This window comes from Cibotium barometz, chromosome 19 (assembly GCF_041138505.1).
Source record: "Cibotium barometz isolate CiBa-2024 chromosome 19, ASM4113850v1, whole genome shotgun sequence".
Taxonomy (NCBI): Eukaryota; Viridiplantae; Streptophyta; class Polypodiopsida; order Cyatheales; family Cibotiaceae; genus Cibotium; species Cibotium barometz.
The window spans coordinates 30,241,463-30,313,551 of record NC_141064.1 but is presented as its reverse complement, the minus strand read 5'-3'; the positions used below and the strand labels follow the sequence as shown (position 1 = coordinate 30,313,551).

General features: G+C 42.6%; 1 protein-coding gene across 4 annotated transcripts; it reads right to left on the bottom strand.

The window, feature by feature from the left end:
• Positions 1-12,407: 12,407 nt before the first annotated feature.
• On the bottom strand, positions 12,408-63,662 carry ATSAC1 (Phosphoinositide phosphatase family protein). Of its 4 annotated transcripts, none has more exons than XR_015268104.1 (16): positions 63,143-63,662; positions 62,760-62,964; positions 62,512-62,677; positions 55,724-55,946; positions 28,483-28,559; positions 28,169-28,356; positions 27,960-28,057; positions 27,579-27,712; positions 27,358-27,492; positions 26,558-26,963; positions 19,161-19,282; positions 18,922-19,035; positions 14,811-15,035; positions 14,604-14,644; positions 13,041-13,149; positions 12,408-12,950 (listed from the first exon to the last, which is right to left on the bottom strand). XR_015268104.1 is itself a non-coding variant. In XM_086813579.1 (16 exons), the coding sequence occupies exons 1-16, from the start codon at positions 63,248-63,250 to the stop codon at positions 12,705-12,707; spliced, it is 2,742 nt and encodes a 913-aa protein (XP_086669705.1). In that variant the 5' UTR covers positions 63,251-63,662; the 3' UTR covers positions 12,408-12,704. The 4 variants fall into 4 exon arrangements, 3 of the variants coding, with proteins under 3 accessions (XP_086669705.1, XP_086669707.1, XP_086669706.1); XM_086813579.1 differs by having other exon boundaries at positions 14,459-14,644; XM_086813581.1 differs by lacking the exon at positions 62,512-62,677 and having other exon boundaries at positions 14,459-14,644; positions 63,143-63,570.
• Positions 63,663-72,089: the final 8,427 nt, after the last annotated feature.

Sequence of the window (72,089 nt, the reverse complement as noted above, 5' to 3'; positions counted from 1 at the left end):
GCCGACCGGAATGAATATGTGCTACAATGGATTCCTCGCACGCACCTGTAACACTGCCAGTAGTAACGGAAAGATACACGGATCTGGTGCGGGAAATTGATGAATTACATAGAGCCAAAGTTCCACAGTCTATGCGAGAGCATGCTGCAGTTGCTACGAAGGATGCAGTAGAACAAGTGGAAACTTTGGATTTAAGAAGCTTAAGAGGGATGCAGATGCGGTTGGATGGATAAGGCACTTGACTTCTATCAAGGGCAATTTTTTTTTGCCATTTTTTTGGGTTGGCGCAAGTCCACCGTGCGTGCCAAGTGTTGCAGCATTTATCGCACACTGCAACCGCATTCTTGTAACCGCACTGGATAAACTGTTATGTGCAATAGTGAGTAGGGATTCCAAGGGATGTTATTAGTAGATGTATCTATTCAGATCATAGATACTATTCCTATATATGGATTTAGCTGTATGTACGAATCAATGGAATTCTTCAATCAATGAAATCTGTTGCAATGTTCTGTGTAATTTTTCCATACTTGTCTTCAATTTGTAATGTTGTTAATCTTTTATCCATATGTAAAATAAGTATGCTGTGAATGAAGGCACCAGTCCCGTAATCGCTTACTGTCTGTGTAATTTTTCCATACTTGTCTTCAATTTGTAATGTTGTTAACTTAATCTTTTATCTATATGTAAGATAAGTATGCTGTGAATGAAGGCACCAGTCCCGTAATCTCTTACTGTCTGTGCAAGAAGTAAATGCAATTACATGCTCCTCCATTTCTTAGTGCTCTATGTGCTCAATATAATGTCTCATGGTTTGCTCCTCCATTTCTTACATTAGTGCTCTATGTCCTTAATATAATGTCTCATGGTTTGTAATAATATGTCTCATCTTAGTGTTGGGATTGTAGGTAGATGTCCACATATACTAGATGTGTGTCGTCATAATCAATAATATATCTCATCTTAATGTTGTGAATAGTAAATGCACCTTAGTAGGTCCTTGTCCTAAGGTAGGATGAACACCAAGTGTTCGAGGCTTTCTTATGATTTGCAATAATATGTATCATCTTAGTGTTGGGATTGTAGGTGGATGTCCACATTCTAGATGGGTGCCATCATACTTAATAATATGTCTCATCTTAATGTTGTGAATACTAAATACACCTTAGAAAGTTCGAGGCCTCGATCCTTGTTGGGCGGAAGCACGGTAAGGTGGACTGATTTTTGTAGTTTTTTAGCATAGGTTTAATAGCACATTCCATAGCATGGTAAGGTGGACAGATTTAGCATAGGTTTAATAGCACATTCCATAGCACTTTGTAGTGGTTTATAGGTCTTTAAAGGACTTTTACCAAACTGCAATGTTTTTATTTAATAAAAATTTGTAGTGGTTTATAGGTCTTTAAAGGACCTTTAATAAATTGTAACATTTTCATTTAATAAAATTTTGAATATTGTAACTGATCTATAGGTAATGTCAGCAGTCTCAACAACTATGCATGATGAGTTGAATGCCAGTCCTTTCGAGCATGCAAATCTTTTTCTCCCTTGTACTTGCCCTGGAGATCTTATCTTCTTCCCTCCTCCAAATGTTGCTTCCCTTTGTATCCCTCCTTCCCTAAACCATGCTAAACCATGCCATCCCCAGCTTCTTCCCTATAAGATGAAACAATTACAGTCAAGGCCTTCTCAGCATATGAACTTCTCTATTGTATGCCCAAAGGACCATGGAAGTTTTGTAGGACAACATAGGATTTCTTTGAGACTCATGGGTGTATTCTAAGGGATGGAGTCAATCTACAGACATCTGTGATGAAGATTGGGAGTTAGTTTTCACATGCTCTAAACCTCTTCCTAAGCAAAAGATGAAATGTTATAATGTAAAGAGAGAATTGTACAAGGACCTGCTACTCTTCAAGGTTTACCAGGATTCTCCTACTAATAAGGAGATTTCACACATGAATTTGCAAAGGGATTTACCTGGAGAACTGCACTTCAGCCCCTTATATAGCAAAAAATCAAACTATAGGGTGGATTGGGCAACCTTTAATCAATCATCTATTATGGATACAATTTATGTGCATGGGACCTAGATAGTAAGAGGAGGAAATTTGATGATCTGATGTTTGTGTTAACTCTGCCTGCACCTTTGGGTGCGTCTCTTAGCAAAGATAGCAAATGTACAAAGATCGTATGGTGATGCTCACAAGGATGCAATGGAAGAAATGTGTACTATAGTAGCTGGAACACGTCTTGCCATGTCAACATTTGCTTGATTTTTCTCACCTACCGTCTGATATATAGCATATATGAATCTCCTAGGTAGATAAGCAAAGTGCTATATAGCACTTACCTCTTATTTATTACATGCTTGCCATAGAGATTTTATATTAGCTAACCCTTTAACTTTTCCCACATGTAACCATGATATTATAGATCTATGGTGATGGCTATATAGCACTTGTTATATATATAGATCTATGGTGATGGCTATATAAAACTTGTTATATTGCTCTATAATTTATTATTACTACTATATGGAACATTTGAGGGCAATATAGCACCTGATATAGTGCTATGTAGCAATGGTTACTATACACTCTTACTATACAAGGCCCTATAGCAATAGTGACTACTATGCTATATTGCTTTACAATGATCGCTACATATAAATAGTGACCACCATAGAGAACTTGTTATATTTGTCTATATATATCAAGTGTCTCCACTATCTCACACTTGCTTCTATGTTATGTAGATTTGGTATTGCTCTATTATATTTATAACACATGCTATTCTTCTCTACACTAATGGTGTCTACTATATAGCACTTCCTCTGGTGGTTTATACAAATAGTATCTACTATATAGCGGTTGTTACAATGATATATAGCACTTCCTCTGGTGCTTTATACAAATAGTATCTACTATATGGCGGTTGTTTACAATGATATATAGCATTTCCATAAAGCTATATTCTTTACAGCACTGTTAGATAGTTATATGGGACTCATGGTGGTATATATAGGTGTTTAAAAGGTATACATGTAGCACTACAATGTAGCATATAACATATAGATCTAGCCCTACTATATACAACTATATAGCAGTGCTACATATCAATGCTATACATAGCAGCAGGGATATATAGCACTGCTAGTAGACAGCTATGTAGGACTCTCCCAAATGTAAATCATATCATATCTAAATTTCTAAAAGGTATGTAGCAAAGCTGCTATAGCAATTGTCACAATGGTATATAGCATTTTCATATAGCTATATAGCAAAAATGGTTGCTATATAGCAATAGAGTAATTAATGTATAATACTTTTTATAGTTCTTTATAGTAATATACATTTCCCTATGATATATAGCACTTACTTTAGTATTATATAACAAGTCGAGTGACATGTCACGTTTGTTGCAGGACATGTTGAATGATGTAGAGAAGATGCATCCTAACATAATAACTTCTATCTAAATATAAAGATAGTTTCAGGCTGCAAGATACCTATCATGGTTTCACCATGTCCTCCTCCACTTGGACATGAGCAATGGGGAGATTGTGATGCTTAGAAATGAATCCACATTTTTAGATCTAGGATTATTTATCTACGGTTTGAAAACTATTAATTCTCTAAATCTAGGGTTATTTTCACTTTTAGATCTAGGGTTTGCTAGCAAATATTATTTTGTGGCTTGGATTGAAAAATATTAGTGATCTAGTTTCTTGGAAATAGGCTCCCAAGTTTTGCAAAAATCTTGCATGAATAGTCTCACAAATTAAATAAACCAGATCGTAGTTTGGGGGTAAAGGCTCCTAAATCCTAGCTCTTGGAATTCATTGGTTGGCTCCCGCCACAGCTCTAGACATTTTGGGCAAAGCTTTTGTATTTTGAATTTTTCTTCTAGCATCAATTCAACTTTTTTTTTGGTCTTCAAAATTCCTTGTAAATGTTCCTATAAATGTGTAAGATAGACCAAATAGGGTTTTGATTTAGGAAAAAAAATTGTACTTAAGGGGTATTTTATCAAAAGCGTAAAACTTTGTGAGTTTTATTAAAGAAGAATAGTTTATTACCTTCATAGCTTTTAAAAAAAGGAATATTTTATTACATTTTGAAAAGTTGTGCCTTTAAAATGTCAAAATTTACAAAAAGGGGGGAGGGGGGGTAAGGAAAGAAACAAGGACAAGGTAAGGATGTTTCTAACAAGAAGGATTGTCACTAGTACTTAGAGGAGGGAGAGAGCATCTACAAGCTCTCATATTGTAGTCCCTCCCTACTACTATAAGAACTTTTATGTATTATGGGCCTCCCTGATCCCTCATGTATTATGGGTCCCCTGTTAAAGTACAACAAGATTTCAATTGAAGAAGATGGTAAGCTTGAAAACCTTTTGGTGAAAATTGTAGAGAGAGAAAAATTGTGTGAAACCAAAATTTGCTTTACATAGCTAGATCCCCCTTGGGGGTCCCCCCATGAAAGTAGGGACATTTTTTGTTGTTGTGGGTACATAGTATTGTCATAGTACCCTGCACATTTGGGAGTCTACACCATCGTTCCTTGCACATTTAGGATTCTACACTATCATTCCTTGCACATTTGGGATCATTCCCTAGGTGAATTTGGAGGGTACATAGTATTTTCATAGTACCTTGCACATTTTTAGGAGTCTACAACGTCATTCCCTGGGTGACTTTGGAGACTAGAAAAGGAGCCTTTTTCTTCTAGGTGTATAAAAATTGGGCATCCTTCCTCATATTTTTAAAATAAAATCAACAAGTAAGCGTCTTAACCCATTTTCACTCATGACGGCTATTTAAAAGTACCATATTTTTTGAAATAAAATACATGTTTCATGTTTATAAAGTACAGTAAGGAAATTACTCTAGTTTTTTACTTTTGCATTCTAAATTGCATAAATTTAGCTAAGTCAATATAAATAGGAAAACTTGATAAAATTTTATTTAATGAGAAAAAGGCCATTTCATCCTAAACCTTTCAAGAATTATATAAAATAAATTTTCTTTATTTTGGGATTATAATTACAGAGCACAACTAAAAAATCATGATTATTTAGTCTCTGGAACTCACCCTGGAACTCACCCTATGCATATAGGCTTTGATTTTTTTGGATGGACTGTTCATAAAAGGTACTGAAGAAGCTATTAGCAGATTAAGGAGAAGAGGGATTGGTGAAGGAGCATGGAGGTCTTTTGCTATGGAAATGCAGGGAGTCATTAGAAGGGTAGGGAAGCTGAGAGCTTATGAGAGGAAAGAGAGAAGAAAAAGGTGGGGTGACCAATTGGAGGCATTGCAAAGAAAAAGGCAAAAGCTTTCAGATGAGGAAATCAACCTATATACAAAATTTCAATTGAGCCTCAAAGAGGAAGATGACAAATTGGCACTGTTTAGATTGGGGGTCCTCAAAAGGTGTGCCTTCTCCTCAAAAAAGAAACCTGACAGACATCTATTTAAATTAGCTCAAGATGAGACAATAGGGAGATAGTTGGTAATATTAGGGATGAGAATGGATTAGTGCAAGATATTGAGGAAGTGGCAAGAACATGGGTAGATTATTTAGGAGCTATTTTGAGTCTCAAGGTTCATGGCCCATATCAAGATTTATGGCAGAAAATAACATGCTTAATCTGATAAAACAAGTATTGATGCTAGAGAATCTAATTGGCTTGAGAAGAATATAGAGCAAGATGAATGCTAGGTTGCTCTCATCAATCTGGGCAAGGAAAAGTCTCTAGGGTGGGATGGTCTTTTTTTAGAATTCTTCATCTCATTCTGGCCTTCTATTAAAGATATAATATGGGAAATGTGTAGAGAAGCCTTTAGCTCTGGAATGTTTGGATAAAGACTTGAAGGAGGGGGTGGTGAAACTCATCCCTAAACAAATTGCTTGTTGGAGGTTCAATCATTGGAGACCTATTACTCTCCTAATTGTGGTATATAAAATTTTGACTAAAGTCATTTCTCTAAGGATCTCCCCATTTCTCCAGAAGGTGATATCCAAGAAACAACTTAGGTTTATAAAGGGCAGATCCATTTATGACAACATTCTGGCTGCTATGGTAGGGAGAGATGTAGCTATAAGAACCAATCAGAAATGCATCACGCGTCAATTAGATCTTGAAAAAATCTTATGATAGGATTCACTGGTCCTTTGTGGCCAGAATCATGGAAAATTTCGGTTTTGGCTCTAGGATAGCTTCTTCCATATTCACTCACTGGGGGGTTCTCTAGCCTTCTCTTAAATGGTAGGATAGTACGGGGATTTTAAATAAGAAGGTCTATTAGGCAAGGATGTCCTTTAGCTCCTCTTCTATTTTCCATAGCCTCTCACCCTCTGATTGTATCCCTGGAAGAAGCTAGTGAGAAAGGTAGGGTTGTTGGTCTGAAACTGAGGAATGGGGAGCAACTCATTATCCAATGCTTTGCATATGACTCTCTGTTGTTTCTAAAGGCTGACGGGGATAGTATGAGACAAGCTTTGTCCCTAGTTCAGGAATTTGTTGAAGCCTCAAGATCCAAATGCAATATTTGGAAAACCAAATTGATTGGCTTAACACAAGATAATGACTTTGATCTGAATAGGTGGGGATGTGAGGTGGTCAAAAGGGGTCAGATCATTAGACACCTAGGAGTACCCTTTGGGTTAGATGTCACTAACAAAAAACTCTCTGAGTCGGCCATTGAAAGATTTCTATTGAAACTCAAGAAGTGGGAAGGAGTGAGAGTCCCATTTCATGAGGACAAACTTGCTATTTGCAACACAGTCTTGAATGCCTATATTATGTTCTTGGCTCCAATGATTAACTTTGGAAAAGCCTAGTGGAATAGGATTATAAGTCCTATCAGAGACTTTTTATGGAGGAACAAAGCCGATGGCAAAAGAGTATCTGCTTGGCTAGCTTGGGACAAAATAAGCTTGCCAAAAGTGGATGGGGGGTTGGGGATCCTGCATCTTCACTAATTCTTCTCCTAGGATTGCTCTCCTTTTACCTAAATTTCTATCTCATGAAGAAATATGAGCCAAAATGTTTAGAGAGGTGGTTGAAGAATCTCCTGTCTCTCATCAGATGTGTGAATGGGACTCAACTAGTAGAGAAACAAATTGTTTTCTTTTGCCCCCCTTAAGATCTCAAACTCTCCATTCTATAGTTTTTTATGTGGCAAGTGAAAGGAAGTCCTGATTCTATCACAGTGGGATGGATATTCTAGAGCCACAAGCAACTCTTTCTTTAGCCTTGGGATTTCGTGGTCCCACAACTTTGACCCTCCTCTAGCTTTGTTAAACATTAATGTTGCCAACAAGTTGAATAACAAAGGATTGAGATGTCTTGTAGATTGTTGGGACTAGTCCCAAGCAGGTTGGAAAGAGCTTAACTAGCTAGTCATAGAATTTAGGTTACAGTCCAAAGAAAGACTTTTGGTTAATCAGATTATGGGGGAATTCCAAAAAGTTTGGGTTTCACTGCATTGGATTATTCTTGTTGGCTCAAAGACTGGATGTGGTTTAATGGGGTTCAGCTAGACAAAGGGACATCTAAAGCCTTGTACATAGAAATGAGAAAAACATATATGAATACTGAATATTGCAACAAAGTTTGGAAAGTAAAATGGAAAGCTAGAACTTGGAGAAAGAGATGGAAACTCATCTGGGAATCTAACTTGCCCTTGAAATTTCAAGTATTCCTATGTAGAGTGTGCTTGCTAGCTTTGCCAGTTGGATCCAAACTTCTGTAAAGAAATTTTACCTGAGGTTGTTGCGCAAGGTGTAGGTCAACCTTGGAAGATGGGAAACATACATTCTGGGTGTGTCCTGCTGTTAGGGAATTTTGGGACAGAATAGGGAAATAGGTGGCCAGGTTTTTGGGAGTTCTGGGGTTATGGGGGGACTGGGTTTTGGGAAGGGGGTGGAAGCAGAAGAGGTTACTAACTGGTTGTTTAGTATTATTAGATATGGCTGTTTATGGGAGATTTGGATATATAGGAATAGCTTAGTATTTCAAAGAGGTGGGGAAACTGGTTTGAATGTCATTGAAATAATGTATAAATGTGTTCATTTGTGTAGATCTATATATATTGTTAACAAGTTAAATGATGCTAACATTCTTCAGGCAATACAATCTCTCCACCATGGAATCAGGCAATACAATCTCTCCACAATTGAATCAAATAATTTGCAATACATCAGACCTTGGCACATGCTAGGAACTCCTAACATAAGATTGCTTGCAGATTGGCCTAACTGAAGATGTGAAGATCAAGCTGCCCAAGTTTGGACCCAAGGCCAAAAGGTGGTATCTCAAGGAAAAACATCCAGTTTATACATTTGTGGCATTTGTGGAAAATCCCTTAGGTTCCAGGCCAATGGTCAACAGGCCAACATGTCTTGGAAAGGCTTCCACCTAAAGGTTTCACAACTGAGCCCATCATGATTCCCTATATGCAACTGGGCTGCCATGTTTCCTAAAGTCATGGGATATCCTTTGCAAATTACTGAATTGTGGTAAATTAGGCTTGGAGTATGCCTGAGATACAACCATTTTTGGTGGAAGCATTGTAATATAACTCTATGGTGTAAATATCTTCAGTTTTAATATTATAAATATTTTCCCCATTAAAAAAGAAGAAGAAGATTTAAAGTACTTTTTTCTTGACCAATTAATGTTGGATAGTGAACCTAAGAGTGATTTATACCCTTCCCTTATAAGGTAGTAAATAGGATGTAAATCTCGAGATTAGTTAAAGCCCCTTTTGACCCTAAGAGTAATTTATACCCTTACTCCTATAGGGTAGTGAAAAGGATGTAAACCTCCTTTTTTATTGAACCTCTTATTTTATTAATTAAATGGAGACTTTTTCTAACCATTTCTTAAATTCTAAAAACTCTTTTTGTTAAAAATATTAGGGTAATTTATGTGCATTATTATGCACATTTACATTAAACCCTTTGGATAATTTATGTGCATTAGTATGCATATTTCTATTAAAGCCTTAGGATAACTTAGTTTATGTGTATTATTATGCATATTTGTATTAAAGCCTTATGCACAATTGGCATTAGAGTATTAATTTGTCTGCACTATTGTACAAAATCAACCTTTAATTATTCAAAAAAATTGTGTAAAATTGTGCACATTAGCATGAGAATAATACCTAGATTTTTGAAGCAAAGATAGAAATTGTTGGGTAATTTTAGGCATGGATTAGGGTAAGATCATAGTGAAATAACTTATCTTAAACCTTGCCCAAATCATAGATAGCCTTAAACTTTAAATAATGAGTAAAAGAGAGATTTTTATTGTATGCATAAGGTTAAGAAACTTTAAGATATTTATTTAGATAAAATTTAAGGTTTATCATAAAAAAAACTAAGCTTTATCTCTTGAGTCTATTAGAGATCTAAGGACTTAAAAGACATGAGAAATCTCATTTTTTAAATGGTCCAGGCCCTTAAATAAAGTAAATGATTTTATTTTCTCGAATCAAGGGTTGAGTGTAAGATAGACCAAAGTTTTTAAGATGAGAAGCTGTGAACTATTTGGGAAATCTTACCTTATGGTTAAAACCTAACCCTTGGGTTTTGGACTTATGTTGGATTATAAAGACTATAGACTTTGTGGTGGGGCCTCATCCCAAGGGACAAATTGTCTTTGTGGTGGTTTACTTACCAAAGTTGTTGATACTTGGCTGATGCATTCTATTTGAGCATGAAGCACTATTTTCCAAATTACTTTTGATATGATAGCATTTATGTTTGAGCATCTTGCCATACACAGAGGATTCATAGAACAGGTTACCCTTGCCAAACATTTTGAGGATCTTTACTTTACCACCTTGGGCAGACGTAGATGTTGATCAGGATACCAAATTTTTGAATGTTCTAGCCAAATCGAGAGACTTTGGGAAAAACTTACCCTTTCCATATTCTTGGTGAGATTAGGAGTTTGCCTTGTACCCACAACCTCTTGATTTTTTGATTGATATATAGAGTTATTAGTCTCTCTATACCACCTTGGCCCCATAACCTCATGTTCTTTTAGTAACGTATAGAGTTATTAGTCTCTTTATACCCCATAACCTCATGTTCTATAATCATACCACTTTATTATACATTAATAAGAACAAAATAAAGAAATGTTCTTGTTTCTCAATGTGAGTGTGTCTTCTCATTAATATTTTAATATAATTTAAACGTAAAATGGCCCAAAATTAAGCTTTATTGAAGAGCGGAAAGCAATCTGCATCATGTTACCTTCAGTATAAGGAGCACCATTTTGGGAAGCTATACGAGTATCTTTTCAAGTATCATCATCAATGGGATGAAGATGATGATCCGCATTAATCTAGATTATTTCTCCTATTATGCTTCCAATCTAAGGTTAGCTATGATTATGGAATATATATGGGTGTTGTAAAAGAATTCAGAATCTTGGGGAGAATCTTGATGGATATTTGGCCAGGCTGCTAAGACACCTTAGTAATTGTTGGCCAATTTCACACGTCCGAGTTAGACTCATTGATGCTCTTGAATGATGTAATAATTACTCATATAAATAAATATCCTTATTGTTCAAAATATGAATGTGTTTAATTTGATAATAGTCATCACCTCTTCCTATTTGATTGAAAAACTCTCAGGAAAGAGAAGATGCCTTGTATTGAGACCCTGCATGATAATGTCAAGGAAGCTCGCCACAAAGCCCAACTAGTTTTTTTCAACTTAGCTAAGGTGGTGGAAACATGGACAGATTCCATGGATGAAACTTAACTAAGGTAGTTGAAACCTAGCCAAGGTGGTGGAAACATGGATAGATTTCATGGATGAAACTTAACTAAGGTAGTTGAAACTTAGCTAAGGTGGTGGAAACATGGATAGATTCCATGGATGAATACTTCTACATGGCAAGATATAATGAAAAGAGTAAGATGGCCCTTGCCTGTTTGAAAGTCATCAAAGTAGCTCGAATAAGGTGGAAAAGTTATGCCAACTCAAATCATCTAAACCAAAATATCAGTTGAAATGGGATGGCATGAAAGAGTATCTCTGACAAAGGTTTCAACTTCTATGATTCTAGGAGGACAAAATGAACCAATTTTTGGAGCTATCAAAAGAGGGGAAGACCATTGAAGAGTACCATGAAGCTTTTGCTAGTCTTTGATTTCCTCCAGGTATTACCAAAATAGCCTCTCCTCAGACCTCTTATGGAACTTCTAAAGAAGGACGTTGCATTTCAGTGGACCCCCATGTAGTAAAGTGCTTTTGATAAATTAAAGTTACCTTGCTTATCGTGTCACTACTACTCGAGTTTGGCAAACCTTTTGAGGTCATTACTGATGCTAGTGGATTTGTTATCGATGAACTGATTGAAGATATTCTTCAATCATATTACGAATTACTTACATTATAAAATTAAAAGTTACCTTGGTAACAAATCGTGGCCTAGTGCTATCAAAGTTTGGCAAACCCTTTGAAGTGGCTAAGGTTATTTGAGTGCATTACTAGTAAAAACCTAATAAGCATGCACTAAAAGCCTATTGAGATAAGCCTTTTCGAACGTAAACCTACACTAAAATCTTGTTTATAACTTCTTCTTTTTTAAACCACTCCTTAAAATAAGGGCTACAAAAACTCTTGCAACTAGTAAAAAGACACTACAATGCACTTTTGTTTTTTGGCATTGTGGGATGAAATGAAGAAATTTTAGTAACAAAACTAAATCGAAGGTCCCAAGGAAGTAATTGAGCTTGGAAAGAGCCATAATCATTTTCAAAATATGTAAGTTCATTTTTTAAAAAAATGCATCATGTTGCAACTGCTAACTTACATTAACCATAACAATATATAGAGTCATTAGCAAAATGTGAAGCATTAGTGGTTTCCATTGTGCACAAGAATAGTGGAAGAAATGTGTGGTTGGGCCTTATATCACCCACACTTGTCTATTCTAAAACTTTAATATACATGACTAATCTTCAATGTATATTAAAGTTTTAGAATAGACAAGTGTGGGTGTTATAAGGCCCTATGGAATGTGGACCAAAAGTCTATGCTTACCTAGTTATCAAATATATTAGCTATTTATAAGATTGTAAATAAGTAAGACATACAAAATCCTAAATCAAATTATACTTTTAAGTCAGTGATCGAGTGCACACACACACACATGTATGTTCCTTTCTTTCATTTTATTTAATTTTATATTTACATTTATATTTATATTCATATTTATATTTACATTTATATTGTTTTTACTTTATTTTTATATTTTTAAAGGTTATTAACAAAGGCTATGTTTGAAACTACCAATTTTTTGAAGTTAATAAAAGCTACATTAAGGCTAAGGGGAGAGAGAGAGAGAGAGAGAGAGAGAGAGAGAGAGAGTCTTTATTACTCTGTAAATATATACACTTTTGCATTATAAAGCATGATACATATTGAAAACTTTTTTACAAGATCTTATGATGGGGACTGAATCCCATCTTCCTAAGTAACCTGTGAGTGACACTAGACAGAAGAGAGAGTGACCGACCACTCAACCATGAGACCAAAATGCACCAATGCAGATTCTCTTTCAATGAGGGCATAATGCTGCAAAACTCTACTCATGCAAGCTCCAGCTGCAAATAGGCTCTTGCTTGTGACATATCATTTAAGAGGGAATCCAAGTGTTATAATCATCATCATGAAATGATGTTGCACAGCTCATCCCCCCCAAGTATCCATTGAGTCAATATGTCAGCTTCTTCGTAGTTAGATCCGTTCACAGCATTGCCCAAGTCTTTCCCTATGTCTTGGTATTCATTCAGAGCAGATTCCATTTCGGACACGACAGCCTCATCCTCTATATCACGAATCTTGTCTGGACAAGAGTATACGCAATCTTCGCCTTCCTCGGGGCTTGGATTGAAAGGATCCAATGTCGTGGCCTGGATAACATGGACATGACAATAATCCACAGACTTATTGCCCCACTTTGTGGAGTAAGAGATCCCATTCTCTTAGGTATAATGCATTACCTGACAGAACTGAGCATAGTGCTTGTTGGCTTCACTGTCATCTACAGATCCGGGAAGAAGACCACTCCCGTACCAGCCATCATCTTCAGTTGAGGCCATTTTTAGATACCTGCAGCAAAACTTTGTCCATGTAAGCTTCACCTGCTGAGCAGCTCAAAGGAAAGTACTAAAAAGAAAAACATGTTACCCAATGTAGCAAGAGGTTTCAAGCACATTAGATCACTTGAATCAAGTATGCCAAACCATAAAACACATCTCTACAAGCATGCTGTAGCTGAGGCTAAAGACAGCTCTCAGTCCATACACATGTTTCCACTGCAGTTTGATTGATGCAAAAACCTCTAGTGGTCAACTAGGGAAGCTTCTGGTGTTCATTTCTTTAGTACCATGTGATAGTAGATGCGCCATAAGTTACCATAGAACAATCTCGATCTCCTCAGAGTAACACCCACCATCATGGCCTCACCGTTGATTTCAAAAATGAACTTAAACAGGTATGCACTAACATCGTATCATACACCAATATATATACCAATGGGGGTCTTGACTCCATGAGAGTCTACTCACAAAGCTTCAAATCAGTAACTCCCTCATGCAGCATATAATAAGTATTATGCCATTCAATTCGCCACTCAACAGAGTACGTAAAGGTTCATGCGTAAAGATACGGCCACCTTAGTAGGAAAATCTTCATGGATAAACCACCATATGGAGTTTATATCACTTCCCAAAAGACTCAGCCCCAATAAAGGCTACCACAAGCACGCACGCACGCATGCAAACGTAGTCGGGCCATTACAACGCATTGGATAGAATGAATTAGCATAAACCAGCTAAAAATTGTGGAATGAGAAACTTATTCTTCTCTCTCGTTTATGCATTAATACAATTCCTTCTATTTGGCTAATGTGGTGTGAAGGTACCATTTAGCTGCCAGGTCAGAAGTATATTACCTTACTTTCTTGTAAGATGTTGAAGAAAATGAAATACTTACCTAACGTGATTTCAAGAGTAGCCCAGCTATCCGCAAATGCATCCCAGTATTCCCCATGTGCAATCTTGTAAAATTTTGAAGGATCCTAGTTGGTGATGAAAAATGAGGCAAATCTGGTTGATGATAGTAAACTTGAGGAGGTCCAGATGCCTCACCTCACCCTCCCCTAACTCCAACCATTCACCCCTGTCCCATGTCAAGAAAAGCACCACTACCCATGTAGAGGAAAACTTTTGGGCACTGGCTGGCACACTTTCAGCCAGGGTTAGAACTAGACGGTAGTAGAATTATGAGTGACTTATGATGTGACTATTTGCATCTTCACCTACACATTTAACCAGGGAAATACTTTGAAATCATGCCCCATTTGGACTGCAAGTATTGCACAAACATATGGTACTACTTAATCCAGTGCAACAGACACCTTTCAAAAACCTCCATCTCGCAAAAGTTGTCTAACACAAACAATCGATTAAGATCATTGCTCTCGACATGGTCTGATTTTTTTTTAAGATTTCGCAAAACACTTGCTCCAAGGAGCTTTTGTGGCCTCGGTTCTTCTTGCTTACGTTGGCCATACAGCCAATTTGGGCTCTTCAGTTGAACCTCACTGCAAAAGATGACAATAAGGCAAGAAATAAGTATAGCTCGCAATACTACCCCTATTAATGCCCATTAGATGTAAAAATATGGGTATAGAAGACTATTAGGAAGAATAGCACCATGCAAGGGAATGGTGATAGTTCTCTTAGTGTGCTACCAATATATGAACTTACGCGGCATCTGGTGCAGTTCCTGAACTTTTTGCGGCCAGTTTGCTTTTAGCATCGGGTTCGCTGCACATCCGGACATTTTTTATCGATCCACATGTAACTTGCATGAGTTTGTCAAAGGATGTAAGCTTCACCCGCTGGCTATCGCCTTTCATACTAGAACTGCTACACAGAGCACTGACTGTTCTCCTCAATGGTGTCATACTTTTGCTCACTTGTAGTAAGGACCTTCATCAAATAACCCGTATTCTCAAATATAGAAAGCTCAATATAATGATTGTGATGCAAGAGTCACGCAATTTTATTAAAAAAAAATCTATTGAACAAACATGAGAATTACTATGTAGAAGAAAGAAAGGAAAGAGGGAAATAAAAGTACACTCAAAGCTTTAACACCCCCACCCCAGAGGGTCCTCTCTCCCTCTCCAAGCAATAAAAAGAAGAAAAAATGAAGAGCTTATTAGTAAGCAAAGCAATAATTTTTCTCGTCAACACGCGCAAAACAGTAGCTGCTCAATGGGTTTCAAAAAAGTCTCAATGGCCAATGCTTAATAAAGGCATAGAATATAAAAAGAAAGATAAGATGAAAGTTGGAAAATGAACTCAAAGAGCTAATGTAAAATGAATTCAAAGAGCTAAGGTAAAATGTAGAGTCATATATATGTATGCTTGTACATACTTGGCATGCATACAAAGTTGGAAAATGTGGAGTCATATATATGTATGCTTGTACATACTTTCATGCATACAAAGTTGGAAAATGAATTCAAAGAGCTAAGGTAAAATGTATAGTCATATATATGTATGTTTGTATATACTCGCATACATACATATACAAGCTGAAAAGAAAGAGGAATGAGAGCGGAGGACTCTTTGTGTATGTTTTAGCTGTAAAAAGCTTACAAATCCACATAGAACCTAGATCTGCTATGAACTGAACTGGTTGCCAAACTTTTGTATTCTCAAAGAACAAGGAAATAAACAGCAACAGTATTCCTCTTCCAATTGCTGAAATCTGCCAGAGTTGGAAGCCTCAGTGTTAAATTTTAATGCTGTTCTTCTGGGCTAAATTTTGCGCTCTTCGAGACTGTTCTTCTCGCTCCCTTGGCTGGCTGCTCCAAAAGGCTCCTTAAAAATGTGTAAACTTAAGACACAGGAATTCCAATTATGATTGTCCAAAAAGTATGTATTACTTGATGTGCATTAGTTGCCTTAGTTTGTGGTTTAATGCATTCACTTTGAATTAGTTGAGAAGGCAGCCTACTGTTGCCTGTTTTGGGCACCCTGCCTCACACTGAACCTCTTTTATCCCTTTATAGACAAGGGCATGGGCTGATTCCTCTTCTAAACCCTAACCCCTAACAAGTAGCTCTAGCATGGCACTTGCATCTGCATTGATAAAACCTTATCACAAAATGGGACGAGAGAACTTGAGGGTGCCCAATTTTGTGGTTTTCCTTCCTCCAATTTGTTCATACATGTATGGACACTGAAAAGCTTCTTTGCCTATTTATTTGCATAATTTTTTCTCCCTTTTGTAAATGTTCTTATGTTTCAAACGAAACTTTAAGTCTTTTCTCCCAACAAGGACAAAATACTTTAAAACCAAACGTTCAAAACCCCCACCCATGACCCCTCCTTTCTTGGCTTCGCCCCCCCTGCCTTCTCCCTTTCTCTCTCCACCGCCCCAGGACTCCATGGCAGCCACACCATCTTTCCCAGTCAAAGCCACCCTCAATTGACCTCCAGCTCTTCATCTGTAGTCTCTCCAAGGTCACCACCGTTCTGATATCCAGTTCTCAACAATGGTTGCATTTGGATTGAGTTCAATTCAGCTGCGTAGTCCGGCTTCTTTTAGTGGTTGGGAGTCACCTTGCACAGGTGGTTAAGACCCTTGGATGGCAACCGCCATTGTGCCCCAGAATGCAGGATTCCCATCCCTGCAACTGATAATCCCCACCCAGAGAACCTCCTGCAGCACCTTTTGATCCCTCGCCTGGATGGCTCCCACTTTCTCCAGCAAGTAGAGTTCTCCATATTGTCCAGATAGTTCTTTGGTCTGCCGCCAAATTGGCCATATTCTGCAGTCATATCCCTTCCATCAATGAGTGCCTGCAGCACACAAGCCCAAACACAGCCCGCTCACAAGTCCCTGCAAGACTCTCCTCCCCTCACCCCCCCCCCCCCCCCCCCCCCCAAAAAAAGCCTCAATACGGCCAGCAGAACGTCGCCTCTTCACCAAACAAATTGCCCCAACAGCAGTCCCGACTGAAGAACGCTTAGCAGAACCCCAACTATTAACCAAGACTGAGACGCCTCCGGGGACTCTCCCACCCTGTAGCCTGAAGCACCAGTCCCCATGCAAAATCATTCTATCATTTAGCACAAGATCTCCCTGCTGTGTCCCCAAAGGATCGGTGAACCCCACCATCACTACAGGCCATCGTAACATAAAAACGTGTTTCATCCCCTTCAAAACCTACAATATGTTTCTATGCCAAAACAATGCGAAACAAAGCCAAACATCCCAGCCATAACGCGATTTCTCCCAACTTGATTTTTTAGGGAAAGAAAATTTTAAAGGTTTTTTGGGGCTGAAAACTGTAGTCTGTATATACTATATACCCATTGCTAGCGCAGTCCTCAATTTTCCCAAATTCACTTTCAATCACCAAAATCTTCCCCAATATCTCATTTAGCTCTTCAATGTCCACTACTTGCACACCCAATTGCTGAAAATTTCTGCAGTTTCTCCACAAGGTGCCCAATTTCATACTTTTTCCCAATTTTTGACACTTCCTATGTTATAGACTTATATTTATATAACAAGTGTCACTTCGAAACCTCTCCATTTCATCCAAAAAAAACAAAACAAAACAAAACAAAACATTTGAGCAGACCAAATGTTCCTTGTAACCCATACCAGATGGGATGCCTTCCGTCGCCTCCTTGGGCCCTCCCTAGTTGCAATGAAACGTGTTTCCTACTTTTTGAAAAACAAAATGTTTAGTACATTTCAAAACAGTTTTCTTTAATGTTTTTTGGGAGCATCATCTAAATCACCATCTCGGTTTGCATAGCACCACCAGTCACATTCTCCTAGTCACGCTGATTTGTGCATCAGAACTTTCCTATGAAGGCCTCCTTGAGCCTTGTGCACCCTGTTACCGAGGTTCTAGCATCAATTTTGGCTAGTTTAACCTGTCTTTTTAAATGAAAATCCAAATTTTAAAATTTGGGCTTTTTTTCTAGGCTGCCCCATTTGTCCTCATGCAACACTTCAAACTTGTGTTCTCTATTAATGTTTGAGATTGTATCACGTTTTAGAGTACAAAATGATGCATTTTGCAAACGTTCTACATTTTGTTAGGGTTTGCTAAAAAATATCAAAGCCAAAATTTGGGTTTCCTTGGGGCCCACACGTTAGGAAACATTTATGAAGCACATTTCATGAAACGCCTTGCAACTATGTGCCTGAGAACAAGTCGCTTTATAGGCCAATGCCTCTATGTCTTTCAGTCCCCATTACAGTTGTAAATTATGACCTAATCAGTGACCTTCCTGCCGTCCTCACTCATGTGTCCTTCCCCTATCTCTCAACCCTCACTGGCCTCTGTCCCTTTATCCACAAGGCTCACAATAGCCTGGTTCTCCTGCTAAATATGCTTCCCCTATATTTCTCATCACTCACCCACCTTTATCCCTTTATCCATCAGGCTCACAACAGCCTAGTTCTCCTGCTAAAACGCAACTGATGCATGTGACACGGGGGAAGGCAAGTCTAAACCTTAATTCATCAAGGGGTAAACACAAGTGGGGTGGAACATTTAAAAGACTAAGCCAATGTTTTTTGGTGCCAAAAACAAAGTATTCTTCCCTCTCCATGTTTATAGCTGAGTGAGCTATGGAGGCTAGGTCTCTTGTCAGACCTAGAAGCAAAAACAGCCCTAGGCTGCCTTGCCCACAGTAGAATCTAGCACTTAATAGAAATGCAGCAAGACACTATTTGCCTTCAAAATGATTAACTAGTAGAAAACGAGCCAATCAAGAGGCATTGCCACTTCAAAGCCAAGCTCATTGTGTGCTGCAATTTCAACAAAAGAATGTTTCTTACCAAGCATCGGATGCATGTGAATCATCACCGTTGCTCCCAACATGCAGATAGTAGTCAGAATCTAGCTCCCAAAGTGCAGGCTTTGCCTCTTGAGGTTGGAAATAGCCTAAGAACCTGTCCCACCAACAAGAGCTAAATTACTACAATACACAGAGTAAAAAGGATAACATACTATAAACCAGTGGGTTGCCACCCACAAGGACAACATAGGCAGACTTTGGTATGTTTGAGGATCTTACAAGTTTATGGCATCCTGCTTTTCGCCATCAGTATAAGTATTGCTGTAATAGCGTTTGATTGACTTCAAAAACTCTTGAGATTGTGTGGCCGCCTTCCACTTACCATGCCTTTCCGGGAAAACCTGTCCAACAACCAAGAAATGAATCCTAAATAAACGATAAATACAAATATAATCATTTCTTAAGTCTGTTGCATATTAGAAGCCTTCTCCTGTCTTGGAGAACTTTCTTTCTACCATCCCTCAATATTGTGTCAGAAAACTCCTTGCACACAGTTTCTAAACCATAAATCCAGGCAACGGCAACGGCAACGGCAACGGCAATGGCCGCTCCTTTGGAAAAGGAAACAGCTCCAAATTGGAAACGGAAATGGCTAGGACACGGCAGGTAAAATCAAAGGAAGTAATACAAAATAATAAGGGGAAAAGAAGGTAATTTAAAACAATAGAACGCAAAGCAACCATAGCATCTGCCCACTGTGATGTGGGAGCTCTCCATATCGTCGAAGGAGATCCTGGATCTGCAACTGTCGGGTGGAGGGATGAAGCCTTTGAGAGAGGTTTATTAATGCCTATCAAAGACCCAAAGGTCCATGATACCAAAAGGTTGTACATGTGATCCATTAGTAGACTGAATGTCAACAAAACATGAAAGTTAAAAAAGCTAAGTATCCCAAAACTAGGGCCCATGTACAGCGTGAGCTCTGCATGTACAGTGAACAATGAAAGTAACACATCCCATCATGTAGTATCCTCATCCGAGAACCAAGTAACTAGCATCAATGTTGACATTTCATGGCCATGCCACTCTATGGCGTTGGTGTACGTCCCTGATCTAGAGCCAGCAGGAGGAAGGTCACTAGCGCTATTATGATTGGTCACACACTAGCACGATTGTATGCATCCATTCTTGAGCAGCAGTTGAGTAGATGGGCAGAGAGAGTTGGCATTCAAGCAGAGGGACAGGCAGGGTTCAGGAGAGGTTTCTCTACTCTTGACCACATCTTGACTCTCCGGGCCATTATTGAGGAGGGCAGGTCGCATGGGCGACGGATTTATTGTAGCTTTGTGGACTTCCGCAAAGCATTTGATACAGTGCCCAGAGCCAGATTGATGAGGCGATTACAGGGGGGTCTCTACTTTGGTTCACTCCACTATAGGAGTGAAGCAAGGTTGCCCGTTATCTCCTTCACTGTTTGGTATGTATGTGGATGAGGCTTCTGACTACATTGAGAGATTGGGGGACAGAGGAGCCCAGCTAGCAGGTACATGGATCCCACTATTGTTATATGCTAATGATATTGTGTTGATCTCTGATTCCCTTGAGGGTATGCAGCGTCATCTGGATGCTTTACATGAGTTTTCACATGATAGTGGATTGTCTGTCAACCTTGGCAAAACCAAGGTTATGGTGTTTAACACCACCCCACAGTGGGTTAGGCGATCAGCTTCCACATTTACATATGGGCAAGAGATTGTGGAGTATACAGATGCATATACATATCTTGGGGTAGTATTCAGTGGGCCAGTGTTTTCGATGAGGAGAGCAGCAGAGACTAGATTGACTAGAGCACATGCAGCCCTGGGTGGTTTGGAGAGGATGTGTTCGCAGGTTCAGTTTCAGGAACCTCGAACGAAACTTTGGCTTTTTGACACTCTAGTGACATCAGCTATGCTTTATGGAGTGCAGATATGGGGACCTTCAGTGGGCCATCACAGCGCAGGCAGGTGGAGAGGTATGGAGAGGCCTTTGGTATCTATGATTGCTAGGATTATTAGAGCCAAGGCCGTGGTACCTCATGAGATTATTCGAGCAGAGCTGGCGGCTGCCCCTCTGGTGATTGAGGCTCTTACGAGATCAGTCTCCTACATACATGGCTTGTGGGATCTCCCCCGAGACAGATATGCACGCCTCGCCCTGGAGTCCTCCCGACAGTTAGCTTTACAGGGAGACACGGCTTGTTGGTATGGACAGATGACATCTTGGTTCCAGGCACATGGTTTTAGCATGGACAGATTGCCTCCCTTCCAGTATTCTCTGGAGAGGCACCCTCTCTCACTCTCACACGGACAGAGATTACCAGACTCATCCGTCAGGATTTAGTTCAGCTGGACATTAGGAGGACATGGATACAGCCGACTGAGGAGCTGGGCACGAAGATGGCTTTCTACAGAGAGCATTTTCTTCAGCTCACAGCAGATGGTTTTGTGATCAGACCCAGTTACATGGATGTACACTTGTCTCATGCAGTACGATGTGCTATTGGTCAGATTCGCACATCCTCACACCAGCTTGAGATTGAGATGGGCCGATATAGAGGTATACCAGCTGAGGCCAGGATATGCCGAGTATGCCATGGGGAGCCAGAGACAGAGCTGCATTATATATGCCATTGTACTGCATACTATGAGATACGTGGTCGTTTCCACTGTTTATTTAGAGAGGGTTTTGGACCACTTTCCAAAGTCATGGGGTACCAGGACCAGAGGTGTTTGGGATTGTTCTTGCTTGAGCTGCGGAGACATAGAGATAGCCTGCTTAGGCGCACAGAGAGCCAGACTCAGAGGCACATTACAGATTTCTTTAGTCCAGCCATCACTGCGCCAGATGGACCACAGCAGCAGCAGGACATGGATACCGCCCACACCAGGGGTACACTGATTGATCGTGCGATTGAGCTTGGGTGGTCCAAACGCCCACGACTACGGAGGGGGGCATCCCAGCATAGACGGAGGTTGCAGCGGCAGATTCGGATTATTCTTGCGAGGCATGCGGGACACCCAATCAGGGTGCTGACCACAGAGGATATTGAGGAGATCCGCCAGTGTCCGATGCGGCACATATTATGAGATGGAGGCACCTCCATAGTGTACCCCTCTGTCCCACATGATATTGTATCCCCTCACTATACTCCACTCACCTCCATAGCGTAACCCCCCCCCCCTCGCTATATTCCAGTTCCAGTTTCATTTTCTAGGTGCCGGTAGTATCATCTTTATTTTTCATTTTCTGGGTTTTTTTTTTTTAAAATCCAGACATTGTATCAGATCCACCATGATGTAACTTTTGGTCTCATAGGTCATTATGGCCTTTTGAAGACGTTAATATAACATTTCATTTCATTTCATTTCTCTCTCTCTCTGAGGTCTCCACATGCTCAGGTTACTGATGTGGCATGCAGAGAGTACTCTCCCACTAGGGTCGAGGGAGGCTCCCATGAGCTCATTGTAACCTCGGAGTGTTAACTGTCATCGGGTGGGAGCCGAAGAAGCCAACATCTATCTGCGTGGGATCACACTGGACTTGCATCCATGGCTGCAACCATAGTCACAAGAATTTCTAGACTAGAGACACCATCACATGGGTAGCACCACAACAGCTTGGCACTAAGATGCAGTTCTATCATGACAGCTGCCTACAGTTCAGGCCAGGTGGTTTCATTCAGGAGCCCTGTTACATGCTTAGGCACATGTCACATGCCATGAGGATTTCTTTTGGCTAGATCAGAGTTTTGTCTCACAAGCTCTCAGGGTGGAGACAGGGAGAGCAGCAGATATCCCCAGGGAGGACAGGATCTCCTTGCTATGCACGCTGGAGGTGGAGCAGCAAATATCCCCAGGGAGGACAGGATCTGCTTGCTATGCCCAGTGTATTATGAGATCAGAGGGAGATTCCACTGTCTTTTCCGGGCCTCTCGCGAGAGTTCAAGGATGTTTCACGACCGAGAGGATCAAAAGTACCATCCCCTCGCCAGCTCCAGCTTCGGAAGATCCTTCAGCGATATCAGAGTGCACCACCCTGAACTGTCCACATAGACAGCCAATACACAGTTACAGATACGAAGCCTATTGCCCCGTTAGCCACCACCCCCGACGCTTGACCCTGCCACACACATTTTGCCCCCGTGGATTGTATCTCTATTTATGAGGATGTATTGCACTTTTACAGTTGAGCCTAGGTGTAGACATAGGGCTTTCTTTGACAATTTTGATAGTGATAGCTTAGTTTTAGTTTAGTTCTTGATTCATTTTCAGTTTGTTATTCCATGATTCAATTACTCAAGGATTCATTGTAAATTCTGGTCTCATCGACCCTTGCAGTCTTTTGCAATCGTTTCTTTCTTTCTCTACTCCATCTCTCTCTTGCATAATTTCAGTTTGTGAATGTTCTCTGCTAATCAAATAAAAGGTTCCAGAAAGCTTTCGCATGTAACAGAAGATCCAAATGTAGAGGCTCAGTCAATTTGGGAAGTCTTTTCCAAGCCCATACCAAAGAAGAAAGCTTAGTGACGTTGTTTTCCAATTGAAGTTACTAAGCAATTGGTGGAAACATCTAGAGTTTCACTCGAGCAATCTTGTGGAGTACCATGAGCTGGAGTTGAGTGCTCTGCTAGATGAGAATGAACGAGAGCTAATGGGACTGCAAGATATTGGTGCCAAATCAAAGTGATTCACACTAGTACAAACAAGGCTCTTGTCGTAAGCAGCTACAGTTACCTTTTCAAGTTCGAGGGTTATTTGACGCAACATGCATTGTGGTTTGATGAGGACCAATCCACGGAACGGTCAGGTCAGCGAGTCGGAGCCACGTGGGCACCCAGAACAGCCTGGAAACGGTGGCCAATAGGCCAAGTGAGAACGCAGCAGCACGGGCACCCATCGAGAATTCTGAGCATGTCAGCTGAGTCGGGAGTCGAGTATAGCAAGTCTGGCAGCAGGCCAACCCCTGCAAACAGGCCACCCCATCCTCTCTCATAAATCATCAAGTATTCTCCATCTTCTACTCTTCATCGGCAGCACCCAAGTGATTGAAAGAGCTGAGAAAAAACATCTGCATCTAGCATTTGCATCTTTCTCCTGTAACTTGTACTTAGACAGCGGATCAATCAACATTTGTACTTCATTGCTATATAAGATACAAGAAATAGGTTGCGCTATTTGTGTGTGACTGTGTTGTGAAGTCTTCCGCTGCATAGCACTTTCAGAGCACTAGTGGTCTTACAAGTGTCCTCTTGGCAAAAAAGATGCAAAGGACATTATGGAGAAATTCTGATGGTTACAACGAGCCTCTCTAAAAAAGCCTTGTTCACCTAGCTGAGGAGATGTGACTCATCCCCTCAAGCGGACCAACATTTTTCAACTGTCATGTCATGTACCCTGAGTTCATGATTTTACTCTCGCTGGTCTTTTACAACTTGCCTCCCATGAAATCTTCAAGAATACATGGTGAGGGTAGGCCCACAATCAATCTTTCCATCCCAATGACCTCAACGACATGAAAAATCTCACAGTGGCAAGCATTTCTATTCTATAGAATTCCCAATTTTGCAATTCTACTCCACGAACCATCACATGGGACCATGTCAAAGGTAAGGCATCTTCAAAGTCCTACTAGAAAAAGAAACCCTAGAATCACAAGAATCTCTCATGACATTATCATCCATAACCGATTGGGTAAAGCAGTCATCAATCTCCTTTGGAGACCCAATGAGATCACAAAGGGTCCTCTCTACACTGGTGGTGGGTGCAACAGATTTTCATTGAAAAGTCTAACATGGTAACCTCCTCTTTGGGGTCTGCGGTCTCTAGTCTCTAGCATCTCAAGTCTCCGACGTGCAACACCCCAAAAGAAAGAAAGATTTTATTTACGTCTATAAAAGACACAATCTATGAGACCAAGCAGTCCACCAACAGAATAAAACTCAGAACATGGAAAGAGAAAAAAAACCCTTTAAAAAATCTGCATACCATCATCCATGTGAGCCCGATGAGTACAAATGACAGTAATGTATCCAAACACAAGAGGGAATCGTGTGTTGTTCTCATCATTAGCAGAGTACTACAAAGCCGCAATATCCACCTCCCATGTCAGTGCATCTTTGTCACTGAGGTATGTCCCAGTTCTAAAGCTGAACAGATAAGGGTCTCGATCTCTAAAGTCAGGGATACCTGGCTCTATGGAGAGAATGTGCCCACTCTCTGGTGGTGCCACAGGTCTGTTGAGTGCAGGTGCAGGCAGCACTAGACACAGCGTCTCTGCAATCTGGTTAATGTAATGTGATCCAATGTGGACTATGTCCTCCAAAAACCGGCCTGCTCTGTGGCCTTGTATCCATATAACAGAGCTAAGTTCTAACTCCAGCACCAATCCATAAAGCTTGGACAGTGTGTGACCGATCATGACCGTCATGTTGTTGCCGGGATCTAGTGGGTCTCCGGCTAGGATGGGAGTGATGATGTTGGTGGACCAAGAGGGTGGGAAAACATTACAAAAAGCTTTCTTGACCATGTGTGCAAACAGAGGGGCAAGAGTGTCCATGCATGTTCAATGTGCTCTACCAGTAGTCCTTCATGGTCCACCGAGCTTCTGTGCATGTGCGCACTGGATGAGAGGGTCAGTGATGGGTGTGGGCAGTCGGTGTTCTAAAAGTTTATGCCAAGCCTCCTTTTACTATCTGTAAATTTTGGTATAATTTATTCTCATGAAGGCTCTCGCCTTCTTGCGTCAAGTAAGATGTCGAAAAATCTGTTGCATTTTGTGCTTCGTGATTTGCCCAGTCACTCTGCCAAGGGTTGTGCTGTGTCCCCAAGTATTGTGATGTCGTCTGCATAACTCTGTCCTGAGGGTCTAACTCCTGTATCAAAATAGGGTCTCCAAAGTCCAGTAAGTGAACCTGATGGCTCTCTGTCCTTGCATTAAAACCCGCTAATAGGAAAATGTCACCCAATCTGGAGTACTCAATGATGTCCTCATAAAGAGGCATGTATGGCAATTTCCCACTAGGTTAATAGCCAGCTGCAATGTGTACAAGCCTGTCCCCTGGGAGATGGCCTTCTCATCCTTCTTATCGACTGTAAGGATCTTGTGTGGATGCGGCCTGAGTAGGACAGTGACGACTCCTAAACCCCACAGCCCTCAGGATGCCCTAGTCTCCCCTATGTACACCGATTCCCACTAATATTCAACTACCTGTGGTAACCCTCTCTGAAGGCTTTTATGTGTCTTTGTATAGAAGACAATGTCTCTCCCAGTGAAGTCTCTGCAAAGACCCCACACCCTTATTTGGGACGATTCTCTGTAATAATGACTCAGCTATCCCTGAGAACAGCCCATTTGCCAGCCTTTCTTGCTTCCAAAGAAAGAAAGAAAGATTTATTCACGTCTATCAAAGGCACAATGGGTCTATGAGACCAAAAACTGTTATAGAAGTTCCATGTGTAAACTAAAGATCATAAACGTGGAAACAAAAGTACCAAATGAGAGAGAGAGAGAGAGAAGGTATCCCAGAAAGCATTCGCAAAAGTTTTATCAAAAAATTATGTCTATGTAAACGAACATCTATTTTGGGATAAGTATATGAAAAAAAAAATGTTAACAGGGTGATAAGTACAACTTACAGTATTATGAGCAGCAGAGCCACCATACTGGAGAGCTAACGCATCTCCCATGTTCTGGTACATATCCATGAGTGCCCCCGCTAGGCTGCTGTCAGGTTCTACTTTGAGCACATCTGTCAGGCCTAATGAGAATAACTGACGACCCAGGGCAGCCAAACCATATGCATACTGTGCAACATTTGTCCGATCAAGACAGTCAATGCAGTTTGTTCTCAACACCCCACTTTGATACCTCGGTTCCCTTGATTTTTCCTCATTACTTTTTTTGAGACTCTCTTCAAGTGCATGTTCACTGGCTTTACTACTCTTTGAGTTACCAAAATCCAACACTTTTGAGAACTCCACTAACTCTGTCGAGGATCCCTTGAAATCTTTCATGGGAGACACTTTCATCACCATACTATCCCTGTTCGTCACAAAACACCAACGCTGTAAGTTGAATGGTTTCCAAAGCAACAGCATAGAAAGTTCCTAGTATAATGTCCATGTGCACATGCACATGTGTGATGCGTATGTATGAATGAGAGGTATATATCTGTGTGCACGTGCACGTGCATGCCCATGTGCATGGTGGTAGCATGCCTGCATGCGAGAGCTTAAGGATGTACATTCATAAGCGTGCACGTGAGAAAAGAAAGAAAGAAAGAAAGATTTTATTAACGTCTTCCAAAAGACCGAACTCGGCCTATGAGAGAGAGAGAGAGAGAGAGATATTGTATTCAAACTCTACAAAAGACCCAAAGGGTCTATGAAACTAAGAATGAGTATAGAAAAAGAAACATCTACAAAAGAAACAACACCTTGAAGACGAAGCAGCACTCCTTTGGTGCATATGAGATTTCACAACGGAAGGTCTGCCGCTGTAATAAAAGCTAGTCAGATCAAGCGCTTGACTCGCAACCCCTCCAAGCACTGCCAACACATTCGCAGACTTACTGCAAAAATTCAAAAACAGCATTTGACCCATGCCTTTACAACCTCAAGTGCAAAAAAGGATTGCTCCACAATCTTAGGACTAAACCTTTTGGCAAATTTGTGAAAATCCCAGTGGATGAACTGCAAGCGGCTTCCATCCGGTAGAATCTGGTTCAAGTAGCCAACAGCATTCGCAAACTCACGGCGTAGCATCATTTCACGAGGACGCTTTTCAACAGTCTGTTTGGCAAAAGTATGTTTTTATTAGCATTTCACTAATTTTTGAATCACAGCAGACCAACTATCCAGCATATTCCAATTACTTCAAGAAAAACAGGAGCCAGCTCGCACACACATGCACATACATGTATGCGTATGTCTGTGTGCGTGCATGTATGTATGAGCAAGGAACCCAATAGACAAATCATCCATGGGTAGAAGGGCCAATTTATGATGTATTCAGATGAAATTACACATTGTAAAGCACCTTGATAAGGTTCAGGACAATAATAGGATTTCCATAACGTTTGGACAGGTCTTCAAAGTGTAGTTTTGTAGCTTGGTATGTTGGATCGTACCTTTGAACTGGAATATAGATACCAACACGGTCACAGTATAAGCTTGTGTCATGATCAAATGGAAATTTAAGAGTGAGCAAAGACACAATTCCTAACTAAAAGACCTCAAAGAACCCACGTATAATATCCGGTTTTGGACTGAGGCGGGATGCTTCTTGTGACCAAAATAAAGGGATTGATCCACGCATCTGTACGACAGACACAACTTCCCACCGTGATACCCCAGATTCTTCCTTTGATATGATCTGCTCGGTTTCTACATCATTTGCAACTCTTCCCTTGTCATTGACTCCTCTTTTGAGATACCTGGATTCATCATTAAGAGTATATTAAAAACTTAATCTGATCAATGTCCAAATAGCATGCTCTCAACATGTTGAAAGATGTTTTGAAAATCCAAATCAGCTTGTGAATATACTAGACTTGTATTACCTTGTCCCTGCAAAGTGGCGTGATCTTCTCGCAATAAGAGTTATAGCAAAGACCCGTCCAAATATTGACATCTTAACCTGCAAAAGAGGAATTAAAATTTTTTGTCTAAGCCAAGAAAACACAAACAAAGACTTCTGCAAGTGTCCCCTAGCAGTAAGCCACTCATGCTTGTTGTCCACAAGCACAAGTTAAGATCCGCCACCCGCAGGCCACAAAAGACAGTGTCTAGTAAGAAAGACTAATTTTCTATCCCATGCATGTGGCTAGTCACAGCCAAACCATCTGTCACGTGCACACCAGTCAGGTGTACAGTGACATGGCTTCATTCTAGCATCATTAGCATCATCAGGAATCATCAGGCTTTTAATCATGATTTATTCAGGCATTTTATGGGCATTTTACATCAGCCGACTAGCATTTATGCTATTAGTGGCATTATTTATGCAGTCGTGGACATTCAGTAGGCTGGCCGACTGCATTAAGGCTGGCCGACCAGCAGCATGCACCCTTATATATTCAGGCGCCTCATCCATTCAGCCATACAGGCTCAGCAGTGAAGCGCATCCTCATCTTCATGCGTTTTCAGCCTGGCATCATCAGCATACAGTAGCAGCATCATCATAGTACCATTCAGCCCATGGTGCTCTAACGCATCATCATCGGCAGCAGTTACAGCAAACGCATCATCATCCCATCAGCATTCAGATTAACGCATCATCATCAGCCATCTTCATCAGCAAACGCAGCCAGTTCAGCCCTACAGGTCTGCGTTTCATCATCCATTCAGCATACAGCATCTGTTCCCTAAGATTCCCTTCAGCGTTTCCCTCCAGGAGACAAGGGAAAGAGTGGACAGCATCAGCCCGCATATTCAGCATATAGGCAGCATATTCAGCATGTACAGATCCATTTGGATCTCATTGTAACATCATTCATTCATTTAATATAGCTGCATTGCATTGACACATATCTGTTTGTCTCTTAAGCATCATTAAGTGCAGTTAAGTGTAGACTAAGGTTGTGATTACTACGGTCTTCATCCCCCACATGTCACATTGGTATCAGAGCGTTACAGGGTAACCAGCCTTAGAGCATGTTTAGTTCATCAGTCATTCAGTCAGTCATCAGTTTTATCGCTTCCGCACAGTTAAACCCAGTTCTCAAAATTTTGCAAGCCTCCCTTAGGGATTTTCCCTTAGGTCTGCATCAGTAACCCATCCATCTGCATTCTTGCACAGCATATAGGGTTGCACATGGTTTGCATAGCAGTCATCTTAGCAGTCAGTCTTGCATACATGTTACCCATGAACTCTCGGGGAAGGACATCCATCATCAACGGAGCACATAAGTTTTGGCTTCAACTGGCAGCAGGGGGTTTCTCTTCCACAGAAGACGGAAGTTTGCTCCAACATCGCCTCAGGAGGTTCAGAGCTTCAGGTACGACGGAGATGGTAAGTGAAAGGTTTCCAGAGGCAGGTCAGGGGTGACTCAGGTATTTGCCATTCGGTTCCCGCAGTACATAGAGTCTTGGCTCAAGGATTTCACTCCTGCACAGACGGCCTCAGTCCCAGCAGAAGACAGAAGGGGGCAGTGGTTCGGAGGAGAAGGATCGCAGAAGAGTCGAAGGTTGCCAGGTATACACCCAGCAACAGTTTAGCAGCGGGGAATGTCACGTGCACACCAGTCAGGTGTACAGTGACATGGCTTCATTCTAGCATCATTAGCATCATCAGGAATCATCAGGCTTTTAATCATGATTTATTCAGGCATTTTATGGGCATTTTACATCAGCCGACTAGCATTTATGCTATTAGTGGCATTATTTATGCAGTCGTGGACATTCAGTAGGCTGGCCGACTGCATTAAGGCTGGCCGACCAGCAGCATGCACCCTTATATATTCAGGCGCCTCATCCATTCAGCCATACAGGCTCAGCAGTGAAGCGCATCCTCATCTTCATGCGTTTTCAGCCTGGCATCATCAGCATACAGTAGCAGCATCATCATAGTACCATTCAGCCCATGGTGCTCTAACGCATCATCATCGGCAGCAGTTACAGCAAACGCATCATCATCCCATCAGCATTCAGATTAACGCATCATCATCAGCCATCTTCATCAGCAAACGCAGCCAGTTCAGCCCTACAGGTCTGCGTTTCATCATACATTCAGCATACAGCATCTGTTCCCTAAGATTCCCTTCAGCGTTTCCCTCTAGGAGACAAGGGAAAGAGTGGACAGCAGTTCAGCCCGCATATTCAGCATATAGGCAGCATATTCAGCATGTACAGATCCATTTGGATCTCATTGTAACATCATTCATTCATTTAATATAGCTGCATTGCATTGACACATATCTGTTTGTCTCTTAAACATCATTAAGTGCAGTTAAGTGTAGACTAAGGTTGTGATTACTACGGTCTTCATCCCCCACATGTCACACCATCGCTTATCAAGTGTGGCAATGACCTAGCAAGGAAGGGAAGACTCCTTGCCTACGTGAAAGATGGCAGCTGATTTCTTGTGGCTGAAACCAAAACAGATGCATGATGGACCAGGCCGAGTGCAAATCTCAGGTGACTTTTAACAGAATAGATATCATTTGTCCATGACCTCTCGAGTCTCAAGCCAAATGGGAAGCAATGGAAAAAAAAAAATGCAATAAAATGCTTTTGTCCCGCTACCAAAAAAATTTCTTCGATGCCCAAAAAAAAAAAAACATCCATTGCAAGGCAATTCATCAGTGCAGTGCAGCCCGTTCATAGAAAGGGTTCCAAATCCAAACGCAGTTAAGGACCCCTCTCTCCCTCCCTGTAAACAGATCCATCCACACCCCCCACCCCCTACTTTCCGGGGCCATCAGCAATAGATGCATCACACACTAAGATAGACTAGCATCAAATATTTCAAGAAGGGGATTTTATGTAGATTTCTTTTAACCAAAGGCAATACAAGCAAAATGTTCCATAAAATATAGTATTTCAGAAGAAGGAATAGAAGGAATTTTATAAAGGTTTTTCCTTTAACCAAAGGCCATAGGAATGAAATTTTCTATGTGGGTTTTACTTCTTTTTTGTGTATATGCGCGCACGTGCGAGAGAGAGAGAGAGAGAGAGAGAGAGAGAGAGAGAGAGAGAGAGTTCTATTAACATCTACAAATGACCAAAGTGTCTGTAAGACCAAATGTGTTACAATGTGTTCTATCTGTTGGCTTAGCAATCTGTTTTGCTCCAAAGAGTAATCTGATGAAGTCTTCATTGCTTTGCGGAAGCGTTTCTGTAGTGGTTATCTCTTCCTTGTGAATCTCTCCTTCCATTTCTTCCTTGTAGCTTTCTGACAATGTCTCTCCTGACATTGTGGAGGCTTGGGTGGTTTTTCCTGACCAAAGTTTTGACATCCACGGAATGCTCTCACTTCACGGTAGCCAAGTTGGGTTACAACCTACAGCTCTGATACCAATGTAGCATGCAATAGGTTGATCGTTGTAACACGCGACAAAGCCTTCTTTATATCCGTGAGTTTATGCAATTCCACTTTGAGAGAGAAGATAGATAGTCGACACAGTATCGGTTCCCAATTACCCACTGAAGGCGCCACCCTGCAAGCAGGAGTATTTTCTTATATATCTTTGGAGAACTTTGTACAATGAGTATGAATGATGACAGAGGATTGCCAGATTCAAGGACGAAGTAGACCTAGCACAGGCTGAACCATATGCTGTCCAAACTCCTTTAAATAGCTCTTCAATGACCACTATGCAAACCCAAAACTAAGGGATGCACATATGTTGGCTGAATGCTGAAGAATGCTCTTTGCGGAGGCCTTGGGCTGTAGCACAATCAAGTGTTGAATGCTGAGTGTATGTGCAAGAAGCCGGAGGCTTTAGGCACACCGAATTGCTTGAGAACTACAGAACACTGCTTGGGATGAATAACAATTTATGTTGAATACTAGGCGCTTGCTTATATATGGATATATGCTGCTGGTCGGCCAGTTACAGCCTGTCGGCATGTTTTATATGGACAATAAAATGCCAATATTAGCATCAAATGCTAGCGCTTCACTTCATGTAGCATAAAATGATATTGTCCAACATTTTATGCTGGTCGACTTCAGTTGGAAGGCTGTTAATGCTGCCGACTGGTTGCCTATAAGCATTATATGCTGTTGGTTGGTTCTTAGGTGCTGTACAGGGCTGTAAACAGCCCTAAACAGGCTGATGACTGGTGTTGTAGCCATGGGCTGGTTTGGTTGGCCCATAGGCATGCTTTCACATACCACTAGCCTCTACATGCTTGCTAATGCTTCTAATGCATCTATCTGATGAATTATCCAAGTGGGTTAAGAGGACTGACCTCTATGGCTCGGAGACTAACCTACATAGCTCACACCTCACTATCCCTGGACTAAGGCTCACAATGGGGTCACGGCGTATGACAAATGTTCCTAAAAATGGTACTACTACTCTACAAATGTTGCAATGATGTAGAGCGAGTGTGTCACATAGCACTCCAATGCAAGGTGCATGTGACATAGCTTGTGTGATGTTGATGAGCCAGGCTCATTTGAAGAAGCTCAAGAACATGAGCATTGAATGGAAGCTATGCAAGATGAGATGAATGCCATACATAAAAATGGCACTTGGGATTTGGTGGATTTCCTTCTTGGCAAGAAGGCAATTGGCACTAAGTGGATGTACAAAGTGAAGAAGAAAGCTGATGGTACTGTTGACAGGTACAAGGCAAGGCTTGTGGCTAAAGGATATGCACAGCAAAAGGACATAGACTATGATGAAACTTTTGCACCTACTTCTAGAATGACCACCATTAGATGCGGATTGCATTGGCTGCCCATCATGGTTGGAAAGTACATCAGTTGGATATTAAGATGGCCTTCCTTAATGGGCATTTGCAAGAAGAAGTGTATGTGTCCATAGTTTTTCCATACGGCAAACGCATACGGGTATGGAAGTACGAAAAAAGTATGGTTCACACCCCCAAGAAATTCCATACGTTGGATACCATACGGCACCCTAAATTTAAGGAAAAACATGCTACATATGACACAGAAAACCAAAGAAACTTGAAACTGCAAAGATTTTGGGATTAGAAAAAACATAAATAATATAGAGCCAGAATCCAAACTCCAGACTTTATATTTATATTACTGTAACTTGTTTACATCATACATGTATGATCAATGATGTATCATGTAACATGTTACATAAGTAGGGACTAGGGAGTGTGGAGTGAGCAAATGCCAAAACCTGTCACCTGTAGGCATAGTTTTTTCATACGGCAACCATACGACATACATGTATGAGTCTGGAACTATGAAATAAGTATAGTTCAAACCTTGGAGAAATTCCATACGTGGGATTTCATACTTGATTCTTAAATTAAAGGCTAGACATGCCATTTTCAAAGAAGTGAACCATGAGAGACTTCAAATATGTGGAAGCCATGATAGATGGTCTATCATGGTTTTCACAATTTGACCATGTTTCATCCGTTATGACTTTCACACATTGACAATTAATCTCTATGTCTAGAAAAGATGCAAACCATTTTCTTTTTTGGCTGGAGTATGAAAAGTTTTTCCATACGTGACCATACGCATACGGGTATGGAAGTATGGAATATTTTCCATACGAGTATGAAAAAAACTATGTATGTATCTCAGCACATTGGATTTGAGGCAAAGGGTCAAAAAAGAAAAGTATGTAGATTGAAAAAGGCATTGTATGGCCTTAAACAAGTGCCCCAAGCTTGGTATGAGAAGATACATGCTAATTTGACCAGCTAAGGCTATCAAAACAGTCATTCTCACTGATAGTCAAAGTGCTATGGCTATGGCAAGGAATCCAGTTTTCCATGCTCGCACCAAGCACATAGAGATTCATTATCACTATGTTAAAGAGAGGCTACATGCAAGGGAGATCAGCTTGATCTACTATCCTACGCATGACCAATGTCTCAAATACACGCCCAATTGTTGTAGCAATGGCTACCATACATAACCAATTAAAAAGACAAATGCCCAATGGCTGAAAATCATTATATAATGATCAAATACCCTTGCCTTCAAGATTTCTTCATGATGGAAGCCTTAAAAAAAGTCCCCAACAACTAGTACACTTCATGGGTAGCCTGAGAAAGAGAGAGAGAAAGAGAGCATCCAGCATTAGGATAGCCTACAGTGGTAGAGAGCCATAACCTTGGAGTAGAGAACCACCAAGAATAGAGAAGAGTTGCCAACATGGTAGAGGGTAGTTCAGAGCTTGCTCCAAATGAATAGAGGGGGCTCAAATTTATAGATTTGGGGCTCTCATGAGCCAGAATGGCAAGTAAAAGCTATAATGACAACTGGAGAGCTGAGGTGACAAGTGTGAGGCCACTTGTCTCACTTTGATCCACAGTCCTGCCACATGTCCCAATTTAAGAGATGGTTCCTCCCATAAACTTCATCTCTAAAAAATCTCAACTCCTATCAAAGGTACTTTTGCCTAGCTTACGGATGTAATGACGCAAATGGAATTTCAGAATTTCCGTTGAGGGTTGTCCAAAAATAGTAACCCTCCTAAATTTTAGGAGTGTGATCCTTTGTATTCCACCTTATTAGAAATATATATGAGCACCATGTAGAACCATGTTTCAATATTAGATCTCTCCCAAATCCTTGGGAGCTCACCATACATGGTTTATACTTGACACTTGAGCTCCAATGCCTATTTCTGTGTTTAAGAAACCATCTCCACGTGCCTAGAGCAAGCTTCAAGCGCTTGATCTTTTGTATTGGATAATCCCCCATTCCCAATGTACTTTCTAAATATTTAGACATCCAGGAGTCCACCACACCCCTTTCATACTAGGAAATATCCAGGCTGGTGACACTGTGTCAACAAGCAGGAGGGCCGTCCAGCTCGTCTCACCCGCTCCCTCACCCTCTCACAATATAACTACATAAGAGGACTCTTGAGCTAGCCGTTGGAGAAAATCTCTGTCAAGAGTGTACACATGTTGAATCTAAGTAACAGTCTAAAAGAGGGCACCTATAGCCAAAGGGGCCACTGCAAACTCTGCACGTATAATGTGATGTGGTACAGATGGCTTACTCTTCATCATGCATGACAACATCATTACCTGTAGCCTCTCTATGCTCCTCCACTTATCCTTCCCTACGCCGGACCCCCACAAGGCTACACCATACATAGCTACTGAATGGGAGAGTTAATTAGGGTTTCATGTGGGAGACATACACACAGAGAGAAGAAGGAAGAGAGAGAGAGAGAGTTGTGGGGATAAGTCAACTCATCAAGATGAGTGTGTGACTCCCCTATCACACATGTATATTGCACTAGTACACATAGTGCACTTAGTACATTAAATGTACTAAGTGTACTATGTACTATAACTTATGGGCTTGTACACACTATAAGGGTGGGCATAATGCCTTTACCCCAACAACCTCCCACTTAAAGGCAAAGTGCCCTTAAATGAAGGAAAAGAAAAATCAGCATGTACATGATAATATACAAGGCCATATCAAGGCTGAAACTGGCCTCATCCAATGCCCATCAAGTGTCTGCAATGAGCAAACCGCTCCGGAGGCAAACTCTTTGTCAACAGATCAGCCGGGTTGTCATCCGTATGAATCTTAACAAGCTGAATTTGCTTGTTCTCTATCGCCTCTATGATGAAGTGATACTTCACATCCACATGCTTCGTCTTTGCATGAAAGACAGGGTTCTTTGCCAACTGGATGGCACTCTGACTGTCACAATGCAACAATGGAATATCCCCTGTATAACCCAAATCAACCACTAACCGAGATAGCCATAATGCCTCCTTGCAAGCCTCTGTGGCTGAATATACTCGGCCTCTGTAGTAGATAAGGCTATGCACTTCTGCATCCTGGATATCCATGACACAGCACCTCCTGTGAATGTAAACACATAACCAGTAGTAGACTTCCGGTTATCTGGATGACCGGCATAATCCGAATCCGTGTAACCATGCACTAATGCATCCTGTTTGCCAAAACAAATGCACATATCCTGTGTGCCCTTCAAGTATCTCATGACACCTTTCACTGCTTCCCAATGCTTCTTGCCAGGGTTGGCCATGTATCTAGAAACCACTCCCACTGCAAATGCAATGTCCGGCCTAGTAGCAACCATGGCATACATGAGACTGCCACAAGCTGAAGCATACGGAATCTTGGCCATATCAGCCCTGCCACTATCTGACTGTGGGCTGTCCATAGCACTGAGTTTCACATATGGAGGCAAAGGAGTACTAGTCTTCTTCCCCCCGTCCATATTGAACCTCTGCAAAACTTTGCCAATATATTCCTTCTGAGACAAATACAACACATGCTGATTTCTGTCCCGAAGTATCCGCATACCCAAGATGTGATTTGCATCACCCAAATCCTTCATATCAAAGGTTTGATGCAGCCTCTTCTTCAAGGCATCCATCTCTTTACGAGATTTCCCGGCAATCAACATATCATCAACATACAAGATGAGGATCAATAGACTGCCATCCAAAGCTTTCTTGGTGTATAAGCAGTGATCTATGTGACTTCTCCTGAAATTCTGGGATTTCATCAATGTATCAAATTTATGATACCATTCCCTTGGTGCCTGTTTGAGCCCATAAAGACTCTTTTTCAGCTTGCATACAAGCTTCTCCTTTCCACTCACTGCATAACCCTCTGGCTGTTGCATATATATCTCCTCATGGAGATCACCGGGAAGAAAAGCAGTCTTCACATCCATCTGAATCAAGTCCAGATCATCATGTGCAACCAAAGCTAACAAAGCTCTAAGTGTGGTCATTTGACAACTGGAGAGAAGATCTCATCAAAGTCCACACCATATTCCTGCTTGAAGCCCTTAGCCACTAACCTGGCTTTGCATCAGGTGCAACTTTGAGCCTGTAAACCCACTTGCATGGCAAAACCTTCTTGCCTGTAGGCAAATGCACCAACTTCCATGTTCCATTTTTGTGCAGAGAATCCATCTCTAACTTCATGGCACGCTCCCAAAGAGCCTTGTCTGGCCTCTGTAAAGCCTCCTTATAACATGAGGGCTCCCCACAGTCAGTAAGCATCAAGTAGTCAACCCCTGGAACAAACCTGTCAGAGGCTCTGGAGGGTCTTGTGGACCTCCGTACCCAATGACCATCATTTGCAGGTTGCTGTCCAGCCTGCATATCACCCATTGGTGGCTCCTGTTCCATGCCATATGGTTGAAAAATCATGCCCGGTATCTCCTCTAACTGTGGGATATCCATAGGGATATCTTCTGCCATCTCTGGCTGTCCATTTGGACCATTTTCAGCACCATTTAAGGGCTGGTTTTGCTGCTGTAATGGCTGATTTACAGCCCTTGGTTGTTGTCCATGATGTCCATCATCATCAAAGATGACTCTGCCAGGCTCCTGTTGCCTTGCAGGCTCCTTATACATGCATGTTTCATCAAAAATGACATCATTGCTGCGTATAATCTTTCTATTCACGGGATCCCAAAGTCTATACCCCATTTCACCTCTGTCACCATATCCTAGGAATATGCATTTGTGAGACTTAGGATCAAGTTTGGTGCGCATTTCCCTGCGTAGGTGCGCATTTCCCTGCGTATGTGCACATACGCAATGCAACCAAACACTCTCAAGTGCTTATGTGCACATACGCAATGCAACCAAACACTCTCAAGTGCTTGTATGACGGAGGCTTCCCTGTCCATACTTCCTCTGGCACTTTCCCACCAAGCCTCGTGTCACCAATTGGCCGACCATTTGGTCCATTCCTAGCTTTTGCGTCTCGTTCACTTGAGGCCAGGCCGGTGTCTCATGTGAAGAGGCCAGTATTTTGCTGACATGGACGGGAGCCAAACTGGTGCCACCCGTGTGTTAGCAGGATGGTGTCGTATGGACGGGAGCCAGATCAGTGCCACCCGTGTATGACCTGGACTGTGTTCGATCCATGGGACTGTCACGCCATGGAAGAGCCAGTATTCGTGCCGTGTTTTACCTATGGGACTCTCACACCATAGGGAAACTCGTGCCTGGAACTGTGTCTTACCTATGGGACTGTCACTCCATAGGAAGACCAGGTTTTTATGTTTTTATGTCGTGCCAGTTTTGTGCCGACAGATATTTGTACATGTTCCATGAACGGGAGATATGTCCATGTTACTTTTTGCACATGCACACATATTTTGCATGTTTGAAACTGTTTTCGCATGACATGTATTCGTGTGTTTGCCTGCTTGACGTGTTACTTACTGAGCGGGGACGCCTGGCAGTGAGTCGTGAAGTCTGCCCTGTATTCTGACGAGTTTCAGTGCATGCAAACAGGTGGTAAGTATATGATACATGTTGTTTTAATGTTTTAAATTCTAACCCTTTGATTTATAAGGTTAGGGGTTCACACTTATTTAAAAGTGGGCACCCCCTTTGGGCACCCACTTTGGGGCCAAGGTGGGGAGCCTCACTTTTAAGTGAGTGTGGGGGTGGGCATGGTCACCAACCCCCACTAATCCCCCACATGCATGCGTGGAAATCTTGAGTTGTATCTCCACTTTCAATTTTATTAAAAAAAGGGCCCCCTTCAAGCGTGAAAGGCATCGCTTCTTCCTGGCGTTGCTTCATCATCCTTCGTAAGCTTCCTGGCGGCTGGAGTTTGCTACGCTTGCTGCTGTACGGCTGCTCATCCAATAGGCGGCTGCCTGCCCTGCACAAAGACGGCAGCACCCACTACTCAGCCTGCTGCGCCTGCCTTCCCTACAAGCTGGTTGCAACTACCTCCAACGGGCAACACCTCTGCTCTGCCAGCTGCGCCTGCCCCTCTACAGGCAACTGAACCTGCTGCTGCAGGCGGCTGTCTTCCATCTGCAGGCGGCTGTCTTCCATCTCCTCCTTACTGCTGCGCCTGCCCCTCTCCAGGCGGCTGATGTATTGTTGCTTCTTCAGGCGGCTGCTACTGCACTCAGACGTGGGCCTTCTTCACAAAGCACTGCTGCGCATGCAGCCAGGCGACTGTACCTGCAGGCTGCCCATCTTCTACCGGTTGCACCTTCCCATGCTCTCTTGCAGGGGACTTTGCATCTCCTAGGTAGCCTCTTCATACTACGAGTACTGGTTTCCTATCGACCATCTACAAGTAAGTGATTTTCAGATTTGAGTAAAGCATTTAATGTTTAAATCTGGTAAGGGATTCATCCCTCTACGGCCACACCCGTTCGGTGCCGGGTTGTCCAAGCTGTATTGGCGAACCTCGGTCCAAAGGTGCTGAGATCGGGAGAGCCAGGCGTTAGTACGAGAGCGCCTGTTTGTGCGTGGTCTCGGAACACCAGTGAGGTGCTCTCCGCGGAGTCCAGTGAAAGCACAGGACCGTAGTGATTGGACCACACTAGTGGTCGTACTGCTTCGAGTATTCTTCATCGAAATCCGAGCCTACTTGTTTGGTACTGTTTTCATATGTACATGGACATTATCTGGTTCTCAGAACCCATGGAGCATTGTATTCTTTAAATACTCCCAATAAATATATCATATATTGAGGGGGGGGTCGGCCCGTTCCGGCCCCAGTGTTGGTGTCCATCTTTCCATTTCTGTTCATTTAAATTTCAAGTTGTTTTAAGTTGTCCATTTCATATTTGTGGTTTTAAAGTTGTGCTATTAAGCGTGTGGGTGTCCAACAGAGTCTTTCCCACTTGACGGGATCGGTTTCATTGGTATCAGAGCACGGTTGTTTCCCTCTTCCTAGTGGGGAAACGAACCTGTGTACTGGACATCCCGCTTTTAGCAAACTTTGAACACAATGGACAGCCAAGGCAACCCTTTGGAAGTGCCAAATTCGAGGGGTCCCTCTAGTGCTTCTCGTGGGTCTGATGCCCTGCGTGGTAGGCACAAGCCCCTTGAAAGGGTTATGGATAGTGAATCCAAAGGTCAACTGTCCCCAGGAAAGACAGTTATGCTTGAACAAGACCCTGATGCTATGAGAGCTGAAATGGAACATATGAGAAAACTTTTGCAGGCTCAAGAGCAAGAATTGAAGTTTTTGCATGAAGATCCTCATCTACAAAGTGCTATTGAAGCCAGGAAGGCTGATGCTATGGTTGATGTAACCTTTGAATCTATGGCTCGTGAAGTGGGCAAGAAACCAAGGGAGTTGGCACTTGCCTATCTCCTTCGCAAAGGTGATATCAAAGAGGGGGATGACGGAGAGCTAAAATTCAGAAATCCACCTCGTTTAAAGCATGGAGATCCTGCATCCCAGAGGCTGAAATCTTTTATGCAAAAGGAAGAGGTGACTGTCACCTCTCGTCATGCATCCTCTCCCCAAGACACTAAGCCTGACAGATATATGTATGCCAGTGCTCATGGAGGGCACGAAAGTCACATGCATGCAAGATATGTATCTCATGGTGACAGGTCTACTTCCAGAAAAATTTTGCCTTCTGAGTTGTCTCATGGAGAGACCATGCCATATGCAGGTAAGTCACATGCATCTGAGCTTCGAGTTCGTGGAGCACATGCCACCGTGCCCCATGAAGCTTCTATGACGGCCCATGGAGCCCATGCAGACAGGGCTACCCCGTTGGATAAGGGGAAAAGAAAAAGAGAGGACCATGAGCCTCATGCCAGGAAGCTCAAGGAGTTCAAAGCAGGTGATAAATCTGTCAAATTTGATGTCTTTCATGGTGAACATGATGCTTCTAAGGTGTTAGCGTTTGTGGCACAGTTCGACATTGCTTTTAGCGATGAGGACTTTACAGAAAAGTCAAAGGTGCGCCATGCTAGCATGTTTCCGAAAGGGACTGCTGCCCATTGGTGGATCACCGAAAAGATCACCAAGGATCCCATCTCTACTTGGAAGGAATTCAAAGATAGATTTTATGCTCAGTTCTTGCCACCCAATGCGGAGCAAACTCTCACTCAAAAGTGGGATAGGCTGGAACAAAAAGATAATGAGAGTGTGCAACAGTATGTTAACAAATTCTGGAAAGTGTTGCTGGAAGTGACTCCCTTCATGCTAATCACAGAGGATGAAAGAAAAGGAAGTTTCGTTCTGGATTGCAACCTACTTATAGATCGGGTATTGAATTGCACCCAAAACATACGTTGCAACAACTTACAGCTTCTGCCCTTGCTATAGAGCAATTGGTGCTCAAGATCAAGCAGGATCAAGGAGGTTCCAAGGGGAAGGACAAGGCTGTCCCAAATCAGCAAAAGGGTGGACAGCCACCTAAAAAGAACTTCCGGGAGCCTTACAAGGGTGGTAAAGCTGAAAATAACACATCCAAAGAACAGGGCCCAAGAAAGAACAAATTTGGATTAACCCCGGAGCAAAGAGAGCAATATGCTAAGGATGGAAAATGTTTTTCTTGTGGTAGCAAAGACCACATGTTTCGGCAATGCCCAGATCGCAAATCAAAGCTCGAGGACAAGCACACCAAAGCAAATGTTCATGCAGTTCCTGATGTGCAAGGTAATACACGTCATGATGCAAAAGAGCGCATGGTTTGCAAGGCTTGGGGGCAAATCAAGGATCAGCCCGCATTATTCATGTTTGATGACTGTGCAACTGACAATTTCATTTCTATGCAAATGGCAGCTGCATTGGGTATTGAGGTTGAAAACATGGGACCTCAGATTGAAGCTGAAGCTGCATTTATTGGCAAAGAGGTGCAGGTTACCCCTTTGATTGGGAAGTTGCGTATCCATATACAGGGCTATCTTGATAATGAGCATTTTCTAGTTGCTCCTCTGAATGGATGTGATGTATTGTTGGGCAAGCCGTGGCATCATAGGCTTGAGCCCCGCAAAGACTACAAGTCCAATATGATTTCTTTTATGCATAAAGGCCGCATGCACTTTATTGATGCTAGCAAAGAAGGGAATTCCATCCCAGTTGTATCACACATCCAAATTAATAAAGCAATGAAAAAGAGTGGCCGACCATTTGGTCCATTCCTAGCTTTTGCGTCTCGTTCACTTGAGGCCAGGCCGGTGTCTCATGTGAAGAGGCCAGTATTTTGCTGACATGGACGGGAGCCAGACTGGTGCCACCCGTGTGTTAGCACGATGGTGTCGTATGGACGGGAGCCAGATCAATGCCACCCGTGTATGACCTGGACTGTGTTCGATCCATGGGACTGTCACGCCATGGAAGAGCCAGTATTCGTGCCGTGTTTTACCTATGGGACTGTCACACCATAGGGAAACTCGTGCCTGGAACTGTGTCTTACCTATGGGACTGTCACTCCATAGGAAGACCAGGTTTTTATGTTTTTATGTCGTGCCAGTTTTGTGCCGACAGATATTTGTACATGTTCCATGAACGGGAGATATGTCCATGTTACTTTTTGCACATGCACACATATTTTGCATGTTTGAAACTGTTTTCGCATGACATGTATTCGTGTGTTTGCCTGCTTGACGTGTTACTTACTGAGCGGGGACGCCTGCCAGTGAGTCGTGAAGTCTGCCCTGTATTCTGACGAGTTTCAGTGCATGTGAACAGGTGGTAAGTATATGATACATGTTGTTTTAATGTTTTAAATTCTAACCCTTTGATTTATAAGGTTAGGGGTTCACACTTATTTAAAAGTGGGCACCCCCTTTGGGCACCCACTTTGGGGCCAAGGTGGGGAGCCTCACTTTTAAGTGAGTGTGGGGGTGGGCATGGTCACCAACCCCCACTAATCCCCCACATGCATGCGTGGAAATCTTGAGTTGTATCTCCACTTTCAATTTTATTAAAAAAAGGGCCCCCTTCAAGCGTGAAAGGCATCGCTTCTTCCTGGCGTTGCTTCATCATCCTTCGTAAGCCTCCTGGCGGCTGGAGTTTGCTACGCATGCTGCTGTACGGCTGCTCATCCAATAGGCGGCTGCCTGCCCTGCACAAAGACGGCAGCACCCACTACTCAGCCTGCTGCGCCTGCCTTCCCTACAAGCTGGTTGCAACTACCTCCAACGGGCAACACCTCTGCTCTGCCAGCTGCGCCTGCCCCTCTACAGGCAACTGAACCTGCTGCTGCAGGCGGCTGTCTTCCATCTGCAGGCGGCTGTCTTCCATCTCCTCCTTACTGCTGCGCCTGCCCCTCTCCAGGCGGCTGATGTATTGTTGCTTCTTCAGGCGGCTGCTACTGCACTCAGACGTGGGCCTTCTTCACAAAGCACTGCTGCGCATGCAGCCAGGCGACTGTACCTGCAGGCTGCCCATCTTCTACCGGTTGCACCTTCCCATGCTCTCTTGCAGGGGACTTTGCATCTCCTAGGTAGCCTCTTCATACTACGAGTACTGGTTTCCTATCGACCATCTACAAGTAAGTGATTTTCAGATTTGAGTAAAGCATTTAATGTTTAAATCTGGTAAGGGATTCATCCCTCTACGGCCACACCCGTTCGGTGCCGGGTTGTCCAAGCTGTATTGGCGAACCTCGGTCCAAAGGTGCTGAGATCGGGAGAGCCAGGCGTTAGTACGAGAGCGCCTGTTTGTGCGTGGTCTCGGAACACCAGTGAGGTGCTCTCCGCGGAGTCCAGTGAAAGCACAGGACCGTAGTGATTGGACCACACTAGTGGTCGTACTGCTTCGAGTATTCTTCATCGAAATCCGAGCCTACTTGTTTGGTACTGTTTTCATATGTACATGGACATTATCTGGTTCTCAGAACCCATGGAGCATTGTATTCTTTAAATACTCCCAATAAATATATCATATATTGGGAGGGGGGTCGGCCCGTTCCGGCCCCAGTGCTGGTGTCCATCTTTCCATTTCTGTTCATTTAAATTTCAAGTTGTTTTAAGTTGTCCATTTCATATTTGTGGTTTTAAAGTTGTGCTATTAAGCATGTGGGTGTCCAACGGAGTCTTTCCCACTTGACGGGATCGGTTTCACCTCGTGTTAGGTGACCTGTTTATAAGATGAACGGCTGTCATAACAGCTTCAGCCCAAAAACCATGAGGTAACGCAGCATGTGACAACATAGAACGGACCTTCTCCTGTATGGTCCTGTTCATCCTCTCTGTTGTCCCGTTTTGTAGAGGATCATAAGGAGTAGAGAGCTCCCTCTTGATGCCTTTAGCATCACAAAAGTCCTGAAACTGTTTGGAAATATACTCTCCACCATTGTCGGAACGCAAAGCCTTCAGTATTTTGCCAGTTTGATTCTCAACATGAGCAACAAACTTCTGAAACACTGAGAATGTATCACTCTTCAAACGAAGAGGATAAACCCACACCTTGCGTGTGGCATCATCAATAAAAGACACAAAATATTTTGCCCTCCCAAAGAAAGCTGAGGCATCTCACATACATCTGTATGCACAAGCTCTAACTGAGCATCTTTCTGTCCAAGAGCTTTCTTGTGGGGGCACTGGAGTTGCCTGCCATATATACAATGCTTACAAAACTGAAAACTTGAAAACTTTAGAGAAGGCAAGTAACCCAAACGAGACAATTGCTCCATTCCTTTGACACTCATGTGTCCCAACCGGCTATGCCACATAGAGATTTCCGGCAGCTCGGTTGCATTTACATTAGCATGGTGACAAACACCTGCATGCATGAAGTAAAGAGTGTCCACCTTAGAGCCTCTGGCAACAACCAGTGAGCCCTTACTAATCTTCCACTTTCCACGACCAAATGTGGTAACATAATCAGCATCATCAAGCTGTCCAGTAGAAAGCAGGTTCTTCTTGATCTCAGGCACATGCCTGACATCATGGAGCATAAGCTATGAGCCATCTGAAAACACAAGCCTCACATCACCTCTGCCAAGAATCTTGCATGCATGGTTATCACCCAAATAAACTACTCCTTCATTGCCAGCAGTATACCTGACAAACAAGTCTCTGCAACCTGTGACATGAAAGGAGGCACCTGAATCAATGATCCATGAGTGCATACCATGACCATCTCCTGTAAGAAGTGAACGGGCATCAAGTGAAGACGTGAATAGGACCTCATCCTCACTGTCACCTGCATGTGACACATTGATTTCTTCAATGTGTCACATTGATTTCTTCAATCTTGACTCCACTTTTGCCCTTTGGCTTTACATCTTTGGCTTCATCTTTGTCTTTGTCTTTGCCTTTTCCCTTTTCCTTTTGATCATTTTTCCATTTGTAGCATTGCTTTTTGATGTGTCCCTTCTTGCCACAATAATGGCATTCCAAGTCCTTTTTGGAGCGAGACTTGCTCCTTCCCCGTTCTTGGCTTTTACCCCTTTGCTGGGATCTCCCACGTGCATTCATTGCATTGGACTTTCCAACGGAATTGTTCTTCCTGTTCATCTCTTCTTGAAGAAGAGCACCCTCAACATCTGCATATGACAGCATAGCATTCGAATTGCTAGTGGCTGTCATGAATGTGTCCCAACTCTCTGGCAAAGTGCATAAGAGAAAAGTGGCTTTGAACTCATCGTCCATTGCCAACTTTTGATTAATAACCTGGCTGACAATACCATTAAACTCATTTAGATGGACTGCCATAGACGCCCCTTCCTTCATCTGAAGACCTATGAGTTTCTTCAACCAATACACTTTGCTTGAGGCACTTTGCTGGGTATACAAGTCCTACAATCTCTGCCACATTCCCCAAGCTGTCTTCTCTTCACGAATGCTGAAAAGTAAAGAGTCTGACACAGACAACATGATAGTAGATCTTGCCCGCTCATCCATATCTTCCCACTCTTCAGCAGTAAGAGAAGCGGGCATTACACCCCTTTCTTTGATAGGCTTGTGCTGCTGCTTCTGGAGCAACACATTATAGCACTGGGTTTGCCAAATATCATAGTTATGTGAGCCTTCAAGCTTCTTGATGTGAAGCAATGAAGAGCTCTCACCTGTGGTTGCCATAGTAATATGCAACCTGTCAATGCCTGACTCCCTGCAAAATGTGCAAACACTGCACCAAAAGCACACAAAGTGCTCACAGTTGTTCTCCCAAAGTTTATCTCCCACTGCGGAAGCAAGAATGCAACTTTTCTCCCACTGTATGTGATAAAATCACCAAAATCTGGTTGCTGCAGATTTAGGACAGCACCTTAAATGTGCTCAATTGCCCTTCCAAAGTACTGTACAACAGTACCAAGTGCTCACCAATGATGTACCAAATCTGTACTGGCAAGTACAACAGCTGAAAATGAACCTTTTCCTCACTCAAATCAATGTGCAGCCATGCCAAAACTTGTACAAAGCTGTACCAAATCTGTACCAGCAAGTACAGCAGCAATAAATGCTCTCCTGGCTGTCCAAATGAGTGAAAATCACACTTTTACAGTCCCGAACACTGCATACAATAGTCCCGAACAGAAATTGGGCAAAAGCCCCTTGACTGCAAGCTGATTTCTGAGGATTCAAAGCATAAAAGTCTTGCCTGCTGCTTTGCCAAGCTCAACAAGCATAAAATCTTGAAAAGCCCCTTGATTTAAGATCAATTTCTGATCATACATGGTACATTGACGCACATGAAGGTATCCAGAGCCTTCACAGTGCTTCCCCCTGGCCACATATACATCCAGTACATAAAAGCCCCTTGATTTACAGGCACATTGAGTGCTTGACAGGCATCAACACATTGCCCAAAGCATCAAATGCGAGTGCCTGCATGCAAATCAACCCAATCGGCACAAAAGCCCCTTGATTTGCACTGCAATTTTGCCCGAATGTTCGATTTCTCACATCATACAGCATGTATGAATGCTTAATTGCACAATTACATCAAAAGTCCCAAATTTTGACATCCAATTTCCTGCAAATTGATCCTGATTGTGACCAATGTCACCCAATTTTGCCAATTTTGCTCAAAATTGAGCAATTTGGCACCTGTACCTGCTCAATTGATTGAATTGATAAGAAATTCCCAAAATTGAAGGCAAATACCTCTTAATTTTCTGATTTTCTACAATTTGCAGGCTGAGTTTCTTTGTGTTGATGCTGTTGCAGAAAGGGGGGGGGGGGGGGGGGGGGGGCACTTCTTGCTGATGTTGCTGAATCGGATGCTGCTGCTGCTGCTGCTGAACGTTGCTGTGCGTGTGTTGATGCTGGTGCGTTCACGTTGGGTTCACCACAATGGACATGCAGAGGTGAGAGCTACACGCTCAGGCTGATCCAAACGCTGCGGAGCTCTGCTATACAGTAGAGAACTTGCTGTACAGCCAACTGTACTGATCGTACAGGCTGTACGGTGGTAAACCCTGCTGTTTTTGCAGCAGCAAGTAGCGCAGCAGTAGCAGAAACGTAGCAGGACCAGCAAAGCGTGCGCAGCTTGCAGCAGTAGCGTAAACAGCAAAACAGCAGCTTCAGGTCACGCAGGTACAGTAGCGCTTTAGGCTTGTACATCAGCAGAGATGCACAAAGAACGCAAGCAGAGTGTGCTGCACAGGAAAATGGCAAGCTCTAGGGCAAAGGGAGAGGATCAAGACAGCTACCTAAGCTCTGATACCAGTTGAATGGGAGAGTTAATTAGGGTTTCATGTGGGAGACATACACACAGAGAGAAGAAGGGAGAGAGAGAGAGAGAGAGAGAGAGTTGTGGGGATAAGTCAACTCATCAAGATGAGTGTGTGACTCCCCTATCACATATGTATATTGCACTAGTACACATAGTGCACTTAGTACATTAAATGTACTAAGTGTACTATGTACTATAACTTATGGGCTTGTACACACTATAAGGGTGGGCATAATGCCTTTAGTTAATTAGGGTTTCATGTGGGAGACATACACAGAGAAGAAGGGAGAGAGAGAGAGAGAGTTGTGGGGATAAGTCAACTCATCAAGATGAGTGTGTGACTCCCCTATCACACATGTATATTGCACTAGTACACATAGTGCACTTAGTACATTAAATGTACTAAGTGTACTTAGTACATTAAATGTACTAAGTGTACTATGTACTATAACTTATGGACTTGTACACACTATACGGGTGGGCATAATGCCTTTACCCCAACAGCTGCTATTCACCCTAAAGTGTCAAAGAGCCAACACTTAGTACAAGGCTCCTGGAAATGTGCTTGGAAATAACCTACGCCTGTCTACAGCCCACAAGTGAGGTCAGCGTACAGATTGACGTGTATGGTTCACAAGGGAGCATCCCATGCCCATAAACTACACGTACATACCTTGCATGTAATAAAACAGTTCTTCACACACAAACATTTGCAAGCATGCAAGTATGCCTTTTGCCATGCAAAAATGTATTGGACATTTAGCTGGTAGCTAGTGGTCATTATGGGTGTAGACATAACCTCCCTAGGCCATCCGAAATACCGTACTCTGAATCTGAGCATGGACCAAAGTCCCCAACCTACTAGATCCAATGAACTGGCCCTTGTTGTAGACATAAGTCCCATACCATGAGGTGCCAGACAAGATGACCCTTGGCATAGACGTAAGTCCCAAGCCACGAGGTGTCGTGTCCATACAGTGGAACCCATCCATAGGTCGGAAGCACACAAAATGCCCAAATAGTGACAGATTCTTTATCGATTATGAGAGAGAGAGGTAGGTGTCATCTTCGCTATCAAAAATGTGGGGGTAGTGCACACAAATGTGAGCATATGAGGGGCACTCCAAAAGAGTATGCTGCCATTTCTCTCACTCCAAGGCGACTAATCTGGCAGGTATTGTATGACTCCAAATTCACAAGCCAACAGTCTTTCATCTAAGATGATGAGACCCTAAGTGAAAATCTGTAATTGTGCAGAAGGCATATTATGGTTCCACCACGATCAAGTAGTTAGGCATCCTCTATACTCTCAGCAAAAATAGATTTTTGTGCAAGGGGCTGACTTGTGAGGTGTAATGGACATATTTGGAGATATTGTCTTTTCCCATTTGTCTTTAAAGAAAAGCCTAGACTTCTTACAGATCTCATAGTAAGTGGGTAAGGAGATGTAGAGCTTCCCATTAGCCAGCATTTGTTATCCATCATCCTCCCAATCTCAGCCCTGAACACTGCTATTACAAACGAGTACTATGCCCAGCATTTGCTGCAGATCAGAATCAGTGTTAAATTCCCAAGTATTGCTCTTTTTATGAAGAAACTCCATAGTTACCTGAGATGTACTCATACAGCCCCATTCAGCCCTTCTTATGTGCATTTGGCTGAAGGGAATTCTTGACGCATGAAATAACCCCAAAGCATCTTAAGTAGGGGTAGTTGTCAAAACACGCACAACACTAGTAGTCTTACAATTGGTATTAGAGCCTAGGAGATATCGAAAAAAAAAATATTTTCCAGATTTTGTAGTTGGATTACCCCTGACTAAGGGGCCATGACTCAATCTGAGTCGTTATAAACCAATTGACGAAGACCGCTAGGTTTGTCCCTACAAAATCAACGGTAAAGAGCCATGAACAAGCACAGCTCATTGTAGAGCAGTTGTACAAGCTCTATGGATTGCCCCAGGGGATTGTCAATGACCAGGATCCCAAATTCACTGCACAATTCTCGCAATCAGTGTTTTCCAAATTGGAAACACGCTTAGGCATGTCATCTTTGGTCCATCCCGGGTGAGATGGTCAGATGCGGAGGACTAACCAGACTACAGAGGATATGTTGAGAGCTTATGTCTCCAAGCAATTAAGTTCTCTTACACTGGTAGTAAGCATGTTGTTGGAGGTGGCAATTCTCATAGCTACTCTCGGGTTTTCGCATCACTAGAAGTTGTGGTGGATTATCCCATATGAAAGAGCATGGGAAGTCGAAGAGCCATATATAGGGTGTGGTGGTACCTTGTCATAGATCTCTCCTCCTGTAATATGCGGAAGCTTCGGAGAAGGATCGGTACTTCAAAACTCAGAAATCAGCACTCTTTTCGCGATGGAATTAACGCACAAACTAAAAGACGATGTGCAGAAAATAGAGAGAGAAGGGGGAGATGGAGAGGACACAGTATTGGGTCCCAATTACCCTCTGTAGGGCCCCCACCACGGATGGTGTATTTGCTTTATTAGAATGATGTAAAACTGAAAACAAATACAGAGTGCTTGACCTTTTCTTGGCTGGAAAACCTGCCCTTGACCTTCAGTCCTTCACCCCCTTTGCTTTAGCAACCTCTTGGCTGTCCTGGCCCTTGTTTGCTTGGAGCACTTGGTGAATTATGAGATGCCCTCATTGATTTCTTGGCTGGGCTTTTATACCCCCTTTTGCATCCAGTCGGCCAGCTAATAAAAGCCCCACGACTAGGTTCTTTTTTAATAAAGTGCTTTCACACTATGCCACATGTTGGCCATTCTGCGCAGCCTTCTGGGACAGCATCCTGGCTGCTGGGTAATCAGCGCATGGGTGTGGGACTGCTCCCTACACCTGGCCGACTTGCTGGGTAGGGTATTAGACCTGTCGGCTGCCTGTCCAGCAGCTTGAAAGCTGGCCGACAGCCCCTTCCAGCCCATGCCATGGCTGGTGGGCACAGCCTGGGCCCTCCTGGCCCCTTGGGGGTGGTTCTACACCTCCCCCATGCCCACACTAAGAGTGCAAGTGCAAATCTTCGCACTGGGGTAGCCCTATGGGCTGGCCCCATCTCTACATGCAAACCTACATGCCTACAGAGGCCTGGCATCCAGTTGCAAACCAGATACACAGAACATCTGACATCATTCCAGAGGGAGACTCACAGCGCGGACTGGCACTGCTTCATGTGCAGGACTGTGCACACCTGACCTTGGACTCATGTGCAGGACAATGCACACCTGACCTCGGACGACTGAGATGGATCCCTGGCTGACTCGTCCCGGACTGGGCTCACATGGGACCAGTTCACCATCCCAGGTCCTGCACCTTCTGTACAGAAATGTCTACGTGGCATCCAAGTGCGGGATGCACGTGACACCTCCGGCCAGTTTTTTGGGGGGAGCAACGGCTGGGAGATGGGAGCCCAACCATCGACGTTACTTGGTGCCCTAGGGTGGTGTGCGTGCTACTGCTGCGTGACTTTGACATGGTATCAGAGCTCGGCCTGTGTGGTCTTGGGCGGTCCTAACATCTGGTTGATCGAGGTGCTCGAATTGAAGGAGGGTGTTGGAGGTGGCAATTCTCATAGCTACTCTCGGGTTATCACATGACTAGAAGTTGTGGTGGATTATTCCATATGAAAGAGCATGGGAAGTCAAAGAGCCATATATAGGGTGTGGTGGCACCTTGTCATAGATATCTCCTCCGGCCGGGTTTTCGAGGGGAGCAACGGCTGGGAGATGTGAGCCCAGCCACCAACGTTGCTCAGTGCCCTAGGGTGGTGTGCATGACTTTGACACATGCGGTTACTGGTTTTAGCGCATTTATGTTTATATACGGTTATCAGTTGAAGCCACCCATTGTCATAGGACTAAGAAAGTCAAATTGCAATCAGCAATGCATTGCTTGCAAGATATGCAAGATATGTTGAAAGTTGCAAGTGCGTAAAGAGTACATAGGATCATGATCAGTATTACGCTAACCAACGACGGACCCCAAGAGCCTTGGACAAGGGCATCTGGCTGTATCTTAAAGTCCCTAAGGACTCAAGCCGATAAAAACTGGTAAGGTTTACAAGTTGGTCTTCATGATATTGTGGTCCTTATCAAATCACAAAGAAGATAAATGAGGTAGCTTATCGGTTAGCACTACCTCTTGGAATCAAGAATCACCCTCTGTTTCATGTTAGTCGTTTGAAAGAACGTCTGGGTGAAGGTGATAAGATAGTGCTAGTTGAGCGAATCCCTAACCTTCAAGACATGACTAGGCTTGTTCCGATAGAACCCGAGTTGGTTTGGATCAACGTACTAAATGGTCTTGGTATACCGTTTATTCAAAGAACTTGATCAAGTGGAAAGGACGGTCTGAGGTCGAGGCTAGATGGGATTCAGTGTGTTGTCTGAAGAGTCACTTCCCGGGATTCATTGTTTGAGCCTCAGTTGGTTTTGGATCGACGTACTAAATGGTCTTGGTATACCGTTTATTCAAAGTACTTGATCAAGTGGAAAGGACGGTTTGAGGTCGAGGCTACATGGGAGTCAGTGTGTAGTCTGAAGAGTTGCCTCCCCGGATTCATTGCTGAGGACATCAATGATCCTTAAGGGGGGAAGTATGTTACATCCCTTATCCCTAACCTGGGTTAACATGTCTAACTTCAGGTTAGGTTAACCAAGGATTATGGGTTAGGCATCTTATGGGGAGGTTAGTGGTATTTATGAGGCATGGACTATTTATGGCTCCTGGTTTATAGGAGGCCTATATAAGTGACTTTTGGGGTCAATTTGAGAGAGAGCTTCTCCTTCTCGAGGCCTGTGCGACAACTACGTGCGTACAGTGGAGGGGTGTACCTAGTGGTATGGGATGCGAAGGCCTGCTTGTTTGCACGTGGAGTCATGTCTCAGATGCTACTAGCCTCCATGCTCGGGGGTGAGCTTGATTGGCTCTATGGTTAGGTGATGAGAGAGAGAGAGAGAAAGGGAGAGAGAGAGAGAGAGAGAGAGAGAGAGAGAGAGCATCGTGACCTGCAGCCTCTCTATAGAGCTCTGGTGAAAAAGATGTAAGATCGACTGCCCAAAATGGTGCTCCATACATGGCTGCTGGTCTAACTAACAAGTCAAAAAGAAGAGAGTTTGTCTTTACCTTCTAGAAATGTGCTTAAAGCATTGCCTCTCTAGGCATGCCCAAGATGCATAAACTCTAGTCACTCTTGCCTCTACTACTGGTTACAAGTATTGAGACAAAGAAATATATATATATATATATCATGCATCCGTTGTCACGTGCATGCCCGTGCCTTGGCTAATCTCCAGCATGAACACTCTTAATCCTCAATTAATCACAGGTAGGACGTGCAGTTAGGTCGTCAACACCATCTTCATCAGCAATAGCAGCATTAACATCAGTAGCATCAGCATCATCATTAACAGTAGCATCAGCCTCATCATTATCATCATCAGCCACAGCATTAACATCATCATCATCACCATAAGGGATCTGGATGACCTGTCAGCAGCCATCAGTATTCAGTCGGCAGCCTTCAGGAAGTGTAGACGGCAGGCGGCTAGGCATCTAGATGGAGGACACAAGTGGACAGAAGCGCAGGAATTTATGCAGCATTTTTCATGAATATTAGGTCCAAAGCTGGCCGACCAGCAACCTTTGCATATATATAAGCACAAGTCATAAATCAGTTTCAGCAAGTCAGTTCATTCATCAGTAGAAGTCATGTAGGGCCAGAGGTCACCCCTATGGGGCCTGACCAGGGGCCTCAGCCATGTACATACATTCAGCCACCTTTTTGTACAATATTAAATACAAGAAAAAACCTTGACACCAATCCTCTCTTCTTCTCTCTCCTCTATTTTAATCATGTTTAAATCAACATCTTGTTCTTAATTCAGGCTTAGGGATGTGGATCAGACTTCAGTACAGCAAAGGCTTCCGTGCATGCAACATCCGTGTAGAATGTCATGGACCTGGCTGGCCCTGCTATACAGCTCCACCGGTCGGTCCTCTGTAGTCGATGGCTACTGTGACCCAAAAATAATCTGTGATGGAGGTCTGGGAGGCACCACACTCACCCTGTCTCTCAAACTGCTGCCCCAACAGGACCTCTCTGTGACAGTGAAGCTCCAATAAATACATGCCTAAACATCTATGGTCCTCATACTGCATGACCCGTGAGAGGGGGCTGAATCCGTCCCAGAAGAGAATAAAGTCTCCCTCGGATCTCATAGTAGGGTGGACATCTAAAAAAACAGTGCTCCTCGTCCTTTACCTCACCAGTGGTGCATACACTGCATATATGTGAATCTCGTAGGATGCCCTCGGTTCTGCCAGACTCAACCCTAAGCTGAGGAGATATCCTCAGATGCCCAATCGCTATCTGTATGGCATGCGACATGTGCATTGGTAAGTACCCTAGCCCTCAATGAACCCATTCTCAGAAAGTCTCAAAAAATGCTCTTAAAACTGAGGTTTCATGGTAAGCACCCGTGGGGACACCCATGTCCGGCTTATGTGGAGCCCAGCAAGTCCAACCAAATGAGACGGTTGATCTCGTGCTGTGAGAGATCCAAAAACAAAGAATGCATGCTATATTGGAAGGGAGGAACGCGGTCCATGCGGACGCCATACCCATCAAAAGAACCACCTAAGAGTACCACGATCTGCCATGTTCATCCCGACGTATTTGCATCGATGACTCAAGGGCCAATCATGGGAGGGGCTCATTGGTCAAGTGTGTATACATGATGATTATAAGTAATTGTCTGAAAGAGGTCATCTATGACCCAAAGGGTCAGCTCCAAACTCTGCTAGTATAATCTCATATGGCACAAATGGCCATACGTGAGAGCATCTTCACCTGGAGTCTGTCTATGCTCTTCTAGGTTGCCTCACTGAGATCCAATTCCCAGAAGGGGAGCCCATATATCGGTGCTAGATGCACCAAGGTATCAAATAGACAACATTTGACCGGGGGGGGGGGGGGTGTGGGGTGTTGTTCCTCGACATGGGCCTAGAAACACTGGGCTAGGGATGCATATCGTCTCATGCCAAGCGTGACAGAGAGAAAGAAAGATATATTAAGCGTCTACTAAAGACCCAATGGGCCTATGAGACCAAAGTGATACAATAATGTCCATGGCATATCTCATCATGGAATGGAAAATAAAACAGAAACAAAACATAAACATATCTATCTCACTTGGGTGATACAAAACTGTCCATGGAAGCTCATCGTGAAATGCTAGGAGCATAGAAACATGAGGGCAGCATCAGCCCCCAGTAGATGGCATACCACTCTCCAAAATATCAAGCATGGGGCTAATGAGTATGGCCAAGAGATCCACCTCAATGATGTCACGTGGAAAGGCAGCTCGATGGCGGTGGAGCATGTCCTCAATCTGAAGCTCATGCGGGGATCGTGGCCGATGGCCGGGGGCATCGGGGGCACTCTGGAGTGCGGGGGCCCGGTCCAAGGTAACTCCTCTCAGGCGAGGTGGGTCCAGAGCAACTCGAGGTGGGAGAGAGAGAGAGAGAGAGAGAGAGAGAGAGAGAGAGAAGAAGAAGAAGAAGAAGAAAAAGTAGAAATATTTAAAAGAAGATTTTAAGCCAAAAAAATAAAAAATCATCACTCAGACTTACCTTTTACGAAGGCAGATAGCAACAATTTTTTACGAATTCAAAAACATATTATTAGCTAACATGACGGATTTTTTTTCATATAAATTTGTAAAGAGAGGCAAATCTAGGAGTGTTCTTACCTGTTCAAACGATCCATGTATTAAAGCGACTGTCCACCGACTATTGTTGAGTCTCTGGCGTATAGAACGCGTAAGAAAGGCATTCCAAACAAACATGTTCTCATAAGGCATCCTCTCAGTTTCATCAACAAGCATATTCCTTTGCAGACTTTGCATGATTGGATATGTGCAGCTGAAAAAGAAGTCTTTTGTCAATTCGACACTTGATAGTAACTTCTTGTACCTGAAACATGTCAAAGGAAGAAACTTTGCAAGTTGCTTGCAACTCTCTCTCTCTCTCTCTCTCTCTCTCTCTCTCTCTCTCTCAGATGCCCACTTTACTATGAGATACGAGGCCACTTCCACCATCCCTTCAGGGGGGTTTGGGCCTTTATCACGAGTTATGAATTACAGAGATCAAAGATGTCTGGGATTTATACTTACTAGAGCTGAGACATCACAGAGATAGATTACTAAGGCAGGACGCTGAGAGCCGCAACACCACATAGACATCCATAACAGATTTCTTTGGGGGCCCCCAGGTGATAGTGACAGATACTCAGCCCACGCAACACCACAAGGGACACAGATACCCTAGACGAGATACCCAAACTCATCACCAAGGATCGTGCACAGTCCCTCAAAGATCCACACACCCCCTGCCCTCCGAGATCCCACCCGATCTCTTGTCAGCTCCTAATATGGAACTTCTACAACAGCATAGAGAAGCACCTCCCCGAACAGTGGACATTGATTCCTTGTATGATAACGTTGAGAAGGATGACACACAAGGAGTCCCACGGATTTCACTGACCTTGTATTCATAGGGACCACATAGAACGCATGCCTGTTTTTCCTAATGGTTTTTTTACATTTCCAAGTGTATGATCATAATCAGTTTACACATGGAACATATGTAACACTTTTGATCTCATACACCCATCGGGTCTTTAGTAGATGTTATGGAGAAGAATGGTACTATCCTTCTTCCAGGATTTTCAGTACCACATGTACATAGGAGACCTATGTTGCGGGTCATCTTTTCATTTCATTTTCACTAGTTTTTCTTTCCATGTTCACAGTCTACACATTTTGCAACACATGTTGGTCTTATAGACCCATTGGACCTATAACGGGAAGTTGATGTAACCATGAATAGAGAGTTGTGGGATCGAGTTTACCATTATACTTACTAAAGTTCATTTTCTCGGGAAAATGATTCGAGGGCGCCGCCGGTGTCAATCTGGCGTCCAAGGCTCTGAGGTAACGCTCGTGTTCCACGCATCGCATGGCGTCGTCTTCTCGTTGGCAGATCTCCAATGCACGCATGTGCAACTCAAGCAAGGAGCTTGGCTGCGCCTGTGACCCCGCGAGAGGGTCCCTGTGTCGAGGATCTGGTATCTGGGGTACGGAAGGAGAGGGAGGAGGAGATGGAAAACGCAACGCTGGAGAGCGGGTACGCTCCTCCAGAGCCAAGATCTGCGCCTTTTGCTCATCCAACTTGGCTGTCTGTTCTGCGATTGCTCGCATTATCTGCTGGGACATGTCTGTGACACTCAAGCCTGGTGCCCTAGCTGGGCTGCCAGGTGCACTCTGGTCCCATGGTTCTTGGTCTCTCTCGTCGTCGAAGCTCGCCGTAGCAGGAAAATGCAATTCCTTTCCGGAACGCAATCTGACCATCCACTATCTGTGTGGGAGACTTCCGGAGGCTTCCGGAGGCTAAAAACCAACCGTCCTTCGAGGGACAGGAGTCACTCCGAAAGGGGTAGTCCACCGGCGTCTAAAAACCAACCACACGAGCGAGAAAAAATTCTGGTTTCTTTGCTGAATCTTTGTACTTGAAGTAGGCTCTGATACCACTGTAATATGCAGAAGCTTCGGAGAAGAATCGGTAACTTCAATACTCAGAATTCAGCACTCTTTCCGCGACGGAAATTAACGCACAAACTGAAAGGAGAAGTGCAGAAAATAGAGAGAGAGAGAGAGGGGGGGAAGGTGGAGAGGACACAATATTGGGTCCCAATTACCCTCCGTAGGGCCCCCACCACGGATGGTGTATTTGCTTTATTAGAATGATGAGAAATCTGAAAGAAAATACAGCAATCTTGGACCTTTTCTTGGCTGGGAATACCCTACCCTTGACCTGAATCCTTCACCCCTTTGCTTAGCACCCTCTTGGCTTTGTCTAGCCTCTTATGCTTGAGCTCTTGGTGGAGAATGAGATGAACGATTGGGATTATGGACTCTCCTATTTATACTACCCAATCATGAGCAATCGGCCAGTATTAAAGCAATCGGCCAGCATAAAATACTCCCACGACTGAATTTCCAGCATTTAATGCTGAAATAAATCACATAAAATGCTGCGTTTGTTTCCTAACTGGCTGGGCATCATGCGCCTGCTTCCAGAGGGCTCGGCACAGCTTTTGCCCACAATCCAAGGGCTGGGCAGCCTGTATGGGCTGCCCCATACTTGCCCTACAGGCATATAAAGGCTGTAATCTCCTGGAAATTGCCTTAATCTTGCCCTAGGGCTGTCCTACAGCCCCTCCATGGCTGGTGGGTTCAGCCTGGGCCTTCCTGGGGGTGGTTCCACACCATTCCCATGCCCACACTAACATCCGGGGTAGCCCTATGGGCTGGCCCCTTGTCCTAACCACTATCTACTCAGTGATCTGGCATCTGGTACCATACCAGATACACAGAACCACTGACATCATTCTAGAGGGAGACTCACAGCGCGGACTGGCACTGTTTCATGTGCAGGACACTGCACACCTGATCTGGTTCTGTGTATCTGGTACCATACCAGATACACAGAACCACTGACATCATTCTAGAGGGAGACTCACAGCGCGGACTGGCACTGTTTCATGTGCAGGACACTGCACACCTGACCTTGGACTCATGTGCAAGACAATGCACACCTGACCTCGGACGACTGAGATGGATCCCTGGCTGACTCGTCCCGGACTGGGCTCACATGGGACCAGTTCACCATCCCAGGTCCTGCACCTTCTGTACAAAAATGTCTACGTGGCATCCAAGTGCGGGATGCACCTGACACTATACTTGGAAAGAGGTTGAGTTATACCGACTTTTCTTAGGGCCGAACTGCAAAGAGGCATGGAGGAAACTCCGAGAACATCGCCCTCCCACACCTATCACCTGCCGCCCAGACACATGGCACTCCTATGCACGCTCCCTCTATCATATCCCCCATCAGCCACCCCCACCACCAGACCCCCGCCCCACCACCTCCACCTTCTTCACAAAGGGCATGGTCCTCAAGGCCATTCATAGACTACGCAATGGGCGAGCCCAAGATCATTTCTTAAACAAACTTCACCCTCAGTGGATATGATATGGGGTGTGATGGCTCTCTATGAGTCAACGACTGGCAGGGTACGAGCACCAGGGGGTCTTTCAGGAGCCATTAGCAACACCATTGGGGTCAAATAGGGGTGCCTACTCTCTCCCACAAACACTATTTGGGCTCTACATAGATGAGATGTCTTCATTTGTGGACAAGTTTAGAGGAACAGGATCACCATCGGCCACCACCATGGTACCCATCCTGCTCTATGTGGCCGACATTGTCCTTATCTCTAATTCAACAGAGGGGCTACAAAGACATCTTGATGCATTGCACAGCTTTGACAAGAGAGACCTTACGCCTGTACATGCATACAAGGGGCAAGGTGATTGGCTGAGATTTAACGCGCTCTACACGGGTTGTTCGTGCAGACCCTGTGTGCGATCAGCATCTCTGCAAGACCAAGGTCATGATCTTTAACACCTCATACCGCAATGTATTTCCTATACATACATACTCAACTGGAGATTGTGTCTTGACTCTTCATACATACACCTTGAGATGACTTTCACAGGACCCATCTTCTCTGAGGCTAGCTGCAAAGGCACCCCTGGCATGAGGGTATGCATCCTTCGCTCGCTTGGAGCGGCAATGCTTCCAAGCTCACTTCAGAAACTCCGGACCAAGGTATAGCTTTTTGATACCTTGGTACACCCCGCAGCACTCTATGGATTCCAAATCAGTGGTGGAAGAAGATGATCATGTTGTCCCGCATGATTCGGAGCATACAGTCGGTCCCACATGAGATTGTTTGGCGGAGATTGGGGTAGCACCCCTAGTGACAGATGCCTTGGCCCTTATTCCAGACAACCAAATAGAAGATGGCCACCTCCCCTTGGAGTCCTCAATGCAACTGGACCAAGAGGGACATAGTCGATCAAGGTAGTCCTGGACATTCCCAGTGGTTCGCTCAACGCACACTTCAAATGGGCCATCTCCCTCCCTTTCAATACAACCTCGCCCCCTTTTTACCCGCACTCTCTCAGCAGGAGATTAACCGCCTAATCCGACTGGATCTGATAGCTCTCCACACTAGGAGGACATCGCTGTCCCCCATGGAGCTCCCCAAAAAATTACAGTTTTATAGAAAGCATTTCTTGCATGTGTTGAAGGATGGTTTCATTGAGGGGGGCACATACTCATAGGGGCATATGTCTCATTGCATGTGGATTGCTGTTGGTCCACTGAGAGATTCATCACACCACCTATGGATTGAGGCTGGCAGGGCAGAGCACATTTTGCAAGAGGTAACAACCTACAGGATTTGCATTACTAGAGAGGTGCAGACAAAGGAGCATTATTTGTTTCGACGTCCTATTATGAGATCCGGGGGGGGATTTCACTGCCTGTTCCAAGATGGGTTTGGGCCTCTCTCAGGTCATACGGGGGAGATTTCATTGCATGTTCCAAGATGGGTTTGGGCCTTCTCTCAAGTCATATCGTGCGAGGACCAGATATGTTTGGGCATGTATTTACTCGAGGTCTAGAGAGTGAGGGCACACTGAGACAGCACCCCCAAGACCAAAGTCACAAGGGCCGCCTTCTAGTAGGACCAGCCAATTACCCTCCATAAGAGGGGTTTTTTCCCCCATGCACTCTAGGTGTGAACCTACCCTTCCCCCCCCCCCCCCCCCCCCCCCCCCCCCCGGGGAAAAGATCCTTCAATTAGTTAAAGAAAAAACCGCCGCAAAGGGCTAAGTACAACCACGAAGGGCTAAATACAAACTCGCCGCATATAAGGGCGGGAAACAAGATATCAAAAGTGGAAGAGATGCGTCTCCTCCGGCTGGCCGCTCTATGAGAAGGCTATCTCATACAAGGGCAGGGGGATAAAGAAACCACACGGGTGGTCTATAATGCCAAATGGGGTCACCACCTCTATCTGTGAGGAAAGGGCCAGACCTCCAAAGTCTCAAGAAGGCTTCCCGCCGCTTCCCCATGCGGTCAAAACCTCCCTGCAGCTTTCCCCACTAACCGTGGAGGGTGTGAATGATGTCGAGCCATATGCTCCTCATGGTCTCAGCCAGCGGAGTGTGGGTACCCTCAATGGCCTCGCTACATCTAGCACGCCAGATGTGCCAGGATACTATGCTACTGCAAATCTCCCATCGCTGGCATGAGCCTGGTCGCCAGACACCTGCCGGTGGGGCTGTAACTGGTACTACTACAATACAATGGTGGGAGACCTCAAGGGCAAGTCCTTCCCCATCCTCCTCGTAAGTCCTGACCACTCTAGCCTTAGTGGCCCAAGTGACAATGCCCCAAATGATGATCCGGGTCGATGCCCTATCCATAGTGAAGATGCGGAGAATCTGCTGAGCCTTCAGGCAATCTCAAAGGCAATGTCGCTAAGACTCCTGGGGGTGGCCACCGCACCTCGGGCAAGCTGCTGACCGACCTCCGACTGCCAACCAAGTACCCACCGCCAGACTCCTGTGTGCCGTAAACCAAAGGAAGAGAGTGATCTTCCTCGGCCGAAAGCTGTCCCAAAGCCTCTTCCAAAAATCTGAAAGGAAGCGTTGTGATAGGCCCTGAGACTGCCAATGTGTTGCTGCTGCCAGTGTGCCATCTATCTCCGGCATCTGGATCCTGTGGCCGAGCCAAGCTGTATATGCAAAGAAAGGGGCATCCAGAGTCTCCACCCGATCTGTGGGATCATGCCATGTCCACTCTCCACAGTCCCACTGCAACTGCGTGAGAGTTTGGCACTCCCAAATCCATAACCGCCAAAATCTCTCCCTAGCTAGTGTTGGATCTATGTGCCATGCCCGTGCCCGAAAATCAATGCACTTGAGTCATCCCTGCGGTACACCATGCAAGGGAGAGGGAGAGAGGCATGCTAGACTACCCTCCTCCTCATCATCAGCAGTAACACCATCATTACCAGCACCAGCATGGTACTCATAGATGTTGAGTGTTTTGACACACATTGCCTCCCGATGGACTGCCTCCCTCCTTGTTAGTATAGCCTGGACTCCCAATACCTAGATCACATGGCAAGAGTTCAACCATATTATTCAATAGGACTTGCTAGGGCTTCACATACATAGGTGGGTAAGAAGCTCCAATACTATAGAGACCACTTCTTGAGAGTTTCGGAGGATGGATTCATTGAGAGCCCAGGATACTTACAGACACGCATGTCACATGCCACTTAATAAATGTAGGATTAAAGCCATAACTGGCTTCCACAGCTTGATGGACCATATGTACGATTAGAGCATATGTGCACATCCTGACATGTCCATCCCAAAAAGAATGCCTAGTCCAACAGTGAATGGCAGAGTCACTACATCGAAGATAGCACTTTTCAAAAAACTATCGCAGCCATGCCTGGGTCTTCAGGGTGGTGATGAAGAATGATAGGACAGGAAAATATTTAAATGTAATTCTTAAGCTCATGATTCTTGAACATAATAAAGCACGCACAAACCTTAGCTCAGCCTTAGAGTGTGCTGTTTCCGTCTGCACTGTAGAATGGGGAATAGTGAGAATTTGGCTCTCCTCAATACCATATATTGCATGGTCACAAATAATCCCGACTTGCCGCCGCTTTGTAACCAGGATGAGATAGTATGATCCCAAAAATTTAACACAACCTGCCATTCACTCATTTTGGATGGCAGATCTTGAAAAAAAAAAGGGCATTATTACAACATGAACTGAAAAGAGGTTACAAACCAGCAATGCCAAAAGCCTTGGTAACAAAGGTGAGGCCGCCTGTCGCACGGTTCCCATCAGCAATACGTTGCAGCAAATCATTGCGCTCTTGCTGTGTGTAGGCAACCGGATCCTCGCTCATGTTTAGTTCAAACGGCTCGGATCTGTCTATCTTCAAGACCCTCCAGTACTTCTTGCTTTTATCACTCCCAATCAAATAAAACCTCTGCAGTCAGAAGCAAGCACATGCATTCCAAGGGTAAATGCATGGAGAAATGTGTGTGCGTGCATGTGCGTGTGCGTGTGCACGTGTGTACGTGTGTGTGTGTGTGTGTGTGTGCGCGTGTGTGCGTGTGTGTGTGCGTGTGAAACTCTTCAAATGTATGTATGTATGTTACACTAACCTGCCGTGTTTCATATAGCCTGAATTTCTCAAGGGACTGATTCTCAATATCAATGTCCTGATTAACTTCCTCTTTGGGTTTAGGGCTGGCAACCTTGAGCTGAGGCATCACGTCCGGATAGAATGTGGATGAAAGATGGATTCACCTCTGCTGTTACCCTCAAGAAAACCAACTTCAGCTCACAAATTCATGACAACCAGGGTCTGGATGCATGATGAACTGCAGAAACAAGTGCGATTTGTAGCAAATGCGGCTTCTTGAATGGAGATGCCCATGTGCGCGCCCTTCATCAGCACGCTTTTTTCTGTAACCTGGCTCTGTGTCAATTAACAAAATGATGAAGAACGAAGAGGGTTCCTCCCAGGACCCAGAGTGATCGATTTTGGCTGTGTAAGGAAACTGACGAAAAGCGGTATTCACCAAAAACTGACTTTTTCTTCATTCACGAGTTGTAAAAAGGCCACAGTTTAAAATATTATTGCATAATATTTTCATTGGCCTATCCTTCTCTCTCCACCATGTCAAATCCCCTAATGATTATACTCCACTTTATGCAAGATCAATATTATTAAATCAAGATCACTATATATGATTAAAACTAGATAAATATTATTAAATCAAGAGTACAAAAATCACAACATCAAGATGAGCACCTCTCATCATAGGGGTTGGTAAATGCATAAGAAGGAAGCTTTGCTTTCAATTTGATGAAAACATCATGTCCCTACATTAATACATCATTATGAAATGCATGCATATTTGTTTAATCATTCAATAAACAAAGATGGATTTATTGTATCATAAAAGTTGTGAATGTGATTCTTGTATTCAAAGGATGTCATCTGTGTGTTTAAGCATCTCAACAACAAGTATCTCCATGTCATACATGGTTAATAAAAGAAATCTCAAAATTCACATAAGAAAGTGTTCGATAAAAATGAGTTGATATAAAGAAGATCAACATGGCCCTTGAACAAAGATTACACTAAACCATGTATGAAAATGTCTAAGGGAATGGGCCCTTCTCTTCTAGTTAATGATTGATGGCCAACTCTCAATAATTTAATGTTTACAGGGTGAAGAGTTAGCATGCTTACTCTCCAAGATTTATAAAATTTAGGAACAAGCTATTCCCTTCTTGGTTGATGGCCAATTATCAATGGTCAATGGTCAATGATCAATAATCAATGGTGAATGGTTAAGGGAGATAATCAACAAAAATATTTTACAGCTAAGCCATCCCCATATGTGCGGCGTGAATAAGTACCCTCATAATGGTTCTAGACATTCTTTCCATCCTTCACAAAAGTTGGTGAAGTTGAAGATATTGATTAGTTAGAACTTCATATTCCAAGTATCACCATACATAACTTAAAGCCAAATTATTTCCATTTGTCTTTCTCATTATCGAATATGATTAAGCATGGGTTATGTTTGCCACATGCCAACCATGTCGTGAGGTACATGCACCTTAAAAGCAATCATAAGGTAGATGTGGAGGGGGGGGAGGGGTGATGTGAAGAAGGAGAGAAAATAGGAGTCTAGACTTTTTATACAAATAGTTTTTGAACCCATTAGTATTCATTCCATTTTTACTAACAGCGTGCTTGCACCATAAAGACAATAATTATTCCGTACCACTATGATGACAAAGATAAAATACATGGTAGCCGTATATATTTTATGGTGTGCTTGCGCCATAAATACAATAATTATTTCGTAATATTATGAAAATGTACATGATGACAAAGATACTACATATATGATAGCCCTATATATTTTATGGCTAGATGCGTTAACACCATGTTAAATTTCCTAATGATTATTCTCCAGATGGATCATGTAGAACTATGTTCCTATCATTTTTATAATTGATAGATCTATGTTTGACACAAATTATATGAACTTTGATCTACTTAACACATAACGGCTACTCCGTAGTACCAAAGGGGGGCTTATAAAATAGATAAACCTCTTGAGTCTAATATTGAGTCAATGAATATGTCACTCTAGCATATATCTCTCAATAGCCTTTGTGAAGATATCTGCACAATTCTTCAATTGTCAAGTTTAGTAATTAATAGTAAGTTAAGAGTGACTAGAGTGGATAGTAAGTTAAGAGTGACTAGAGTGGATAGTAATTAATAGTAAGTTAAGAGTGACTAGAGTGGATAGTAATGGATTAAGTTAAGAGTGACTAGAGTGGATAGTAATGGATTAGGCTCAACATTTGGCATAATCTAAGTAGAGAAAAAGTAATTAACACTAATGACAATTCTAGAGAGTTGATTCAACACACATAATTTTCATAATATGGATGCCTTTAAATAGGCTGAAAATGCATCATCTTTAGCCACTAATTTGGCTCTATGCTTAATCAAGCTCCCACTAAGCTTAATCAAGGTCCACCTCTCCCCCACTTTTAGTTACATTAATGTTGATTCCTGACTATAACAAACTTATCCACTAGCCCACTTGAAGGAGGCCCCTACTTTTGAGTTGGGGCTGATTCTTATTCACATTGTACTCCTTTTATGGATACAAACTTATCCACTAGCCCACTTGAAGGAGGCCCCTACTTTTGAGTTGGTTTGGGGCTGATTCTTATTCACATTGTACTCCTTTTATGGATACAAACTACATCAAATCCACCTCCATCATATCCTAAGGTTGCATGCCCCCCTTAGTGTAAAATAATTACACCCTTCATCACTTGTATTTCTAACACCCTCCCTCAAGTGATGAATTCATATCTCTATTATGAGCTAGAGTCTACACCCCAAGTACATGCCATGAATGGGCCACTCTAGTTGGCTTTATATAATAGGCACACCATGTAGATATGACTTGGAATTTTACACAAGGTTAGGGATTAGCGTTACAATTACAAGGTGAGGTTCATGCCCTAATTCCCTTACTACAAATGTGTCTAGAGGAGGTGTTCATGTTAACTTTCTTCTTCCTACAAAGCCTTGTAGAGGAGGTGTTCATGTTAACTTTCTTCATGTGTTTAGAGGAGGTGTTCATGTTAACTTTCTTCTTCCTACAAAGCCTTGTCTTTATCTTCTTCTTCCTCACCATTATGTTGGCCTTTGCTTCTTTCTTTGCTTCTCTAATAACCTCAGAGCCTTTTTGTTGGCTGTGGTTTACTTTGACTCAGAGGCCTTGCTTTCTTCGCCATGTTAACCCTCCACATGGTCTTCACCCTATTTATCCTCTACATGCTCAACAAAAGCATCCTCATTTTCATCAAAATCATCATCTAGCAACCCCATCGCATTGAGTATTAGGTCACTACTTTCATAAGGTGCATACTTGGAAATCATCTGCTTGGGTAACCCTCTACTAGATGATGTTCCCATTTATCAATTCTAGGGCATGTAGAAAGTCGTTTATCAACATCCAAATGATCGGATATGCTAGATTGTTTAACATCCACATACCCAAAAGCCACATGGTCAATTATCCTAAGTTGTTCAACTTTATCCACATGGTCCAATAGGAGGCTTTTCGTCAGCATCCACGTAAGCAGGCTCTACAATATCCTCAAGTTGCTCACTAATCTGAGGCTGAACCACAACATCCATATGAACGTGCTCTGCAATATCCTTAAGTTGCTCACTAATCCCAGGATGAATCTTCAAGTCTTCTTGGACAATGTTTAGAGGAAGTTGGTGAGCATTGTCATCTATTTCAGCTAAATGCCCAACATCCACATGGTCAGATATTCCATGCTTTTAAATATCATCCACATGATCAGGCTCATCAGTATGCGCATGCTCATTCCCATCAATTTTAGGGTCATGCCCAACATCTACATGGTTAGATATCCCATGTTCAATATCATATACATGCTCTGTAGTATGTTTCTCTACATTATCCACATGATCAAGCTCATCAACATACACATGCTTATTTCCATCAATTATAGGGTGATGCCCAACATCCACATGGTTAGATATCCCATGATGTTCAACATCGATAGCATGTTTCTCCACATCATCCACATAATCAGGCACATTGACATGTACATGCTCATTCCCATCAATTTTAGGGTCATGCCCAACATCCACATGGTCAGATGTCCAATGTTGTTTAACATCATATACATACTCAACAACATGTTCCTCAACATCATCCATATGATCAGGCTGATTGACATGTACATGCTTATTCTCATCAATTTTAGGGTCATGTCCAACATCCACATATAGTGGTAACCCATGATAACCTATTCTTCACTCCTTTGAATTTCATGTGTCCATGATTGCTTACATTTTATCTACATGACCTATTTTATGGCATCATGAAAAATAAAAACACATAAGGGTACAATGATATTCAAGAAATTACAACATTCCATAAAAATATAAAGTTTTGGAGGTCTAGTAGTTTGCACATTTTTGGGAAACTCATTTGAACACACAATAGATTGAAAAATAATTTGGCATAATTTTGGAAATTAATAGTTGTTACTATTCAAAAGATAATTATAAGTTGGTACATAAATTGCACCCATACAATGGTGAATCCCAAGAACCATGTTTATGAAAGAAAGACACAACTTCCATTGATTTGGTGCCTAATCTCAAACCGTCCCAGGCCTTCATAGCAAAAAAGATAACTTTTTCTTAACTTTACAATTGGTGACGAGGCTCGCTAAGTGGCTGACTATTATTTTTCCTATTGAAGTTTCTTAAGCGTGTGTAGGTTAACCACGCCTAAATCTTCATCTATATTCATGGGAGCATATTGACCTCCAAATCATGGTTCCAATATTGTATAATGTTTATGGAGTCATACAACTGAGCTGCTGCCCTTTCTCAAGTCAATCTTGTCCTTTTGTGGAGTTTTGACATGTGCACCTTAGTCGTCCCGCCTCATGACCTACATTCCACAAGTTTAATATAGATTATACTAGCTATTATGAACTATAAACATAGCAGACTTAATAATTTATAATTCTGGTTGTTTTATATTTAAGTTTGTCCTTCTTTTTCTTCTTTATCAAGAATGCAAGGGGAACATTTGTTGCATCATCTAGCACTTCAGCCTCGTCCCCTGACTAGTAAGCGGAATTGATGCTTTATCATTAGGCACATCTTTAAAGCTATCATTCCCACCACCTCCACTAGTTCCTTGCAAGTGTCCTTTTAATGTTGTTTAGCCTGCTCTTTGGCATGTTTGGTTGTAATCTACTACACATGCCCAAAGAATGACTTCTTTGTCTCAAAGTTTTGCTTAGATGAAAGTTGCTTCTAATTTGAAGCCTATAAAATTTATTTTGGGCAGGTAATTTATTACATCCGATTCATAACAATGCAAACAACATGCTTATATTCATCTCCAATATTTAGAGGTGGTGTATGCTTGCAGATCTAATTTTTGTATGTGTATGTCTTCTAGGTGCCCATTGATGCCTATAGACAAAACCATATCATTGGACTAATGCTTTGTAAACCATAAACTCTTAAGAAAGAGGAAAATTAAACTCTAATTATCTATAGACATAGAGACCACTTTCCTATCCCTTATTTACATCATCATACCTTTTATCCTCTCGAGTATGGATTATGTACAACCCTTTTGTACACAACTAAACCACTCTATGCACATGTGAAAGAAGCATAGAAAATGGTAACAATGCCTATATAGAAGTGAGAATACTTCCATTACCTCAAGAAGAAATGAACACCTACAACCACTACACCTAGATTCATTTCTAAGCATCACAATCTCCCCATTGCTCATGTCCAAGTGGAGGAGGACATGGTGAAACCATGATAGGTATCTTGCAGCCTGAAACTATCTTTATATTTAGATAGAAGTTATTATGTTGGGATGCATCTTCTCTACATCATTCAACATGTCCTGCAAACAAACGTGACATGTCACTCAACTTGTTATATAATACTAAAGTAAGTGCTATATATCATAGGGAAATGTATATTACTATAAAGAACTATAAAAAGTATTATACATTAATTACTATTGCTATATAGCAACCATTTTTGCTATATAGCTATATGAAAATGCTATATACCATTGTGACAATTGCTATAGCATCTTTGCTACATACCTTTTAGAAATTTAGATATGATATGCTTTACATTTGGGAGAGTCCTACATAGCTGTCTACTAGCAGTGCTATATATCCCTACTGCTATATATAGCATTGATATGTAGCACTGCTATATAGTTGTATATAGTAAGGCTAGATCTATATGTTATATGCTACATTGTAGTGCTACATGTATACCTTTTAAACACTTATATATACCACCATGAGTCCTATATAACTATCTAACAGTGCTGTAAAGAATATAGCTTTATGGAAATGCTATATATCATTGTAAACAACCGCTATATAGTAGATACTATTTGTATAAAGCACCAGAGGAAGTGCTATATATCATTGTAACAACCGCTATATAGTAGATACTATTTGTATAAACCACCAGAGGAAGTGTTAGTGTAGAGAAGAATAGCATGTTTTATAAATATAATAGAGCAATACCAAATCTACATAACGTAGAAGCAAGTGTGAGATAGTGGAGACACTTGATATATATAGACAAATATAACAAGTTCTCTATGGTGGTCACTATTTATATGTAGCGATCATTGTAAAGCAATATAGCATAGTAGTCACTATTGCTATAGGGCCTTGTATAGTAAGAGTATATATAGTACTAACCATTGCTACATAGCACTATATCAGGTGCTATATTGCCCTCAAATGTTCCATATAGTAGTAATAATAAATTATAGAGCAATATAACAAGTTTTATATAGCCATCACCATAGATCTATATATATAACAAGTGCTATATAGCCATCACCATAGATCTATAATATCATGGTTACATGTGGGAAAAGTTAAAGGGTTAGCTAATATAAAATCTCTATGGCAAGCATGTAATAAATAAGAGGTAAGTGCTATAAAGCACTTTGCTTATCTACCTAGGAGATTCATATATGCTATATATCAGACGGTAGGTGAGAAAAATCAAGCAAATGTTGACATGGCAAGACGTGTTCCAGCTACTATAGTACACATTTCTTCCATTGCATCCTTGTGAGCATCACCATACGATCTTTGTACATTTGCTATCTTTGCTAAGAGACGCACCCAAAGGTGCAGGCAGAGTTAACACAAACATCAGATCATCAAATTTCCTCCTCTTACTATCTAGGTCCCATGCACATAAATTGTATCCATAATAGATGATTGATTAAAGGTTGCCCAATCCACCCTATAGTTTGATTTTTTGCTATATAAGGGGCTAAAGTGCAGTTCTCCAGGTAAATCCCTTTGCAAATTCATGTGTGAAATCTCCTTATTAGTAGGAGAATCCTGGTAAACCTTGAAGAGTAGCAGGTCCTTGTACAATTCTCTCTTTACATTATAACATTTCATCTTTTGCTTAGGAAGAGGTTTAGAGCATGTGAAAACTAACTCCCAATCTTCATCACAGATGTCTGTAGATTGACTCCATCCCTCCCATGAGTCTCAAAGAAATCCTATGTTGTCCTACAAAACTTCCATGGTCCTTTGGGCATACAATCGAGAAGTTCATATGCTGAGAAGGCCTTGACTGTAATTATTTCATCTTATAGGGAAGTAGGGAAGAAGCTGGGGATGGCATGGTTTAGCATGGTTTAGGGAAGGAGGGATACAAAGGGAAGCAACATTTGGAGGAGGGAAGAAGATAAGATCTCCAGGTACAAGGGAGAAAAAGATTTGCATGCTCGAAAGGATTGGCATTCAACTCATCATGCATAGTTGTTGAGACTGCTGACATGAACTATAGATCAGTTACAATATTCAAAATTTTATTAAATGAAAATGTTACAATTTATTAAAGGTCCTTTAAAGACCTATAAACCACTACAAATTTTTATTAAATAAAAACATTGCAGTTTGGTAAAAGTCCTTTAAAGACCTATAAACCACTACAAAGTGCTATGGAATGTGCTATTAAACCTATGCTAAAAGCACAAAAATCTGTCCACCTTACCATGCTATGGAATGTGCTATTAAACCTATGCTAAAACTACAAAAATCAGTCCACCTTACCGTGCTTCCGCCCAACAAGGATCGAGGCCTCGAACTTTCTAAGGTGTATTTAGTATTCACAACATTAAGATGAGACATATTATTAAGTATGATGGCACCCATCTAGAATGTGGACATCCACCTACAATCCCAAAACTAAGATGATACATATTATTGCAAATCATAAGAAAGCCTCGAACACTTGGTGTTCATCCTACCTTAGGACAAGGACCTACTAAGGTGCATATACTATTCACAACATTAAGATGAGATATATTATTGATTATGATGACACGCATCTAGTATGTGGACATCTACCTACAATCCCAACACTAAGATGAGACATATTATTACAAACCATGAGACATTATATTAAGGACATAGAGCACTAATGTAAGAAATGGAGGAGCAAACCATGAGACATTATATTGAGCACTAATGTAAGAAATGGAGGAGCAAACCATGAGACATTATATTGAGCACATAGAGCACTAAGAAATGGAGGAGCATGTAATTGCATTTACTTCTTGCACAGACAGTAAGCGATTACGGGACTGGTGCCTTCATTCACAGTATACTTATCTTACATATGGATAAAAGATTAAGTTAACAGCATTACAAATTGAAGACCAGTATGGAAAAATTACACAGAACATTGCAACAGATTTCATTGATTGAAGAATTCCATTGATTCGTACATACAGCTAAATCCATATATAGGAATAGTATCTATGATCCAAATAGATACATCTACTAATAACATCCCTTGGAATCCCTACTCACTATTGCGCATAACAGTTTATCCAGTGCGGTTACAAGAATGCAGTTGCGGTGTGCGGTAAATGCTGCAACACTTGGCACGCACGGTGGACTTGTGCCAACGCAAAA

What these genes read in the sequence shown, in the direction of transcription:
- ATSAC1 (XM_086813579.1), bottom strand. Translation starts at nt 63,250, where the DNA reads ATGCCTCAGCTCAAGGTTGCCAGCCCTAAACCCAAAGAGGAAGTTAAT. An exon ending in TCCAAAACCGGATATTATAC is followed by an intron (nt 28,058 to 28,168) that starts GTGGGTTCTTTG and finishes TCTATATTCCAG; the next exon opens with TTCAAAGGTACGATCCAACA. An exon ending in AAGCAGGATGCCATAAACTT is followed by an intron (nt 19,036 to 19,160) that starts GTAAGATCCTCA and finishes TTGGTGGGACAG; the next exon opens with GTTCTTAGGCTATTTCCAAC.